This window comes from Aegilops tauschii, chromosome 4 (genome assembly GCF_002575655.3).
Source record: "Aegilops tauschii subsp. strangulata cultivar AL8/78 chromosome 4, Aet v6.0, whole genome shotgun sequence".
NCBI lineage: Eukaryota > Viridiplantae > Streptophyta > Magnoliopsida > Poales > Poaceae > Aegilops > Aegilops tauschii.
In genome coordinates this window covers 321,120,569-321,192,657 of record NC_053038.3, presented here as the reverse complement: position 1 = coordinate 321,192,657, position 72,089 = coordinate 321,120,569, and positions in this window count along the sequence as shown.

Sequence of the window (72,089 nt, the reverse complement as noted above, 5' to 3'; positions counted from 1 at the left end):
CATGTTCAATCTGGGTTTTGTCTAAATTTGATGAACAATTAATCATTGGGCCTTTTGTACCGTTTGTAAGCTTGAGTTACATGTTGTTGCCCTCGTACTCCCCTCCGCCTGCCACTACACTGCCGCATCGTTCACGGCTCCTGTTCGTTCCCGTCCAAGGCCTCGCCGTCGTTCTCAGCCTTGGCTCACTCGTTGTGCCCGCCGCCGTCTGGAGTTGTCAACATGGTCAACAACTGAGAGGAATCATGAGATGACTGTACGTGGAGAGGCGAACAGTAGGGACCCACCAGGGTCATTGCATTACGCAAGCAGGTGCCTCGTTATTACAAGCCAAAAAAATACTTCCTCCTAATTTTTTGACAACTAGGTCCCACGCCATTGTCAATGTAGTCAATAAACGAGAAAATTACACAACGAGTGGATAACACCAGGGACCCAGCAGCTCGCCTAGTTGTTTTTAGTTTTAGAGACAGAGCTCAACTGCACGTTGTGCGGGGGCTGTGGCCCGTCTAGCCCACACTTATGCTTTTATTTAAGCAGATGATGAGTCCAGTTGATATCTTTTTTCTTTCTAAAAATGGCTAGCCCAGTTCTTTTTTTGGAGAATACCCAACCGAGGCTTACTTGCTTTTCTCACCCTGCTGGGCTGCAAATCTTCCAAGATGAGGAGGGATGTAAGTAGTAAGAAATGGGCTTCCCCAGAAAATGGGCTATAAGTTGTAAGAAATGGGTTGTAAATTTTTAAACCAAAGCCAACCGACAATTACATTCAAATATCATTTTTTCTAGATTTCTCTACTCTTATAAAAAGCAGAGTTGGTGATGATGGTGTGCCTGCCATCCTTCAATATAGGCCGCCCGATCTATATCTAACGGATAGGAAGGAAACTATGACAATTTACCCACACTCCTCTCCACATTTGCAGATACGACCTTCCCTCGTTCATCCTTTTCTCCCACAAGATAAACTACTCATACAAATGCATCTTGATGTTCCGTGAAACGCACGAGCATCTTGCTAGTCAAGATTTTAAATTTCATTCATTTTTTGCAGAGATTTTTTTTGAATTTTATTTTGATATAATTTTTGAAAAATTATTTCTAATTTGACTCGAAATTTCGTGATTAAAAGAGTTCGGACCCCGCCGAAATATGCAAAATTTCATTGAATTTTTTAGCAGTGCCCAGAATATGGTCTGTAAGAGCAACTCCAATGGGGCGACCTATTTCGTCCGCTGGCGTCCGTTAGGGTCGGCGCGGACAGAAAAAGTGGCCCAACGCGCTGACCCAAACGGACGCGCGTCCGCTTGGCGTCCGCATGGCGACCCATTCCCGGCCCAATTTTGAGCCGGATTTGCGTCGGTGCGGACACAAGACGGACACGCGTGCGCGCCTACTCTTCTCCCCGGGCCCGTCGGTCGGTGGCAGCCACCACCATTTCCCCCCAAAACCCTCCCGCTCGCGTGCTCCCGCCCCACACCCACCATGGACGACGCCATCGACCTCGATGCCGCCGCCGACCTCGGATCCCTCGCCTCGTCCGGCGCCGCCGCCCCCTCCGAGAAAGGCAAGACTCATGCCCCGTGCAAGACCGCCGCCGCGGCCAAGCCAAAGAAGCCGCTGATGCTCGCACAACGGGCAAGGGAGTCGGCCAAGAGGAAGGACCGGAGGCACACCGCGGACGCGAGGGATGAGGCCGCCGCGCAGGCCGCCGTCGCTGCCACCGCGCAGCACGAAGTCACCAACGCCCATGTCACGGCGGCAACGAGGGAGGCGCTCTACATGCTAGGGTTAAACCCTGGCTAGCACGGCCTTTTCAACACCGCCGTCGCCGCGGCCAGCACCGGCTCTTCGGCTTTTCCTCGGATGGTGCTGCCCGACTCGCCCCGCGCGTCGGCTTGCAACCCGATGCCCGACTTCCACATGTACCCGTAGGCCTCCCGCCTCTCCGGGGAGTGCCGCCCAATGTGAGCGTTGTCGTGCCTTCCACGCCCGCGCCCGCGCCCATCGACCTCAACACCACCCCGGTGGCCGGTGGCTCGTCATCTGGCGTCGCGAGGAAACGCGCGCGGCAGACGCCGGCCGGCGTGCTCCTGGACGCCCGCAACCTGTTCGAGGGAATGCCGTCTGCCGTCGACGAGGAGTACATACAGAACCTCATCTTCGAGGGTGGTGTGCCAGCCCCTGGCTATGATCCCGACGAGAATCAAAGCCAGGACGGCGGTGGGCCGTTCACGCCGGCCGCTGGCTATGATCCCGACCAGGCGGCCTTCATGCGTGATCAGGTCGGCATCGACCTGGACGGCTTCCCACTCGACCATGAGTTCCCGGCCCACTATGGGCTAGAGGAAGAGGATGAGTGCGAAATCGAAGTGGAGCCTTTGTTTGAGGATGAGCTTGCCAACCAAGCCACCGGTCCTAAGCCGAAGCGCAAGAGCAAGCGCACGAAGGCATACATGGCTGCCGAGGACAAGCTTCTTTGCGAGTGTTGGCGCAACATTGGACAAGACCCCAAGACGGGCGCCGAACAAAAGCATTCAACCTTTTGGATTCGTGTCCACCGAGAGTTTCATGAGTGCAAGAAGTTTCTGCCTTACCAATTTGTGAGCACGCGTGGGTGGGTGTCCATTTCCATGCGATGGAGGGTGATCCAACAAGAGTGCAACGAGTTTTGCACCACTCTTGAGAGCGTCAAGGCCCGCCCTGTGAGTGGCATCGGCATGCAAGATATGGTATGTTAGCAAGCCGCCCTCTTTTGTGTCATCAAGTTCATGCTTGCGTGTTCATTTGCATATCATTTGCTCATATGCTTGCATGGAAACATTTTGTAGGCATTTCAAGCTTTGGAGGCATTCAAGGTTCAACACAATGGCAAGTGCTTCAACCTCTCCCATTGCTTTCGGGTCATCAAGGACGAGGAGAAGTTCAAGGCGCAATATGCCACCCTCAAGTTGCGTGGGGGGAAGCAAGTCGTGGAGGAGGTTGGGGAGGGCGAGCTGGCACGGCCGCGGGGGAAGACCAACTCCAAGAAGGAGGACAAGCGGGATGCGGCATCCAACGCCTTGATCGCAAGCGTGGAGGGCATGATGAACAAGAAGGACTCAAGGGAGGAGGAGCACCGGCGTTTCAAAGAAGAGCAAATGAACGCCTTCATGGAGATCCAAAGGAGGAGGCTTGAGATGGACGAGGAGATGCAAGCCAAGCAGCTTGAGATGGAGGCGGAGAAGCAAGCCAAGATGCTAGAGATCGAGGCCGCCAATGCCAAGACCAAGGCGAAATAAGTGGCGCTCGCGAGCATGATGACCGGGGTGGAGATCATGAAGGTGGATCTCGACACCGTGTCGCCAAGGAAGAGGCCCTGGTTCGAGAAGATGCAGGCCGACATGCTCAAGTTCACCGACGAGTGATCTCGTGGCCGTGAGCGCCTTCCTTTTTTGTATGCTGGCTTGTTGATACGTCTCCGTCGTATCTACTTTTCCAAACACTTTTTCCCTTGTTTTGGACTCTAACTTGCATGATTTGAATGGAACTAACCCGGACTGATGCTGTTTTCAGCAGAATTGCCATGGAGTTATTTATGTGCAGAAACAAAAGTTCTCGGAATGACCTAAAACTCCATGGAGGTTATTTTTAGAAATAATAAAAAATATTGGCGAAAGAATCAAGGCCAGGGGGCCCACACCCTTGCCATGAGGGTGGGGGGCGCGCCCGCCCCTGCCTCGTGGGCCCCCTGGAGCTCCACCGACCTCAACTCCAACTCCATATATTCGTGTTCGGGGAGAAAAAAATCAAAGAGAAAGATTCATCGCGTTTTACGATATGGAGCCGCCGCCAAGCCCTAAACTCTCTCGGGAGGGCTGATCTGGAGTCCGTTCGGGGCTTCGGAGAGGGGAATCCGTCGCCGTCCTCATCATCAACCATCCTCCATCACCAATTTCATGATGCTCACCGCCGTGCGTGAGTAATTCCATCGTAGGCTTGCTGGACGGTGATGGATTGGATGAGATTTATCATGTAATCAAGTTTGTTTTGTTAGGGTTTGATCCCTAGTATCCACTATGTTCTGAGATTGATATTGCTATGACTTTTCTATGCTTAATGCTTATCACTAGGGCCTGAGTGCCATGATTTCAGATCTGAACCTATTATGTTTTCATGAATATATGTGAGTTCTTGATCCTTTCTTGCAAGTCTATAGTCACCTACTATGTGTTACGATCCGGCAACCCCGAAGTGACAATAATGGGGACCACTCCCGGTGATGACCGTAGTTTGAGGAGTTCATGTATTCACTATGTGTTAATGCTTTGGTTCGGTACTCTATTAAAAGGAGGCCTTAATATCCCTTAGTTTCCGCTAGGACCCCGCTGCCACGGGAGGGTAGGACAAAATATGTCATGCAAGTTCTTTTCCATAAGCACGTATGACTATATTCGGAATACATGCCTACATTACATTGATGAATTGGAGCTAGTTCTGTGTCACCCTATGTTATGACTGTTACATGATGAACCGCATCCGGCATAATTCTCCATCACCGATCCAATGCCTACGAGCTTTTCACATATTGTTCTCCGCTTATTTACTTTTCCGTTGCTACTGGTACAATCACTACAAAACCCAAAAATATTACTTTTGCTACCGTTACCGTTACTTCCATATTACTTTGCTACTAAATACTTTACTGCATATACTAAGTTATCCAGGTGTGGTTGAATTGAGAACTCAACTGCTAATACTTGAGAATATTCTTTGGCCCCCCTTGTGTCAAATCAATAAATTTGGGTTGAATACTCTACCCTCGAAAACTGTTGCGATCCCCTATACTTGTGGGTTATCAAGACTATTTTCTGGCGCCGTTGCAGGGGAGCATAGCTCTATTCTTTGAGTCACTTGGGATTTATATCTGCTGGTCACTATGAAGAACTTGAAAGACGCAAAAACAAAAATTTATCCCTCAACTACGAGGGGAGGTAAGGAACTGTCATCTAGCTCTGCACTTGATTCACCTTCTGTTTTGAGTAAACTTGCGACACCTAAACCTGCTTTTGCTATTCATTCTAATATGTCGCATGTTATTGATGATGCCACTTCTGCTATGCATGATACTTATGATGAAACTACTTCTATGCTTGATACTACTGTGCCACTTGGTGAATTTCTTGATGAACAACTTGCTAGGGCTAGAGAGAATGAAATTATTGAAACTGATAATATTGATGAAAGTGATGATGAAGACTCTTCCCCTAGATATGAATTGGCTGTTGTGCCTGAGGGCTATGTTATGGATGAAGAAACTGCTAGAGACTTTCTTGCTTGCAATGATAGAAGTGATCTTAAGAAATTATTAGCTAAGCTTAAACAAAAAACTCTGAATGCTAGAATGAAATATGATCCTGCTTATGCTACTTCACCTATCCTTGTTACTGATAAGGATTATGAATTATCTATTGATCCTGATATAATTACTTTGGTTGAATCTGATCCTTTCCATGTCTATGAATCTGAAACTGTTGTGGCACATCTTACTAAATTAAATGATATAGCCACCCTATTCACTAATGATGAGAGAACTCGCTACTTTTATATCCTTGAAATATTTCTGTTCTCATTAAAGGGTGATGCTAAGATATGGTTTAATTCTCTTGATCCTGGTTGTGTGCGTAGTCCCCAGGATATGATTTATTACTTCTCTGCTAAATATTTCCCTGCTCATAAGAAACAAGATGCTTTAAGGCAAATATATAATTTTGTGCAAATTGAAGAAGAGAGTATCCCACAAGCTTGGGGGAGGCTTCTCCAATTACTTAATGCTTTGCCTGATCATCCTCTTAAGAAAAATGAAATACTTCATATATTTTATAATGGACTAACCGATGCTTCCAGAAACCACCTAGATAGTTGTGCTGGTTCTGTTTTCAGAGAAAGAACACCAGATGAAGCGGAAATTCTATTGAATAATATGTTGACAAATGAAAATAATTGGACACTTCCTGAACAAACTCCTAAACCAACTCTGAAGAAGAGGGGTGTTCTGTTTCTCAGTCCTGAAGATATGCAAGAGGCAAAGAAACTATGAAAGAAAAAGGTATTAAAGCTGAAGATGTTAAGAATTTACCTCCTATTGAGGAAATACATGGTCTTAATTTACCGCCTGTTGAAGAAATATATGATCTTAATTCATCACCTATTGAAGAAACACACGGTCTTGATAACCCGACACAGGTAGTAAAGGTAAATTCTCTCTATAGATTTGATGAAGGTGATATTCCTCATTATAAGTCTGCTAGACAATGCTTAGATGAGTTTGACAATTTTATTGTTAAACAAGAAGATTTTAATGCTTATGTTGGTAGACAATTGAAACACAATTCCGATATGCTTGAACACTTGGGTGATTATCTGTCTAGAGTTAAAGGGAAACTTAAACTCATTAGTAAACATGCTTCTATGGTTACCACTCAAGTAGAACAAGTACTTAAAGCTCAGAATGATTTGGTCAATGAATTAAATAGTAAGAATAATGATTTTGCTGTTAGAGTGGCTACTAGAACTGGTAAAATGACTCAGGAACCTTTGTATCCTGAAGGCCACCCTAAGAGAATTGAGCAAGATTCTCAGAGAAATAATGTAGATGCACCTAGTCCTTCTAAAAAGAAGAAAAAGAAAAATATAGGACCTTGCATGCTTCTAGTGAACCTGTTGTAGACACACCTGAGAATCCCAATGATATTTCTATTTTTGATGCTGAAACACAATCTGGTAATGAACATGAACCTAGTGATAATGTTAATGATGATGCTCATGTTGATGCTCAACCTAGCAATGATAATGATGTAGAAATTGAACCTGCTGTTGATCTTGATAACCCACAATCAAAGAATCAACGTTATGATAAGAGAGACTTTGTTGCTAGGAAGCACGGTAAAGAAAGAGAACCATGGGTTCAGAAACCCATGCCTTTTCCTCCCAAATCATCCAAGAAAAAGGATGATGAGGATTTTGAGCACTTTGCTGAAATGATTAGACCTATCTTCTTGCGCATCGATTAACTGATATGCTTAAAATGAATCCTTATGCTAAATATATGAAAGATATTGTTACAAATAAAAGAAAGATACCGGAAGCTGAAATTTCCACCATGCTTCCTAATTACACTTTTTAGGGTGGAATACCAAAGAAGTTAGGAGATCCAGGAGTACCACCTATACCAGGCTCCATTAAAAGAAACTATGTTAAAACTGCTTTATGTGATCTTGGAGCCGGTGTTAGTGTTATGCCTCTCTCTTTATATCATAGAATTGATTTGAATAAGTTGACACCTACTGAAATATCTTTGCAAATGGCCGATAAATCAACTGCTATACCTGTCGGTATTTGCGAGGATGTGCCTGTTGTGGTTGCAAATGCTACTATTTTAACGGACCTTGTTATTCTTGATATTCCCGAGGATGATAGTATGTCTATTATTCTTGGAAGACCCTTTTTGAATACTGCAGGGGCTGTTATTGATTGCAACAAAGGCAATGTAACTTTTCATGTTAATGGTAATGAGCATATGGTACACATTTCGAGGAAACAACCTCAAGTCCACAACATCAACTCTATTGGAAAAATTCCATTGATTATTTTTGGAGGTTTTTAATTTCCTCTTCCTACTGTCAAAAAGAGATATGATATTCTTATTATTGGGGACGTGCATATCCCCGTTGAGGTAACATAGTGTTATTCGAAATTTCTCTGGTTCCATGTTATTCGGAATGAGTTTGTTAACAAGACTTGATCAACCTTGTTAGTGGATTCCTTTTGATGAGCATGAGATGGATGAAGTTAGAAAGCACAACCTTCTGTACCCTCTTTTTACTTTCTGTTATTTAGTTGAAATAAAGTAAAAATAGTATTTTCTGTCATTTTTCTGAATTATCCGTGCAATAAAAAATACCCCAAAAATAAAAGTTCTCCAAATGCCCTGCCAATTTAATATAAATTTTCTGGAATATTTGAGAATATTTGGCACTGAGAACACAGCAGGGGGAGCAAGCACCTGGGCACGAGGGTCCAGGGCGCGCCCACCCCCTGGGCGCGCCCACCTGCCTCGTGTGCCCACGGTGGCTCCCCTCCACTTATTCCTGCACCCACACACTTCTTCTTCCTTCCAAAAAAATCACCATCCAGCTCAAGCACGAGTTCTAGCTCATTTTGCTACGATTTTCGATCTCCTTGCTCAAAGCACCTCTCAGAAAACTGCTTTGGGGGAGTGTTCCTTGGTATGTGACTCCTCCAATGGTCCAATTAGTTTGTGTTCTAGTGCTTTATTCATTGCAAATTTGTGCTGCCTAGGTGACCATGTTCTTGAGCTTGCATGCCAAATTTATATGGTTCCAAGTAGTTCTAATGCATGATATAGTCTCTAGGCACTTGTGGGAGTAGTCGCTATCAATTTTGTTGAGCTTGGTTCACTTTTATTTGAAGTTACTAAAAATTTCAGAAATTTTCAGAAAATGATGAAGAGATTTTTGAGGGGCTCTTCGAGCCGAAGCTCGAAGGAAAAGCAAAGTGAAGAAGCAGAGAGGCCCAAATATCTGCCTCGCACCACGGAGGTTCGGCCGTGTGAATGGCCTTGCGATGATTTCTTGAGAGCAGCCGGGATTTATGATGATTTTTAGGAGTTGGCTGAGAATGTAGGCCTCACCGACTTCCTCCGCGACCAACTCGAACAGTATCTCTTACTCACCAATAACTTTGTGCAAAATTTTCATTTCCATTCTAGGAGGTCACTACCTACGGTGGATTTTTATTTATATGATGAGTATAAGGAGATGAACCTTCATGAATTCTGTGAAGTTTGCAAGTTACCTTTTCCGGGTTTCATAGAGGAACCACATAGTAGTGATGTGGAGGGGTTTATTGATACAATTGCTGTAGGGGAAACAAGGAAGGTTTCCGACGCACGAATCACTAGCATACATTTTCCCGTTCTACGTTACTTTGCTATATTTGCTAGTAGATGCTTAATTGGTCGTGGAAACTGTGGAAACCTGAGTGTCCCTGATACTATTATTTTGTGCCATGCCTTGTTTCGTGATGATACATTTAGTATGGGCGCTATTGTTGCAAAGCGGTTAAATCTTAACCGTACTAAGGGCCCCATCTTGGGAGGCATCTTCGCCTCACGCCTCGCTGCATATTATAACATACCTATTAGGCACTATGAAAAAGAAGAAAAATTGCTGCCTACTGTTTATTTAGATTATAAGAGTATGGTAGCGCATGATTTTATTGTTAAGAATAGGGAAAGGGCGCTTAATACAAATTATTATTTGATAAAAGTCACCCCGAGACTATTACCTTGCCTGCTCCTTCCCTGTTTGATTTATCTGCAGGCCAGTATCTCGTTCTGCTAGCGACCATCCAAGCGTACCGGAACCCTACATCAGCCACAGAGCCAGAGCCGGAGCCACAATTTGATCCTCCAAGACAGTCTAATTACCAGTGGGATCCGGAGATGATTGCCAACCAGTGGCAATCAGAGGCTTCTTCATCTCAGTACAACCCCAACTATAACTTTGGATATCCGCCGGCCAGCCGTGGCAATAAACCAACTTAGGCCAAAAGCCTAAGCTTGGGGGAGTACGTATTTCTCACCGACATTACATTTATGTCCACACACTCATGCTAGTTGTCGGTGTTCATACTCTTTCACTGTAATATCCATGCTAGTTTATTTTCCTTTTTATGCTTTCTTCTTGTGTGTTTGAAAAACCTTAAGAAAAATAAAATAAAAATTAGTAGTAGCTTTTAGCTAGTTTATCTTTCTTGCTGTAGTAGTAATAATTAAAAGAAAACCAAAAAAGATTTCATGTTCTTCTTTTGCTTGTTGGGAGCTTTCCCGTGTAAATAGTTTTATTTATTTTCTTTTCTTTGGGGGTCGATAGGAGAAGACCATGATGAAATTGTTGAACTGGTTCTTATATGCCTTATTGTTGATTTAACCAAGAGCCCATATTGCCTTGTCTACTCCTGTTTATTGAATGCTTGCAGATTCCAGCTTAGTCCAATGCACGTGCACTATTATTATTATTCACATCATTCGGTTGTGCAAGTGAAAGGCAATAATGACAATATATGATGAATTGATTGAGATGATTGAAGCTGGTATGAACTCGACCTCTCTTGTTTTTGTAAATATGATTAGTTCATCGTTCCCGATTCAGCCTATTATGAATAAACATGTTTGCAATGACAATTAGAGATTATAGTTGCTTATGCCATGCTTAATTAGCTAGGAGTTTATAATGGTTTACCTTGCGTGCCAACATGCTATTAAAATGGTTGTGATGTGGTATGATAGGGTGGTATCCTCCTTTGAATGATTCAAGTGACTTGACTTGGCACATGTTCACACATGTAGTTGAAACAAATCAACATAGCCTTCACGATATTTATGTTCATGGTGGATTATATCCTACTCATGCTTGCACTCAATGTTCATTAATTTTAATGCATGTTCATGACTGTTGTCGCTCTCTAGTTGGTCGCTTCGCAGTCTTTTTCTAGCCTTCACTTGTACTAAGCGGGAATACTGCTTGTGCATCCAATCCCTTAAAGCCCAAAGTTATTCCATATGAGTTCACCATACCTTCCTATATGCGGTATCTACCTGCCGTTCCAAGTAAATTTGTATGTGCCAAACTCCAAACCTTCAAATGAAATTCTGTTTTGTATACTCGAATAGCTCATGTATCAACTAGGGCTGTCTGTATCTTCCATGTTAGGCGGGTTATTCTCAAGAGGAGTGGACTCAGCTCCTCACTCACGAGAAAATGGCTGGTCACCGGGATACCCAGTCCCATGCTCTAAGCAAACCAAATCAAAACAATTTCAAACAAAACTCCCCCGGGACTGTTGTTAGTTGGAGGCACTCATTGTTTCGAGCAAGCCATGGATTGATGCTTGTTGGTGGAGGGGGAGTATAAACTTTACCATTCTGCTTGGGAACCGCCTATAATGTGTGTAGCATGGAAGATATCACCATCTCTTGGTTGTTATGTTGACAATGAAAGTATGCCGCTCAAAATATTATTTATCTCTATTTCAAAATCGAGCTCTGGCACCTCTACAAATCCCTTCTTCCCTCTGCGAAGGGCCTATCTATTTACTTTTATGTTGAGTCATCACCCTCTTATTAAAAAGCACCAGCTGGAGAGCACCGCTGTCATTTGCATCCATTACTTTTAATTTATATTGGGTATGACTATGATTGGATCTCTTTTACCATGAATTACAATGTTTAGTCAGTCCTTGATCTTTAAAGGTGCTCTGCATTTATGTTTTGCGGTCTCAGAAAGGGCTAGCGAGATACCATCTTGTTATATCATATCATGATTGTTTTGAGAAAGTGTTGTCATCTGAGATTTATTATTATTGCTCGCTAGTTGATTATGCCAGTGATATGAGTAAATATGAGACCTAAGAGTTATTGTGAATATGGTTAGTTCATAATCTTTGCTGAAAACTTGAATGCTGGCTTTACATATTTACAACAACAAGAGCAAACAGAGTTTGTAAAAGTTTTTCTTTATCACTTTCAGTTTATCAACTGAATTGCTTGAGGACAAGCAAAGGCTTAAGCTTGGGGGAGTTGATACGTCTCCGTCGTATCTACTTTTCCAAACACTTTTGCCCTTGTTTTGGACTCTAACTTGCATGATTTGAATGGAACTAACCCGGACTAACGCTGTTTTTAGCAGAATTGCCATGGTGTTATTTATGTGTAGAAAAAATGTTCTCAGAATAAACTGAAACTCCACGGAGATTATTTTTGGAAATAATAAAAAATACTGGCGAAAGAATCAAGGCCAAGGGGCCCACACGCTTGCCATAAGGGTGGGGGGCGCGCCTGCCCCCCTGGGCGTGCCCCGTGCCTCGTGGGCCCCCTAGATCTCCACCGACCTCAACTCCAACTCCATATATTCGTGTTCGGGGAGAAAAAAAACAGAGAGAAAGATTCATCGCGTTTTACAATACGGAGCCGCCGCCAAGCCCTAAACTCTCTCGGGAGGGCTGATCTGGAGTCCGTTCGGGGCTCCGGAGAGGGGAATCCATCGCCGTCGTCATCATCAACCATCCTCCATCACCAATTTCATGATGCTCACCGCCGTGCGTGAGTAATTCCATCGTAGGCTTGCTGGACGGTGATGGGTTGGATGAGATTTATCATGTAATCGAGTTAGTTTTGTTAGGGTTTGATCCCTAGTATCCACTATGTTCTGAGATTGATGTTGCTATGACTTTGCTATGCTTAATGCTTGTCACTGGGGCCCGAGTGCCATGATTTCAGATCTGAACCTATTATGTTTTCATGAATATATGTGAGTTCTTGATCCTATCTTGCAAGTCTATAGTCACCTACTATGTGTTATGATCCGGCAACCCCGAAGTGACAATAATCGGGACCACTCCCGGTGATGACCGTAGTTTGAGGAGTTCATGTATTCACTATGTGTTAATGCTTTGGGCCGGTACTCTATTAAAAGGAGCCTTAATATCCCTTAGTTTTCGCTAGGACCCCGCTGCCACGGGAGGGTAGGACAAAATATGTCATGCAAGTTCTTTTCCATAAGCACGTATGACTATATTCGGAATACATGCCTACATTACATTGATGAATTGGAGCTATGTTATGACTGTTACATGATGAACCGCATCCGGCATAATTCTCCATCACCGATCCAATGCCTACGAGCTTTTCACATATTGTTCTCCACTTATTTACTTTTCCGTTGCTACTGTTACAATCACTACAAAACCCAAAAATATTACTTTTGCTACCGTTACCGTTACTTCCATATTACTTTGCTACTAAATACTTTGCTGCAGATACTAAGTTATCCAGGTGTGGTTGAATTGACAACTCAACTGCTAATACTTGAGAAAATTCTTTGGCTCCCCTTGTGTCGAATCAATAAATTTGGGTTGAATACTCTACCCTCGAAAACTGTTGCGATCCCCTATACTTGTGGGTTATCACTTGTGTGCTGGCATGACCACGGGGCCGCGATGGCGTGGTTGAACTCAAGTCCCACCCTTTTTTGTGTGCTGGCATATGTGCCGGCCGGCTGGCGAGTGCGCCAGCATGAACTGTGGTTATATTTTTTGAAGCCGACATTGTATGCCGGCGCTGGCATGGTGCCGGAATGAGTCATGGCTGCTGGCATGATCGGCCGCGGGCCTTTTTTTAAAGTTGATTATAGACATGAAATGGGTTGGCACGTTGGGCGCCACTGCTGACCCAAATGCAAAACTGGGCGGACGCCGGGCGGGCGGCGGACCCAAATGGACAAAAAGCGGACAAATGCGCCGTTCGTTTGGGTCGGCCCGTTGGACTTGCTCTAATGCAAATAAAAAGAATATGGGCTTCAAAATATCCTTAAGAATTAGCAAATGGGCTGTAAATTATTGAAAATAATGGCTAATGGGCTGTATGCTATTTTCTACAGATTTGGAGGCTAACTTCTGGGCCTACTAGGTTGACGATGACGATGTCCTACATTTTTTTGACACGTACGCAAGGCTTTGCCAACTTAGTGAACACAGAGTAGTGACTGTTGGATGTCCATCCAACAGCCGTCGTGCTTCTTCAATCTGTGATCTTCCTGCTCCAGCCGCCCAAACCAGCGCCGGCGGGACTGCCTGCTCCCTCCTCCCGTGACTGGTTGTGCTGCCGCCAGGCCATCCCTCTACCCACCCGCACATCCTGTTATTTTTCGGCGACGTCAGCCTCACCCCACAGCCGACCAGTCAACGCTCATAGTCCCCTCAGCGTGGGCATCTGCTGCTGTGGCTTCGCCAGCTTCGGGTCGTTCCCTTCCTGGGCCTCGCCCTCGTCCACTACGTTTGTGCTCTTGGCGCGGCATGGTCAACACGGTCAACAAACAATAGCCATCGAAAGAGCGATGTAAGTGGAGAGGCTGATAGTAGGGACCCACACAAGCAAGTGCCTCCTTATTACGCACAAAATAATGATTCCTCCACAGGATAGCTGGGACCCATCGAAAGGGCCTCTGTATTTCATGAAACAAACATTCCTCCCGCTGACAGCTCAGACCCACCAGCTATATATCTTCGCACACAAGGAAGTGCCTCCTTATTACGCACAAAAAAATGAATACTCCCCCTGCTAGCTGGGACCCACCATAGTGGGAGGCTGACTTGTGGTCCTACTAAGTTGACGCGGATGGAGGGCTTTGTCAACTTAGTCAATATGAACGATTCTAGCTCCAGTGACCGTACGATGTCCATCCAACAGCCGTAGTGCTTCTTCAACCTTTGGTCTTCTTGCTCCAGCCGCCCAAACCAGCGCTGGTTGTGCGGCCTGCTCCTGCCTCGCGTGGCCGGCTCTGCTGCCGCGCAGGCCTGACCACCCCACTATACTCCAACCTCTGGCCAGGCCATCCCTCTACTTACCCACAACCCCTGTTATTTTGCAGCGACGGCAGCCTCACACCGCAGCTGAACCAGTCAACCCTCGTGTACTCCTCTCCGCGTGGGCAGCCACTGCCTCGTCTTCCCCGGCTCTGCGTCGTCCCCTTCCTAGGCCTCGCCGTCGTCCACCGCCTTGGTGCTCTCGGCACAGCGTGGTCAATGTGGTCAAGGAACAACTTCCATCGGAAGAGTACTGTATGTGGAGAGGCTGGCTGCTGGGTCCACGGCCGCAGCAAGGAAGTGCCTCCTTATTACGCGCAAAATAATGATTCCTCCACCTGACAGCAGGGACCCACCGGATGGGCCACCGTATTTCGCGAAAAAACATTTCCCCCTGACTGCTGGGACCCACTAGCTACATCCTCGCACGCAAGGAAGTGAGTCTATATTACGGGCAAAAAATATGATTCTCCCGCTGACAGCTGGGACCCACCAGCTATATCTTCGCACACAAGGAAGTGCCTCCTTACCTCCGTGACAGCTGGGACCCACCCGGTCGAACCGTACGTAGGGTTGTCTGTCTGGTCGCGAACGTGTACGTACATACTGGTCAATCAGTCTGTCTACAGGCTGCAGCGGTGAACCGTGGCCGAGTAAGGAAGGGCACGTGTCGTAGTAGAGGCGCAGACGTAGCATGTCACGCAGTCCCGTCAATATCGTGTACACGTATGTACAACCAGGGTGCAAGAAAGTAAATACGGCCATGTACGTACATACGGGCGGGGTCTTGAACGCCTACTCACGCATACGTATGGCCAGGGCTCGTGTACATGGAGAGGCAGCGAAGAGCAGCGACGGCGTCCTATTCATCGGCAGCAAACCGGCTGGGTCGGAACGGAGAAACTCTGTCGTGTTCATCGGGAGGCAACAGAATGTGTGCTGTTTATCAGGAGCCAACCGGGTTGGACGGAACAGCCGAAACGAGGCCTGGCATACCGCAGAATGGAGGAAACGGCCTTCTGTTCGATCGCCTATGGTCGAAACGGGATCCTGTTCATCAGGAGGGGTCTGGCGTACCGCAAAACAAAGGAAACCGACTTCTCTTCGACCTCCTATGGTCGAAACGGGGTCCTGTTGATCGGTAGGGGTGTGGCGTACCACAAAACGGGACTCCACGGGCTAGTGTTCATCCACCGTCAACCTCCTCCAGCCTCCACCTGCTACTATTCATCCATGGCGTCTCCCTCCTTCCTCCACGGGCTCCTGTTCATCTAGCCTCCACTGGCTACTGTTCAACCAGTCCTCCACGGGGTCCTGTTCATCCAGCCTCCACTGGCTACTATTCAACCAGCCCTCCACGGGGTCCTGTTCATCCACCCCGAACCGGCTCGGGTGTGTGGCGGCCTCCTCTCGATTGGGGTCCTGTTCATCCAGCGGCAACGACCTCTACTATCACGGGGTCCTATTCATCCAACCTCCAGTGGGAACTATTCATCCCACCCCCAACAACGCTCACTGTTCATCAAGAGGCAGCAGGTTCAATCGGCTTCAGTTAGCAGCAGCAGCGAAGAAATCGCTCGATCGGTTTCAGTTAACAACCAGGGATCAATTGATCGCTCGGGTTCAGTAATGCGTAGCCAGTGCAATCACTCGGGTTTAGTAAGAGAACGCCTCGCTCAGGCTTAGTTAGAGCCCAACGCCTCGCACAGATGCGCGTAGTGTACGAGAGAAACGCGCAAACCTCCGTGCATCGCTCAGCCCCGAACACCCACCCTAACTGGGAACTCCCCGAAATTTTCCTTGCCCTTGCTTCTACCATAGTTTTTCCATCATGGACGACCCAAAGAATGTCATGTAGCTGCGTATCCGGCCCGCCCAGGACGAAAAGCCCATTTTCTGTCATGATTTTTTTTGTTATAGAAGTAGGAGCCCACCACATCTATGTTGATACCGGGTTTTGTCACAATTATCTTCATAGAAGTGTCATAAGCATGACAAAAAATTTCATTCGGCCCAAAATGTCACGGATGTGTCTTTTTTTTGTAGCGTTCATCGTGTCCGGGTCAACTCATACCCTACTAAACTATAGAAATATCCGTCAAAACAGTTTCCATTGCGAAACCTATGATGACAACAAAGAGGAATATCTTCTTTTTACCATATGCAACGGATATGGCAATCACATTCTCTATGCATCATCAGGATTGTACTACACATACTACAAAACCCGTAGCACATGTTACGTGCAAGATAGTTTATCAAAATGTCTTTTTCATGAAAAACTTGGAATTCCCGCCTTGGTCATCCTGACATTGGGTTGAAACAGAAACTATCAGCAATTCCATTGGTTTATGACTATTACAATGCTAAATTCTATTAATATTTGGATTTTATGTGTACTGCATGTGACACAGGGAAGCTAATTTTAAGGCTCGCACACCTTAAAGTCTATGCTGAACCACTCAAACTCCTTGAATGCATCAAGTCGAGGTAAGTGGCACTTCCCAACCATTGACTAGACTATTCGGGTTTTCCATGGTTTAAAAGACACATCTACATGATGGTCTCAAGTGTGTCTTTATCCACACAAAACCATTAGCACATTATCCTGAACATCGATTCAATCAAAATCGGATGCACAATGTTGCAAATTCTCCTTGCGTGCCTTCACTATGGCCCTAGGATTGAAGTTTAGCACTTGTCCAATATGTCTAGATTCAAAATGGTTTGATAGAATCCTTTATCCAAAGAGTTAAGCTCATTGCATTATCTTTACGCTGGAATTGCAACTTACCAACTTTACATTGGAGTCATGTAGTTTTACACACTCATGACCAAATTGCATAATATTATTCCCCTCTATCTTTGATACGTGGAAATCTATCAAGTATTTCCCATCTGCGGTAATTCAGTTACATACCGATATCACCACCCGACATACATCATTGGCCCCTCAACATATAGTTGGGATCTATGTGAGGAATAACTGTATTACCGTCAATACCTCAAGCCCCTCACATGGGGAGTTATTCAAGGCCAGTATGTTGATTCAATAAGGTACATTTACATGCATTAGGGGGAGATTTCAAGTACCATAAAGAATGCCGGGAAATTAGTGGAATGTTTAACACATTTCAGCCTCAGATCCGCGTACTCAAAGATCTGAACCATGCGTTCAGAAGATTTGCAACACATTGCAAATAACCTGCCAGTTCATTTACTGACTATAAAGGTGTCATACGGTCCTACAATCCTGCAAATATATGCCTGAAAGAGTGAAGGTACCAGCAAAAACCACTCCACTCCCCGTTCGAAGCAACAGGGGGAGATGTATGGCAAAAGTACATCAGGATTCGGCTTCTTGCAAACAAGAATGTCAAGCCTTCTGAATCAGTAAATGGAAGTGAACTTCATGTTGACAAACACCTAATGGGTAGTATACGCCTAGTGGATGGGAAACCTCCACCAACCCAGGTCATAATGCACAAATTGACCGGGACATCGGAATACTCGGCTCAGCCACCTTGGAAATGGCGAGCAGTCACCATGGGTAATGATATTTCCATCAACTATATATTGATATGTAGATTCGGGAGAAACATATAACCGGAAGTCTACAATTATCGACATACATTTCTCAACGAGATTGCAAAAACTTTCACATGATCCAGGTCCAAAGACCATGGCCATGGCAAAGTGTGAACAACACTCGGACTGGACTAGAGCAAAGGTTATAATCTAGGTAGAAATAAACTTGCACAATAAAGGGAAGGTATTCACATAAGCAATAACTACACCAGTTTTCTTCTGGAAACAGAATTGAGAACAACAAGGTGGTGAAAGATAGAGCAAGTATTGTAGCACAAGGGTGCACGAAGATACCTATCTATTCTCCAGAGGTGGAATCTCTTTCCGATAATTTATATCATTGGTAGTACAAAATCATCTATCTCTATAGTTGATAGATGTAGTGATTACATATCCATGTGGATCACTGATTCAGATATTGATGGTTCCGAATGGAATCTCACTTCTAAATCAAAATGCAAAACACAACATACATTGTATAAAATCAATAAGTCACCATATGGCTTATTATTTTCGGTACACTTGGTACAACCAACGTAGTGAGTTCCTTATACACAAGGATTACTCCTACATTGATGATTACCCATACATGTTAAGCACGTGATCATCCAAATGACGGAATTTGAGATGAGGGATCTGGGTAAAACCTCGAGCACCTTCACTCATACAATATGGTACACTATGTTGTCCATATCCAAAATATATTGGAGAAATTGATTGCGGACAAGTCTTATCCATCCATAATTTCCATGGTTAATCGTTCTCTAGACGTAGAGAAAGATTCATCTAGACCATGACGAGATGAAAATAAGATGTTGCTACCTAAGGTTTCATATCACAGTGCATGCATTGGATCCACCAAACACAATTGGTTGAGGCTCAAGAATATCTTTTGATATATCCAATGCATCAAACATCTAGTCCTAATCTTTCATTTTCGGAGAAATCTGGATACCAATATTGTTGGAAACATAGATCAGATCCCTACCATGTGAGATCATAGACAAAGTTTGTGTTCCTACTAGGTGTGGTAGCCATCCCATGAAAGTCTTCGAAACAAATATGCCTATATCCACCAACCATTATCTCTAAGATAATGTTGCTTACACTACAAAAAACACACTTCCATGATGATACGTGTTTGTCACAGTAGGTCATGTTTTCTGTCATGCATGTACATCCATGACGATTTCATGACAGAATCAAGATTGTCATACCTGTGTTGTTGTAGAAGTGTTCCATGACATTACCAAAATTATCATCACGGAAGTGTCCACTTCCATGACGATAAATCGCGCATCATAGAATTGCTTTCGTCAAGGGTAACCGACACGTGGCATCCACCGTAAGGGGTCGCCGTTAAGCTATCGGGTTCCGGTTTGGATCCGATAACCCGTTAACAACCCGGACCAATGGGGATTTTCCACGTGCAAAATTCTGAATGGCCAGAGGAACCACGTGTCGGCTCACCGTTGGGACAGATGTCATCCACTCATTGGACCAAAGGCACCTATGATACGTCGACACATGGCACAACCCACCAGAGGCCCATTCCAATGAAAAGGCCGGCCCGTTTGACTTGGTCAGAAGGTAGCAGGCTGGCCCACGGAAAGCCTGTTAATGACCTGTTCGCATATAGCCCATTTACAGCCTGCTAAGTCACGACCCGTTACGGCCTATTCGAATTAGGCCCAGTAGCGTCATCTGGGCCATCCAATATGATTCCAGCCCGTGGTAACTTCCAGCCCATGTATGGCCCATGAAGTCTTTCGACCCATATGAGGCCCTTTGTAACTTTTGGCCCATTAACGACCCGTGGTGAAACTGGCCCGTAATGAACAGTGTATCGCTTTATACTCATTAACGACCCATTATTCCGTCGACCGTTTCCAGCCCGTGTTAACTTTCGGCCTTCTAAGGGCCCATTTATTCTTGGGCTCATTTCCAGAATTCGTTTACTTATGGTCCGTTACTAGCCTGTTCCACTTGTGGGCCAAATTCAGCCCGTGGTTATAGTCGGCTTGTTTGTGGTCCGTTAACCCGTTGGGCTATTTTCATAACGTCATCAAATACGACCTATTAACGGCCTGTTATGGTCGGGCCATAAAACAAACGATTTCCACTCTAGCCCGTTTACGGCCCATTTTGCAGACTGTTATTGGTCCACGAATAGTACGCCCATGTTTGGCAAAACGATTATACGGCCCATAGATGAGATGGCCCGTAGAAGGCCCATGGATCCTACGGCCCGTAGAAGGCCCATGGATCCTACAGCCCGTGGAGGGCCAAGGTCACTACAGCAGGTAGCAGGACCATGGTTACAACAGTCCATGTGTTGCCATGTATTGTGGCCTAGTTATAAAAATAGGTTATTGTGGCCACTAGATAATGCGGAAAAAGAACTACAGCGACTACAAGCAAACAACTAAACAAGACAATAAGGAAATAAATAAGCAAGCAACTAACGCTAGGCTATTACGGCTATTACACATATTACATCCACTGGGCATCAAAGTTCGCCACCAGTGCAAATATAGGGAACAAAGCAGCATATTAAATACACTGGCCATCTAAATTGGCACCAGTGCAAATAAACATGGCAGCAAAACAAGCCCATAACTAAAACAACTTCAGAAGAGCTCAAGAAACATTATCCTGGGTATCCAGCATGCTGGCAATAAGCTTAGCAATCTTATTAGCTTTGTCCTGTTTGGTGCTAAAATCCTCCAACGCCTGCTATTGCACTAGAAAGTATGCATCTGAATGCTCCAGGGACTTCCGCAGTCCTTCGGCTTCTTGTCGCAACACAGTTGATCGATGTCTTTCAGCTTGTAGTTGAGACTCAAGAAACCGAACTGATTCAGACAGTGAGTTTGAATAACTTGTGCCGGCGGTAGTGTCCAGTAACTCGAACACTAAACCAAGACAGGACTTTGGGGTTGTCTCACTGTCTTCAAGATAGTTTTCCTTAGCTATTTTATTAGCTTTGTTGGAGACCAACAAGGATGTCTCACTATCCTGAACCTTACCTGCATTACTTCCTTTACCATTGCTTAATAAGGCACTCTTCCCCAATATTCTGTCAGCATTCTAAAAGAAGAAACAAGCACACACATAACAGGTTTAGCATGTACTAGTATATGAAACTCATTTCTGTGAACCTGTTCATTAGTAAGGTGGACATGATTAAACTACCAAGTCTTCTATTGCCAAGTAGTACATAATAAAAGCATCAAACAAACATATATCTATGTCCTATGGTCACTGCATTGTCTTGCCAAATCAAAATAGAGACACGGTTCAAATCATATCAGTTCAAGACAAAGCATCACTGAAAGAATACAAAGCGTGGGACACTATACGACACAACAAGATTTCAGATGGGTACCACGAGTCTACATGTACAACAACACTATTGGCTCTGTTGTGATGCTAGTAGTGTGCATGATATGAGAAGTCAACTGTATACACAATTGAAATTGAAATCAACAGAGTTATTTATAAGAGCAAACCTGTTAAAGAAACATGTATAAACATACCTGTTGTGCCATTGGAGTTTCGATTGGATCCTTCAATTTAAAAATAAGTTTGTATGAGTAAATACAGTGATACAAGAGCAAAGCAGTATGCACGATAGCAATGGAATCTTAAATGAGAACAGTTTTTCTTCAGGTTTAAGCACTGTTCATCGCAGCAGGGGTACAGTCTGCGAGAGTCTGGGGTATGTGTGGTAGGGCTGGTTCTCTAGCATGTACAACCGGGGTGCTATCTCCCCCAAGAGGTAGCACTGTTTTATTTGAAGACCATGTTTTTACTCCGCTAGATACTGCCATCACCCGCTCCAATTCAAATGGCTGATAAACAGGAAACATAGCTGAATGTACAGACATTGCATGAGAGACAGATGCAATAGATAGTGTGGAAAAAAGAGGGCATGAAATAGTTGACATGTATATTGTTTAACTAAAAAGGATAGCATGACATAATTTCACATATATGATGTCTATTTAAACTGGATAGCATAGCATGACAAAATTCAAACACCATGGGGGGTAAATAGGAGTGGTCAGCTGCGTCTGAATTCGCCTCAGAACAGATGTCTTCCTCTGGATTACAATCTGGAGATAGGGGAGGGTTTGGCATTGAACCCACCATGGAGCGATCTCTGCATGACATTGTATTGCCACGCAAAACTCTTCTCTTTTTCTCTACATGTTCAGCACGACTGTGTACAATATCCGACATGCATACAAAAAATATAGTGAGATTATGTAAGGAGAGCATGCAGAAATCTAGAGTGATGGTAACAACCAGTGGATGGATCAAAAAATAATGATAGCAGGCTGATGATAGCTTTAATTTAATAAAAAGACAGATGATGATTGCTTTACTATTTGTTTCCCACCCAAGATGAACAACATAGGCATACCATAGGTGAACCAGATAATAGACAGAGATACTATTCATAGTTGCCTCGATATGTGCCTCACAAGTAATTTTAAAACTCAAGTTTGAACATTAATTTGGACCTGACTTGGAGTCTACGAGGTGAACAAGACGATAAAGTAGCAGATTTATTAAGCAACAACATAAGCAGAAACAAAAGAGTGCGACCTCTCCTGTGGACCCGTGCACTCCTCAGGTTCATCTGCCGAGTCGACGATGGTGATGCAGTTGTGGTGGGTGCCGGTGGCAGGGAAGGTGATCTGAGGCGGAGAAAGATGGTCAAGAGTCGTGATGTCTGGTTTGGTGGATGCTTCTGTCGATGGGGCAGCTCAGGTGAGGTGGACAACATCGCGGCAAGAGCAGGACAAACCACACAAAGTTTTCTTCGACACCTACCTGTAACTGAAGTAATTCTGTAACAGGTCCTTTGGCTTGCAGGATTCTAAAAACACGGGGATAGGAAAAACACCAGAATAGGATAGGAATGCACATGGGAAACAGAGCATTTGTAAATACAGGATTTCTGTCAACTTGGGTGTTTGCTTCACAGGAATTGGAAGAGTAGAGGAATGGAAAGAAACCCGGCCAAATTAAAGTGAAACCATATGAGAGCGTGTACAGTTAGAATGTTATTCTGCCACTAATGCACTTGGTCTTGTTTTCATGCATAGGATTTTGAAAAGTAGGTCCAGGTGGATGTTTTGCTCCATTCCTGTCAACAAAATGCATGAATAATTGAATAGTAGAGTGCCATAGGAAAACAGTAGCAGATAGCAGCCGGAGCAGCAGTGCTTGGAGGATCAACGCGAACTAGAGCCAGAGCAGCAACTCGTGTAGCTGCAGAAGCCCGTGTACCAGCATCAGCAGCACGAGCGAGAGCAAGAGCAGAGCAGCAGCACGAGTGAGGGGGGAGCAGAGCAGGAGCGCGAGCGAGCGAGAGCCGGAGCAGCAGCAGCGCGAGCAAGCGAGAGCCAGAGCAACAGCAGCAGATCCGGCTGGTATGGACGCCACCGTTGAAGGGGCCTCGCACTGGGGGAGAGCCGCCATGGAGATGTTGCCCGCGGCACCGACTTCGAGGTAGCCGCGCCATGGGTGTGCGGGATGGAGCACTGTCGATGCCGGGAGGTCGAGTTAAGGAAAAGATGTGATGCAATGAGTGTACAAGCTCTTTGGTGGCGCCGAGTAGGAGTCGGCTTCGTCCGAGGAGTCGGTGAGGATGCTGCGGTTCCGGTGGAGCAGGTGAAGGCGGCACTGTGGGGATGGAGCAGCCGCGATAGACGAGGGAATCATCGGAGCAGCTCGTTGGAGGTGGAGGACGGGGCGGCTGAACCGGCGGGACGACGAGATGGATGACGGATCCTCATCCGGGGAGGTGGATGAGGGACGTCGAGCTGTTGCGGTAGACGACTTCGTCGGGGAAGAGGCTCCGGCTGGGCGATGAGGTGGTGGACGGAGGAGGGTGGGGTTTCGTGGCTGGAGCAAAGAGGTTATAGCAGCCTGGGATTTCGAATGGCGTAAAGGAGGCGATGGGAGGGTGAACCATGACTTAGGAACGTGCTTGTCCAAAATGTAGGGTGTGTTTCAAAAGTACCCCCAAAAATTTGAACTCGCGGCCCTTTTCGGCTCAAGGTTAGAAGGGGGATTTCGCGTGTGGGGATTTGGCAGCCGGAGGGAGTTTTCGCGCATGTTGTAATTTTGGGATAGCAAGGCGCGGGTTGTGAAGGCGCAAGTTTTGGGAGCACAATATCTGAATTTTCTGGATATAACAAGGCACGGGATGAATTTTAGGGACAATCCTAACGTGTAATATTGTTTGTACCAAATCAATTCGCACTTCCCTCAGTGAAAAAATTAAAAAAATAAAACTATTCACACCACACAAAGAGAGACTCTTGTCCCATTTTACTATACGAATGCTATTCAAAGCTATGAATCCATGTTATGTCCAATTAAATTTTTTCGCTGGCTGTATAATGCATGTAACCTACTCATACCAAGATTTTAGTGCATTCCAAATGTCTATACTACCGCTGCAATTCGAACCAAATTTGAATTCGTTTATCTATTTGAATAAGAATCTACAATCATGATTGTTGCCAACTTAAACCATCATTCGTGTATTACCTTAACAACACACCACATGATTACTATAGAGATAGATATGAACTATGTGTACTATATGAACTCGAATTCAAATTTTTGAATACACTTGATGTTGATCCCAAGTAATAGTACAGTTGATGTACTTACTAGATATTCATAATCTAAACCATGTTTCATACGTACACCATGTTTATCACACAAAGTATAATGCCCCGCCCCCTAGATTATGACAAGTATTTAGCCCTGAGCTGCGAAAGCCACACATTATCCCAAAATATAATCAATGTTCTACATTATGATATCTTCTTCGAATATTCGAATCCTCTTCTCTTTGTAGCTAGCTAGCGCTAACTTTCTATCGTGCATGCGCACGCCCGCCCCCCTCACACCCTCCCTCAGTGTCCCCTCCATCGCGCACATTCGTTATTTCTCTTTAGGTCGTTCACCCACGGTGTGTGTAGACCCCCGACTCCTTTCCGGCACACACCGGTCGATATACCTCTCTAGCCAAGTGTACCTACCACAAAAACACACTTCCCCTCTTCTCTTCTCACCGTCCATGCCCCCCTATGTCCAATACGGTTCCACGCAGGTGCACACTCCAGCCCCTCTTTTCATCGATCTCATACTCGCACACTCCCCCCTCGACATAGTAGGCCTCTTGCACCACCTCCTAGCCGCACCCCTCTTCCCCATGTCCATCTCTCCGTACCTTATTTGCTTCTAACACATGCATGTATACGTACCAATCTCCCTACATATAGCTAGGTCGACTATAATTCTTTTTCCCCACGCACCGATCCACTTACCTCACTAGTTATGTATCTCCCTTTTCTCGGACACACGACGATTGATCTTCCTATGTAGTTACGTCTTCTTACCACGTCTCTCACACGCACGTCATCTTTGCATACCTCCCGACATGTCTCTCACACGCACGTACATAGACAGGCAGACATCCCCTCTCTTATTGATATTGCACTCGTACCATCTGTTTGTCTAGCAGGCCTCTCCCACCATTTGTGAGAAGCAACTCCACCACCAACCCAGGCTTGTGGCCTCTGGGTGGACCCCCTCTGGTTAATTCTTGTGCTAGTATTTTTTATATATTCCACAAAAAATCCCCATAAATTTTCAGGTCAATCCGAGAACTTTTATTTCTGCACAAAAATAACACCATGGCAATTTTGCTGAAAACAGCGTCAGTCCGGGTTAGTTCCATTCAAATCATGCAAATTAGAGTCCAAAACAAGGGCAAAAGAGTTTTAAAAAGTAGATATGATGGAGACGTATCACTAAGCGTGAGTGTAGAATAGCTTATTCTACACCCCAGTAATGGTACATACAAAATATAGTAACACATTATGTAAAATATAGTAATTTTCGTAAAAATGTAGTAAATTACAAACTTGGGTAGTAAAATTATATTTTCCGAATTTCTACATTTTATACACTGTTTTACTAGATTTTGTATATAGCGTTACTAGGGTGTGTAGAATAAGCTATTCTACATACACACACACACACACACACACACTAACATCCTCCGGAAACTTTTTCCATCTATATATAACTTATTGGTATTACCCGATACTCACCGAAACCCTTCCGATGACCTGGAAACGCTTCTGGATCCTCTTGGAACTATTTCGAATAAATAATTCCATAATCATATCATGATTGCCTTAAGCTTGTGACCCCTTAGGTTCAGTAACTCACAGACATGGACAAAACTGGTTGTTCAATGACCGACAGAGGGACCATGGACGCCCATATTGGTCCCTGTGAGTACATGAATGGCATTCGAGTGAACCTTTGGTTATCTTGTGATGTTCCCTTTGCTTCACGATACTTCACAAAACCCGGGATGCGTCAGTATCCTCCCGAGTCATCACCATGCTCACTATACTGAAATCCTCGTTACCGGTTTTGTTCTTCTTTCTCGTTATTCTGTTCCGGCATCCCACTGACTTAGTCACCTATGTCTGGCCAGACGGTGATGGATGACGTCTAATGTCTACTACACAACTTATTTTTGTAGACTCGTGTTGGGCCTCCAAGCGCAGACTTTTGTAGGACGGTAGCAATTTTCCCTCAAGTGGATGACCTAAGGTGTATCAATCCGTGGGACGCATAGTATGAAGATGGTCTCTGTCAAACAACCCTGCAATCAAATACAAGAAATCTCTTGTGTTCCCAACACACCCAGTACAATGGTAAATTGTATAGGTGCACTAGTTTGGCGAAGAGATGGTGATACAAGCGTAGTATGGATAGTAGATATAGGTTTTGTAATCTAAAAAAAAACAGCAAGGTAGCAAGTGATAAAACGGAGCACAAACGGTATTGCAATGCTTGAAAACAAGGCCTAGTGTTCGTACTTTCACTAGTGCAATCTCTCAACAATGCTAACATAATTGGATCATGTGGCAATCCCTCAATGTGTGATAAAGCATCACTCCAAAGTTCTTGTCTAGCGAGAACATAAGACGCAATTGTTTGTAGGTAAAAAACCACCTCAAAGTTATCTTTTCCGATCGATCTATCGAGCTATTCCTATAAGTGTCACAAACATCCCAAGACTTCATACTAAAATAACACCATATGATACACATCAACCAACTCTAATGTCACTTAGATACTCCAATGTCACCACAAGTATCCGTGAGTTGATTGTACGATATGCATCAAACAACTTCAGATTCATAGTATTCAATCCAACACAAAGAACTTCAAAGAGTGCCCCAAGATTTCTACCGGAGAAAGTAGGACGAAAACACACATTAACCCCTATGCATAGATTACCCCAATGTCACCTCAGGAATCCGTGAGTTGAGCGCCAAAACATACATCAAGTGAATCAATATAATACCTGATTGTCACCACGGGTATTCATATGCAAGACATACATCAAGTGTTCTCAAATCCAACAAAGTATTCAATCTGATAAAAGTGAAACCTCAAAGGTAAAAACTCAATTCATCACAACGAGATAGAGAAGGGAAAACACCATATGATCCAACTATATTAACAAAGCTCTCGGTACATCAAGATCATGCAAAATCGAGAACACAAGAGAGAGAGAGAGATCAAACACATAGCTAATAGTACAAACCCTCAGCCCCGAGGGTGGACTATTCCCTCATCATCATGGTGGCCGCCGGGATGATGAAGATGGCCTCCGGTGATGATTTCCCCCTCCGACAGGGTGCCGGAACAGGGTCCAGATTGTTTTTTGTGGCTACAGAGGCTTGCAGCGGTGGAACTTCTGATGTAGGGTTATTTCTGGGGGTTTACGTATTTATAGGATTTTTTGCATCGGTCTCATGCTGAGATGAGCTTCAAGGGGCCCACTACCCACCAGGGCACGCCAGAGGGTGGGGGGGTGGCGCGCCCTGGTGCCTAGTGGCCACCTCCTTCCCCTTCTGGTCCTCCCACAAAGCTTCTAGTGCCTCTTTTGTTCCAAAAAAATCGTCAAAAATTTTCACTGCATTTGGAGAACTTTTATTTCTGCACAAAAAACAACACCACGGTAGTTCCATTGAAAACTGCATATGTCCGGGTTAGTTCCATTCAAATCATACCAAAATCATATAGAATTGTTGTAAACATCGCATCAGTATTTCATAAATACTTTGTTGTCGATGCATACAATAATAGATAGATTTATGTACATAGTTGGGCCCGGGCTAAGAAATAAATAATAAATGGATTCCTCCCCCTTTAGCATATGCTTATGTAGCACTTCTTTTTTAAATAAGCTTATGGGCAAACATCGCTCGACACTCCGTCCTCTTCTCATTATGAAACCAATATCAAGCAAGATATGAAGAAGAGGGCGGCTCCCTAGATTGAACACCTAAAGTAGTGACAAGATCTCCTCTATGCGAGAGAGAAGTTCTCAGAAATGATGGAGTTGTTGGTTTTGGTCGTTGCCTTTTACAGAACTTTTTCTTTAAATCGACTGGAAGGTGATTCCCTATCAACGATTTCCCGTTTAGTTCTATTCCTTCTGTGCGAACCCTTATGGATTTGCTAGTTGATAAGGTAAATATCCAGCCCACTAAATGCTAGGCGTAATGAGGATAAGGGCCTCCAAAAAACTTATTTTTGTTCTATGAACTTTAAGGTGTATGAAGTCTCATAGTTACCACCTTCTTCTCTAGAATCACGCAACCGGTACCGCTCCCCACAGTAAGGAGAAATACCTTAAGGCATAAATGTAGAGCCTGAGTCCACAAGATAGTGGTAGCTCAAGCGGGGAGCAATCTACATTTGAGAATGCTATGCTAGTGGTGAATCTAAATCTGACGATGAAGGGGGCTAGCACTTAATGAGTACGGAAATTCATAACCAGGCATAGGCTGATTCAAAGTAAACATAAAACCACCCCTTAAACTCATTTGCTCAACATTCTTTCAACAACAACTAGAAAAGTGGAGAAAATCCAATAAGGGGAGGTCCCCCTTTCTCTGTTTCTTTTGACTGCCTCGTGGACGGACGAAAGAAGGGAAGTTACAGAAGGGGGCAGTCTGAACCATAGATCCTTCTTTGGCCAACCCTCAATTACCAAGTTCTTACTATCTAGCCTAGCTTTTTCCATCTATCTAACCTTTGTCTACGGAATTAGCCCCGAGTGGACACTACTGCAGGATGGTCCAAACGCGACACTACAATCAGAAACCCTTCGACGAAACTATGTGCGACGCCATAATCACAAACGATGGTGTAAAAAAACCCGTCAAAAAGGTGCAAAACGTTTGCGATGACGGATGCATCAAACACGGTTCATATTTTAGTTGCGTGTGCGATGGAGGGCATACTGTTCAGTTCAGTTAACTGTTTGGGATGAGGAGGAACAAAAGAAATGGGCAGCCAGGTGAAGACCAAACAGTTAATTGAACAAGATGTGTGTGATACGCAGCAAACAGGTCCGTAATCAGAAATGTGTGCGAAGACCAATAATAACACAGACAATTCCTGCTAATAAGCCGTGTGATTTGCTTTGTATACAGAAGAATAACATGTATATATATATATATAACTGAAATAAACATCTAATTACATAAGTGACTATAAAGATCATTCGCACACACCTCAATAAACAATTGCATGCATTCTAGAGTAGGAGAAACGATCGTCTAGTCATCTACTTCTTGTGACGCTCCCGCCACTGCTCTGTGGCTCGATCCCTCGTCTGGGGCAGGAAGAATACACTTCCTCATGTCAACAATCCGCCTATACATCTCGTAGCTTGTGTACGCGTCCTTGGCCGCGTACTTGGCATGTTGTTCATCCAGTCTCTCATGCCATAGACTGTGCCAGGCGTTCTTGTCCTTCTTGCTCTCATTCTTCATCTTCATGTAGTAGGGGTCGATGATGGCCAAGGCGAGGTCAACTAGGGAGTTCAGTTTGTTTTTGTTGCTGCCCTAGACCTTGTAGTGGTGCTGGATGTTGACTAGATTCGGGCATTTCAAGCCCGAAACCTTGAGGGCTTATAGATCGTTGGTGGTGTCCACCATAGCGAAACTGTAGTCGGAGCTGTTGATAAACCTGGAGAAATGCTCGCAAGGCCTTGTGGCAAGGTGGTAATGGTAGAAGAGGACGTCATGTCGCACGCACAACTGGGCGACGACAACCTTCTGATTGTGTCCGACACGACCGATGGTGTACTCGAGGTCGAAGCCGACCACTTGGTACTTGTCCTCGGCAAGGAACTTCTCCATAGTTTGGATGGAGCTCTCCACCGAGACCGGATCGTTCGTGTACACCACCAAGAGGTCCTTCCCCCTCACGTGGGTGTCCACTACGTGATGCGTGATGAACTGCCCGCCTTTGTCGTCGTCGGCCGCTGGGAGCTCCATTGGATCCACGGGGAGCGCCATTGGAACCGCTGGATGTCCTCTCTATATGTGTCGTCGTGGGTGTGCTTATTGTGCCGTGTGACGCGAGAGATGAAGGTAAATGGCCGCAGGAATAAATGGGGGCCGAGCGGCCTGGATTCTCTGCGCGTCCGCATGGCAGTTTTTGCAGCAGGTAACTGCATTGTCGCGCCGCACCCGGCGCAACCGCATGCACACAAACGTGCGTGATCGTGCGCCAGCCCCAAATACTGGCAGTGCGCGTGGAGGAACGAGGGCAGAGCACCCGGAGGGACGCGAGAGCAGAGCGCACCACGGTCGCCTGAACCGCAAGCAACCACACGCATACAACAGTTGAACACGCAGGAAATGGTCGCCTACAAGTCGGCTGACAGTTGCGTCGCTGCGTAGAGAGCGGCCGTGTGCTACTACCTCTGTCTAGTCTATAGTCCCCTTTATATTCTGTGCCATACTTTACCCTCAAATTTAACCAACAAAATTATAATGCATGTTATAAAAATTATATAATTGGAAACTATGTTCAAATACGAATCCAACTATATAATCTTTGGCGACATGCATTCGTATTTTATTAGTTAAATCATACTTATAAACCAAGACGGGCGTATAGTAGGTAATTAAATCGCAAATGTTTTTCTTATTAACCGTATGTGTACTTGGCCTTTCGTCCTCTTCTCGCGCTTCTTGTCACCCCGCTGCCGCAGACGGCTTACAACGCAAGCTTGCGCAGCGCACGGGGGCGTTCTTTTGGCCAAACGGTGGCGCCAATGAATCGTCGGTGAGCCCGTTCCCGCGCAACCTTGCAGGTTCCCGCGCAAGCTTCCTGCCTGGCTCGGTGAAATCCCCCAAAATCCCAATGCTTACCGGCCTGCTATATAAACCCTCACGGCCGGTGAGTCCTCTGTCGCATTTTTCCCTCCCTCCCTGTAGCTTATCTCGTTTGCTTCTCCCACAATCTCTAATGGCACTGGTCCGTCGTCGTTGCTAAGCCACTCCGCCATCATTAGAGGACAGCTCCAGCTGGGAGGCTACACCGCGGTGGCGGCGCAGTCTCCGGCGTAGTGTAGTGCTCATGGCGTCCCTGTTGGGTGTGCGTGGAACACCCACCACACGCTCCGCCGCCGCTGCCCGTCGGCAGCTGTTGCCGGCCGCCGTTCCTGCCACACCATCGTCGAAAGCCAGGGCCATCGCCCGCTCCGCCGCCGCGGCCCGAAGGCGGGAGGTGGCCGTCGTGGCCGCCACCCCACTGCCGGCCACCGTGGCCATCACCCGCTCCGCCACCGTGGCCCGAAGGCGGGAGGTGGTGGTCATGGCCGCCACCCCATTGTTGGCCGCTGTGGCCGCCAGCCCACCGTTGCCGCCCGGGTCATCACCTGCTCCGCCACCACCGCCCGAAGGCGGGAGGCGGAGGTGGATGCCCGCACGTGCGTCAGCAACCTTGCGCGCTACACTGAGTTCCTGTGGGAGGAGGAGGAGCGGCTCGTCGAGCATGCAAAGAGCCTTACCACCGCCGTGGCCGCGGCACACGCTGCCTCAGAGGCGAGGAATCAGGAGATCTACGAGGATAACCACCACTTCGAGAGGGGTCGTCTGGAGTGGCAGAGGGCGTTCGAGGTGAGCGTCGCTAAAGCTGCAGCAGCAGCAGGCACCGTATTGCAATTTCCCAGATCGTCGGTAGGCTCGTCCTCCTCTGCCTCTTACTAAGTGCGCTCGGCAGAGGAGAGGCAGCTGGAAGTAGTACAAAGCCCCTCCATAGTAGTAGTATTTAGGGTCTATTTTTTTCAGTTCATCTGACTATAGATGTGGTGTAACTGTACAACGTACTTAAATTAGCCAGTATATATAGTTGAGCTAGCTATTTCAGTACTTGGTTGGCAACAATTGGGGAAAATTTTGGTCGGTTTAGTTGTCGAGTTGAACTGTTTGTATAAATTAAGAACGACTGCTTAATCTATGAATGAAATCTATGCTTAATTACTGAATTTTAGTTGCAAAAATTAGATACTGCTAGTGATTTTTAGCTTCATATTTTGACAAATCGCAGTGCTACAAGGTTGACAAATGGCATTGTTACTAGATCAACAAATGTCAATCTTTCCAGTTTGACAAATGGCAACATACCCTATATGACAGATGCAAATCTTGCCAAATTGTTTGTAAGTGGTTGCACACGGGTCATCCAAAAGAACCGTTTGCGTTGAAGAGATGCACAAATCCTGCTCTCACTTTGCATACGGGTGTTCTATCTAAAACGTTTGCGATCAAGTGCTGCACATATCCTGCTCGACACATTTTCCCTTGGCTTCGTAGGGAAGCTGTCAGTTTGCATACGGGTGTTGTAACTAAAAAGTTTGTGATGAGTGTTTTATATTTAAAAACCATTGCTTTTTTTGAAAGAAAATCGTTTGATAAGTCTGTACATTAAGAGAGAAAAATGCAAGTTTTCTCAAACCATATCTTCCATTCAGTCATACTGCGAATTTATATTCATATGATCGAGATACAGTATTAAACCCAAGAAAAAAACTATTTCTGGCGGCGGCGGTGGCGGTGTGCCACGCCATCGTTGTCGTTAACGTCTTCCGGGACGCCGTCGTTGAAGTCTTCAATGCAACACAGAATGTTCTTCACTTGTAAATCAAACATCATGTCATCGCGCGATCGACCGGCGGGGCGCGGGAGGACGACAGCTGGCGGCGCTGAGAGGTAGCAGTCGACGGTGGCGTCCCATGCCGCTGAGGGGGGCATGCGCACGGGCACGTGCGCGGCGGGTGCAGCCAAACGCACGGGGACCGGTGCCGCGGTGGGTGGAGGGGGGCGCACGGGCACGGGCGCTGGCATGTACATGAGCTCGCGCGGGTCCACAGAGACCTTGCTGACGCCCGCGGCTTCCAGCTCTGCGATAGTGCTCGGTGACCAGCCCGTCAATGCTACGGGGTCGCTGGCGCGGGCGCGGGGATGGGAGCGTGGGCAGCAACCGCCGCGGCCAGCTCATTCTGGGCCATGTCCATGAGGCCCCATTCCTCCTTATTTTCTATCTCCTCCGGCTCGGAGTTGACTTCACCAAACTTGAAGACTAGTGGCAAATGATCCTTGTGCACCATTGCGTTGGTGGAGGTCTGCGGGAGGGAGGGGAATGGGAGGCGAACAGTAAGGCCGCCCGTATTAAGCAGCGGCTCAGGCGCCATTAATGGAGAGGAAGGCGGGCGACCATGGAAGTCAAAGGGCTCGCTTCCTAGTGAGCCTGTGCAGCGTACATCTCGCACGCTTCCCGGCGAGCCTGCGCATTGGAGGACAGCTTGCATGCCTCTCGGTCAGCCTGCACACCGGACTGCGCTCGCACGCCTCCCGTTCAGTCAAGGTCAAGCAGCTGTCCGCATGGCACCTCCTATAGCCATTAAAACATAGACACGTGGCGTCGCGTGAATGGTTAACAGAATGCACACGGTTTGAATTATACAAACGTTTGCGATATTAAAGTGGCAGCTATTTTTTCAAAATGCCTTTGTTGGCTGTTATTCGACTGCGCCTTCTCTAAAAATGGATACGAAAAATACCACAGCATGTCGGGTGCCATTCCATGATAGCATGCCAAGTTTCATGAATTTCAAACGAGTTTTGGATTTACTAAAATTTAAAAACAAAGTATCTCAACGTTTTGCAGGCACTAAACGGTGTCATGTTGTTTGAAATTCATTCCCTCTTCTTACATGGGACCTAAGCATGCACCCAAGGACACAAATTTGGTTTTTCAACAAGTTTATATGCACTGGAGCATGTGCATGTAGTTCAAATTTGAATTATGCATATAAATGCATTGAAAACTCAGTTAATGCATAAAATGTCCAAACGAACCCCAAAAATCAGTTAACAGAACGCATACGGTTTGAATTATTCATACAAATGCATTGAAAACTCAGTTAATGCATAAAAATGTCGAAACGAACCCCGAAAAATCAGAAAAATTGACACAACACTCCTGTTGTTCTACGTTGACACGAGAAATTCTTTGAAAGCAATAAGAGGCAATGGATATCGTTTCGTCCCCAAAGGTGGGACATTCCCTACCGAAACCATCATGCTTGTTGTGAGAAACTCTGGTTTATGAGAAGCATATACCCAAACATGCCCCAAATGGGACAAAAAATTTACCCCGGCATGTCGGGTGCCATTCCATGATAGCATGCCAAGTTTCATGAATTTCAAACGAGTTTTGGATTTACTAGAATTTAAAAACAAAGTATCTCAATGTTTTGCAGGCAATCAATGGTGCCATGTTGTTTGAAATTCATTCCCTCTTCTTTCATGGGACCTAAGCATGCACCCAAGGACACAAATTTGACTTTTCAACAAATTTATATGCACTGGAGCATCGGCGTGTAGTTCAAATTTGAATTATGCATATAAATGGATTGAAAACTCAGTTAATGCATAAAAATGTCCAAACGAACTCAAAAAATCACCACAATTGACACAACACTCCTGTTGTTCTATGTTGACACGAGAAAGTTTTTGAAAGCAATAAGAGGCAATGGATATATGTTCGTCCCCAAAGGTGGGACGTTCCCTACTGAAACCATCATGCTAGTTGTGAGAAGCTCTGGTTTGTGAGAAGCATATACCCAAACCTGCGCCAAATGACACAAAGATTTACCATGGCATGTTGATGCCGCTCCATGATTGCATGCCAAGTTTCATGAATTTTAGACGAGTTTTGGATTTACTAGAATTTAAAAACTAGGTATCTCAATATTTGAGGCCGAGTGACGGTGGCAGGGTGTTTGACATTCATTCCCATTTCTTGCATTAGACCTAAGCATGCAATCAAGAACACAAATTTGAATTTTCAATCAATTTATGTGCATTAGAACATGTGCATGTAGTTCAAATTTGAATTATGCACATGAATGCATTCAAAACTCAGTTAATGCATAAAAATGTCGAAATGAACCCCGAAAAATCAAAAAAATTGACACAACACTCCTGTTGTTCTACGTTGACACGAGAAATTTTTTGAAAGCAATAAGAGGCAATGGATATCGTTTCGTCCCCAAAGGTGGGACGTTCCCTACCAAAACCATCATGCTTGTTTTGAGAAGGTCTGGTTTGTCAAAAGCATATACCCAAACCGGCCCCAAATGGGACAAAAGTTTTACCACAACATGTTGATGCCGCTCCATGATAGCATGCCAAGTTTCAAGAATTTCAGACGAGTTTTGGATTTACTAGAATGTAAAAACAAGGTATCTCAATGTTTGCGACCGAGTGACGGTGGCAAGGTGTTTGACATTCATTCCCATTTCTTGCATGGGACCTAATCATGCAACCAAGGACACATATTTGAATTTTCAAAAAATTTATAACCATTAGAGCATGTGCATGTAGTTCAAATTTGAATTATGCACATAAATGCATTGAAAACTCAATTAATGCATAAAAATGTCCAAACGAACCCCGAAAAATCCCAAAAATTGCCACAACACTCATGTTGTTTTATGTTGATACTAGGAAAAAAATTGAAATCGAGAAGAGGCAATGGATATCGTTTCGTCCAGAAAGGTGAAACATTCCCTACCGAAACCATCAGACTTGTTGTGAGAAGCTCTGGTTTGTGAGAAGCATATCCCCAAATCTGCCCCAAATGGGACAAAAAATTTACCACGGCATGTTGATGCCACTCCATGACAACATGCCAAGTTTCATGAATTTTAGACGAGCTTTGGATTTACTAGAATTTAAAAACCAGGTATCTCAATGTTTCTTGCCGAGTGACGGTGGCAGGGTGTTTGACATTCATTCCCATTTCTTGCATGGGACCTAAGCATGCAACCAAGGACACATATTTGAATTTTCAACCAATTTATATGCATTAGAGCATGTGCATGTAGTTCAAATTTGAATTATGCACATGAATGCATTGACAACTCAATTAATGCATAAAAATGTTGAAATGAACCCCGAAAAATCACAAAAATTGACACAACACTCCTGTTGTTCAATGTTGACACGAGGAATTCTTTGAAAGCAATAAGAGGCAATGGATATCGTTTCGTCCCAAAAAGTGGGACGTTCCCTACTGAAACCATCATGCTTGTTGTCAGAAGCTCTGGTTTGTGAGAAGCATATACCCAAACCTGCCCCAAATGGGACAAAAAAATTACCACGACATGTTGATGCCGCTCCATGAGAGCATGCCAAGTTTCATGGATTTCAGATGAGTTTTGGATTTACTAGAATTTAAAAACAAGGTATCTCAATGTTTGCGCCGAGTGACGGTGGCAGGGTGTTTGACATTCGTTCCCATTTCTTGCATGGGACCTAAGCATGCAACCAAGGACACAAATTTGAATTTTCAACCAATTTATATGCATTAGAGCATGTGCATGTAGTTCAAATTTGAATTATGCACATAAATGCATTGAAAACTCAATTAATGCATAAATATGTCCAAACGAACCCCTAAAAATCCCAAAACTTGACACAACACTCATGTTGTTTTATGTTGACACTAGGAAAAAAATTGAAATCGAGAAGAGGCAATGGTTATCGTTTCATCTAGAAAGGTGAAACGTTCCCTATCGAAACCATTAGGCTTGTTGTGAGAAGCTCTGGTTTGTGAGAAGCATATCCCCAAACCTGCCCCAAATGGGACAAAAAATTTACCACGACATGTTGATGCCACTCCATGACATCATGCCAAGTTTCTTGAATTTCAGACGAGGTTTGGATTTCCTAGGATTTAAAAACCAGGTATCTCTATGTTTGTTGTCGAGTGACGGCGGCAGGGTGTTTGACATTCATTCCCATTTCTTGCATGGGACCTAAGCATGCAACCAAGGACACATATCTGAATTTTCAACCAATTTATATGCATTAGAGCATGTGCATGTAGTTCAAATTTGAATTATGCACATGAATGCATTGAAAACTCAATTAATGCATAAAAATGTCGAAATGAACCCCAAAAAATCACAAAAATTGACACAACACTCGTGTTGTTCAATGTTGACACGAGAAATTCTTTGAAAGCAATAAGAGGCAATGGATATCGTTTCGTCCCCAAAAGTGGGACGTTCCCTACTGAAACGATCATGCTTGTTGTGAGAAGCTCTAGTTTGTGAGAAGCATAAACCCAAACCTGCCCCAAATGGGACAAAAAAATTACCACGACATGTTGATGCCGCTCCATGATAGCATGCCAGGTTTCATGGATTTCGGATGATATTTGGATTTACTAGAATTTAAAAACCAGGTATCTCAATGTTTGCGCCGAGTGACGGTGGCAAGGTGTTTGACATTCATTCCCATTTCTTGCATGGGACCTAAGCATGCAACCAAGGACACAAATTTGAATTTTCAACCAATTTATATGCATTAGAGCATGTGCATGTAGTTCAAATTTGAATTATGCACATAAATGCATTGAAAACTCAATTAATGCATAAATATGTCCAAATGAACCCCTAAAAATCCCAAAACTTGACACAACACTCATGTTGTTTTATGTTGACACTAGGAAAAAAATTGAAATCGAGAAGAGGCAATGGATATCGTTTCATCTAGAAAGGTGAAACGTTCCCTACCGAAACCATTAGGCTTGTTGTGAGAAGCTCTGTTTTGTGAGAAGCATATCCCCAAACCTCCCCAAATGGGACAAAAAATTTACCACGACATGTTGATGCCACTCCATGACATCATGCCAAGTTTCTTGAATTTCAGACGAGGTTTGGATTTACTAGAATTTAAAAACCAGGTATTTCTATGTTTGTTGTCGAGTGACGGTGGCAGCGTGTTTGACATTCATTCCCATTTCTTGGATGGGACCTAAGCATGCAACCGAGGACACAAATTCCAATTTTCAACCACTTTATATGCATTAGAGCATGTGCATGTAGTTCAAATTTGAATTATGCACATAAATGCATTGAAAACTCAATTAATGCATAAAAATGTCCAAACGAACCCCTAAAAATCCCAAAACTTGACACAACAATCCTGTTGTTCGATGTTGACACTAGGAAAAAAATTGAAATCGAGAAGAGGCAATGGATATCGTTTCATCCAGAAAGGTGAAACGTTCCCTACCGAAACCATCATGCTTGTTGTGAGAAGCTCTGGTTTGTGAGAAGCACATCCCCAAACCTGCCCCAAATGGGACAAAAAATTTACCACGACATTTTGATGCCACTCCTGACAGCATGCCAAGTTTCATGAATTTCAGACGAGCTTTTGATCTCCTAGGATTTAAAAACCAGGTATCTCAATGTTTGCTGCCGAGTGACGGCGGCAGGGTGTTTGACATTCATTCCCATTTCTTGCATGGGACCTAAGCATGCAACCAAGGACACATATTTGAATTTTCAACCAATTTATATGCATTAGAGCATGTGCATGTAGTTCAAATTTGAATTATGCACATGAATGCATTGAAAACTCAATTAATGCATAAAAATGTCGAAATGAACCCCGAAAAATCACAAAAATTGACACAACACTCCTGTTGTTCAATGTTGACACAAGAAATTCTTTGAAAGCAATAAGAGGCAATGGATATCGTTTCGTCCCCAAAAGTGGGACGTTCCCTACTGTAACGATCATGCTTGTTGTGAGAAGCTCTGGTTTGTGAGAAGCATAAACCCAAACCTGCCCCAAATGGGACAAAAAAATTACCACGGCATGTTGATGCCGCTCCATGATAGAATGCCAGGTTTCATGGATTTCAGATGAGTTTTGGATTTACTAGAATTTAAAAACAAGGTATCTCAATGTTTGCGCCGAGTGACGGTGGCAGCGTGTTTGACATTCATTCCCATTTCTTGCATGGGACCTAAGCATGCAACCAAGGACACAAATTTCAATTTTCAACCACTTTATATGCATTAGAGCATGTGCATGTAGTTCAAATTTGAATTATGCACATAAATGCATTGAAAACTCAATTAATGCATAAAAATGTCCAAACGAACCCCTAAAAATCCCAAAACTTGACACAACACTCCTGTTGTTCGATGTTGACACTAGGAAAAAATTGAAATCGAGAAGAGGCAATGGATATCGTTTCATCCAGAAAGGTGAAACGTTCCCTACCGAAACCATCATGCTTGTTGTGAGAAGCTCTGGTTTGTGAGAAGCACATCCCCAAACCTGCCCCAAATGGGACAAATTTTTTACCACGGCATGTTGATGCCACTCCTGACAGCATGCCAAGTTTCATGAATTTCAGGCGAGCTTTTGATTTCCTAGGATTTAAAAACCAGGTATCTCAATGTTTGCTGCCGAGTGACGGTGGCAGGGTGTTTGACATTCATTCCCATTTCTTGCATGGGACCTAAGCATGCAACCAAGGACACATATTTGAATTTTCAACCAATTTATATGCATTAGAGCATGTGCATGTAGTTCAATTTTGAATTATGCACATGAATGCATTGAATACTCAATTAATGCAAAACAATGTCCAAGCGAACACCGAAAAATCACAAAAATTGACACAACAGTCCTGTTGTTCTACGTCGACACGAGAATTTTTTTGAAAGCAATAAGAGGCAATGGATATCCTTTTGTCCCCAAAGGAGGGACGTTCCCTACTGAAACCATCATGCTTGTTGTGAGAAGAACTGGTTTCTGATAAGCATATACCCAAACCTGCCCCAAATGGGACAAAAAATTTACCACGGCCTGTTGATGCCGCTCCATGATAGCATGCCAAGTTTCCTGAATTTCAGATGAGTTTTGGATTTACTAGAATTTAAAAAGCAGGTATCTCAATGTTTGCGGCCGAGTAACGGTGGCAGGGTGTTTGACATTCATTCCCATTTCTTGCATGGGATCTAAGCATGCAACCAAGGACACAGATTTGAATTTTCAACCAATTTACATGCATTAGAGCATGTACATGTAGTTCAAATTTGAATTATGCACATAAATGCATTGAAAACTCAATTAATGCATAAAAATGTCCAAACGAATGCCAAAAAATCCCAAAAATTGACACAACACTTATGTTGTTCTAGGTTGACACTAGGAAAAAAATTCAAATCGAGAAGAGACAATGGATAGCGTTTCATCTAGAAAGGTGAAACGTTCCCTACCGAAACCATCAGGCTTGTTGTGAGAAGCTCTTGTTTGTGAGAAGCATATCCCCAAACCTGCCCCAAATGGGACAAAAAATTTACCACGGCATGTTGATGCCGCTCCATGACTGCTTGCCAAGTTTCATGAATCTCAGACGAGCTTTGGATTCACTAGAATTTAAAAACCAGGTATCTCAATGTTTGCGGCCGAGTGACGGTGGCAGGGTGTTTGACATTCATTCCCATTTCTTGCATGGGACCTAAGCATGCAACCAAGGACACATATTTGAATTTTCAACTAATTTACATGCATTAGAGCATGTGCTTGTAGTTCAAATTTGAGTTAGGCATATGAATGCATAGAAAACTCAGTTAATGTATAAAAATGTCCAAGCGAACCCCGAAAAATCCCAAAAATTGACACAATACTCCTATTATTCTATGTTGACACTTGAAAAAAAAATTGAAATCGAGAAATGGCAACGGATATCGTTTCGTCCAGAAAGGTGAAACGTTCCCTATTGAAACCATCACACTTGTTGTGAGAAGCTCTGGTTTATGAGAAGCTTATACCCAAACCTGCCCCAAATGGGACAAATAATTTACCACGGCATGTTGATGCCGCTCCATGATAGCATGACAAGTTTCATGAATTTTGGACGAATTTTGGATTTAATAGAATTACAAAAGCAAGTACGTCGACGTTTGCCGGAGAGCCACGGTGCCGTGGTGTTCGAATTTCATCCCCATTTCTTGCACGGGACATAAGCATAAACCCATGGACACATATATGATTTTACAACCCATGTTGGTGCACCGGAGCATGTGCATGTAGTTTAATTTTGAATTGTGCACCTGAAATGGCTAGAAAACCAATTTAATGTGGAAAATGTTCAAATGAACCCTGAATAATTCCAATTGTTTTACGACACACATATAGTTTCATGTTCACTGCAGATAAAAGGTCTAGCAATTCAAACACCGTCCATTGCCGCTGTGACCCCATTATGTAATTCAAATCAAGATGAAAAATCAAGTAGATCCCACAAAGTTTATTATCACCAACCATGTGAGAAGGCACGTCGGCTATAGTCCACAGCTGGCATCTCAAGCACACTAGCTCGCTCCCCAAATATCATATCACTGTTCAATCATCACTGGTGAAAGATGGGCACGTGGACCCGCGTCGTGAGGGCAACTTCAGTGGCCCATTCCAGCGAGAGAGCGGCCGCAGCCGCCATGCGCATGCTAACAAGGTGCATGAGCGTGGCCGCAATCTGCGACCGGGTGGCCAAGGCAGCCCAAACGGCTGCTGTTGCTTCTCAGGTGGCGGCAGCAACATCTGTCTCGGGGATAGCAACTAGCGAGAGCGGCACAGCAGCTGTCCATTCCGTAGAGGCGGCCTTAGCCCTGATGGAGGCCGCCCACGACCATGTCGAGGCCACCCACGCCCAGCTTGTGGCGGTCACCGCACAAATCAAACGAAGCTTCTCCGACAACGGTCGGCAAGCCACAGCCGAAGATTTGGCAATCGCCGAGAGCGTTCGAGCAGCCGTCCATTCCTCTGCCGCATACATTGCGACGATGGACCCATCCAAGCGCAGATCACGGCCGCCCACGCCCAGCTCGTGGCGGCCTTTTCCAAAGAGATGGCGAACGCAGATGGCGAGATGCTTGCCGAGTATGGTGCGATGGATGCCATGGGGCACCTTCCCCAGGAGACCGTCGGGCGCGAGCTGGACATGGAGGCAGCGGCGGAGATCAACAAGCACCAGCCGTAGTAGTACTCTTTGTTTTGTTTAATTAAGAGCGCCAGTCTTTAATTTTTTAGAGTAATGTTTAGGTCAGCTAGCTCTGTTTAATTTCTGAACTTGCTCGATTAAGAAGTGTGGGTGTGCCGTAGTCTCCTTTGTGTACCCAAATTATGCAATGACGTGGATGACCACTATAACCAGGGAAATTCGAACTAAAATTTTTGACGTTCAAAGTCATCACACACGGGTTAAGCTATCTGAATTGTTTGTGATGTTCACATATCGTACACAGTTCTGAATAAGGGACCGTGTCTGATGACACTTTGCGCGCCAGTTTTTTCCCTGAAGCGATTCCAAATTTTTTTCTTCCGCGGAAATATCTACCTCCCCGCTCCTCCCCCTTACCAAAAGCCACATTTCCCCTGTTTCCGTCTTCCTTTCCAAGTTGAAACCTTCACTCCTTGCTTGTAGCGCCGCCTCCTCGCCGGCGACCCTCCTTCATGCTGCTCGGCCTCGTCAATCCAGGCAGGTAATCCACACCCGACCCCCGTCCTCCTCCACCTTCCATCCCACATGCCCTGACCGCCGGCGCGACATCTTCCACCCAAATCACCGGCCCCTCCACCAATTAAGTGCCGCCCTAAGCCATGGTGCACACAGTATAGCCAGGATCTCAAGGAGCATTTGGCAGCGGAGAAGCAAATTGCGGCCGCACGTGCGGATGAGGTCGCGATGGCTACTATAAGTGCCAACCCCCAGATCCTGGAGCAGCACCTTGCCATTTGCTAGCTACACCGGTTATGCATGCTTGGTTTACCCTTTACGTGTGCTACTCCTGCCTTTCCTTCACAAATTCTAGTGAATTGTGCTATCTAATTTTACCATGCAATCTGTTGCTCTAGTGTATATGTTCTATATGTCGTGCGGTGTGGTGCTTACTTACTAACTGTTTTGTTAATTAGTTGCCGTCTTCAGTTAACTGTTTGGTTCAATTATGCAAATGTGATGTTCAATTGTTCAGTCTGCAATTTTGTATTGTCTTCCATGTGAGAAATAAATCGAATTTATCTTTACAAAATACATGAGAAATGAATACAATTGCTATATTTCCAAGTTGTAATGCATGCTTGGTTTGGTTATACATTGTGCAATGTGGTGCTCAGTTAACGTTTGGTTCATTTGTGTTGTGGTGTTTAGTTAACTGTTTGGTTCAATTCTGCAATGCGATGTTCAATAGTTGTGGGTGCATTCTGTTATTGTATACCATGTGAGGAATAAATTGAATTTGGCTGTAGTAAATACATGAGAAACGAATACAATTGCTATATTTCCGAGTTGTTAAGCATGCTTGGTTTGGTTAACTGTTTGATCTTCTATTAGGAGTATGTTATATTGTGCAATGTGGTGCTCAGTTAATGTTTGGTTCATTTGTTGTGGTGTTTAGTTAACTGCTTGGTTCAATTCTGCAATGCAATGTCCAATTGCCGTGGGTAGAATTTTGTATTGTTGTGCATGTGAGGAATAAATTGAATTTGGATGCACTTAATACATGAGAAACATATATAAGTGATATATTTCCTAGTTCTCAATCATGCTTGGTTTGGATAAATGGGTTTTCCATGTGGCTTGAATTAATCTGATGAATCTGCAATGTGCTTATTTTTCATCAACATATTTTACTGATAGCGTGCGAACCCTTACTTAACCTGATGACTGACTACCTTATATGTGTTGCAGGCAAACAATGGGAAGCACTGAGGTTTACAATCGAGGTTAGCACATGCATGGCCCGTTGTCTAATAGCACATTATTGTGCAATTGCAGGAACCATTCTAATATTTAGGTTTTTAACAATTTGGTCTTGCACATGTAGGTCATGCTGTTAGAGGTTTTGACCCACTGTTTGACCCTTTTTGCATATGGGGAAATGAGTTGTCCATGAATATCAATCAAGTCAAGAAACTCATAAAGATTGTTAGGATAAACAAATTAGCGACAAAAAACAACAAGATCTTTGTCTGCACAATGAAGAAGACATCAGTTCACTACAAGATGGTACTAACTATTATACCTTGCCTTTTTTATTCCTTTGCCCCATTTCCAATATAGAGAAGATATTTATGCACATCCTTGTTTTCAGGCCTTTCCAAATCAGTTCACTGATGATTACCTCTCAAACCACCTCTATGGTCAGGAGGCGAGGAAGGTTTTCATACAACATCCACGGTTCAATATTGAAGTGTTCCAGAAGAGGACGAAGGATGGACAGTCAGTCATCCATAGGCACTGGCCTAAAGTTGCAAAGACCTTCAACATGAATGAAGGCTCAATATTCACCTTCCGCTTTAGCAGTTTTCCAGATGAGATGCATCTGTCTATACCGTCTATGATGCTAATTTCGAAAGGTTCTACATGTTGCATGTGAAACTTGGTGCTGGTGCAGTTGTGTAATGGGGTAGCTGAGTGCTGAAGCTATATTATGTTGTACTCTGATGTATTTCAATTATGAAATCTTGCTTCCTTAATATTGAAATGGAATATATTATGTGCTTAATATGAATGTCAATTAGATTAATAAATGGATTATTAATAATAGGGCAATTAGCCTGCTAATGGCGAATTAGCCTGCTAATTGGGTTTTGCTATTGCAAACGGTTATTCAGAAAATACCGTGGGCGATGACCTCAGGCAACGCACACGGTATCTAGGAATAAACCGTGTTGGATCGATGAACAATCACACATGACCTTGTCTTGAAAACTATTTGCGTTAGGCCACCTTGCGCAAACGTTTACCACATAAAAACTGTGTGTGCTGGACAGCCTTTGCCACACAGTTTCTTCTACGCACCGTGTGTGATGCATTCAATAACGTAAATGATAAAATTGTTAATATCGTGTGCAATGGCAACGCTATCACAAACGATTTAACGGGGAAAATTATGTGTGATGTACCTGTGAACGGAAATGTTTTCCTTGGAGCGACTGAGTGGGATGTACATATGAACGGAAACGTTTAGTGGGGACTGACTGTGTGGGATGTACTTGCGACCGGAAACAACTTCGCCTGTATAATTGTATTTTTAGCTCTAATGTACGTATTACCATATTTGAGCGCTCGCCGGTCGCACACGACCTCATTTTGCCGAGCATGTGTGCCAGGAGGGCATATCCCCGACGGTTTTTGGGTCGTGTGGGAAGTACCCCCTATCGCCGTCACTCACTAGGCGACGGTTCCAAATGCTGTTGCGGAAAGGGGTTAAAAACCGTTTGTATAGCACCGACACGTACTAGTGGGAGAAGCAAGGCTTCGAGGCTCGCCATCAATCTAGGCAAAGCAGTCTTCCCAAACTAACTAATTGTTGAATTAATACTTGCAATCACTACAAAAAAGACACATCCGTGACATTTTGGGCCGAACGAATTTTTTTCCTGTCATGCATATGACACTTCTATGACGATAATCGTGACAAATCCCGGTATCATCATAGATGTGGTGGGCTCCTACTTCTATGACGAAAAATCATGATAGAAAATGGGCTTTTAGTCCTGGGCGGGCTGGAGATGCAGCTGCATGATATTCTTTGTGCCATGCATGATGGAAAAAACCATGGTAGAAGCGATGGCGAGGAAAATATCGGGGAGTTCCCAGTTACGGTGGGTGGTCGGGGCCAAGCGATGCGCGTTTCTCTCGTACATGTACGCGCGTGGGTGCGAGGCGTTGGGCTCTAACTGAACCCGAGCGAGGCATTCGCCTACTGAACCCGTGCGATTGCACTGCAGGCTACGCATTACTTAACCCGAGCGATCGATTGATCTGGCTGTTAACTGAACCCGATCGAGCGATTCCTTCGCTACTGCTGCTAACTGAAGCTGATCGAACATGCTTCCTCTTGATGAACAATGAGCGTTTGTTGGGGGTTGGATGAACGGTTCCCGGTGGGGGTTGGATGAACAGGACCCCGATCGAGCCGGTTGGGGGTGGATGAACAGGACCCCGTGGAGGGCTGGATGAACAGCAGCCGGTGGAGGGCTGGTTGAACAGTAGCCGGTGGAGGGCTGGATGAGCAGTAGCCCGTGGAGGGGTGGTTGAACAGGACCCCATGGAGAGGGCTGGTTGAACAATAGCCGGTGGAGGCTAGATGAACAGGAGCCCGTGGATGAACAGTAGATGGTGGAGGTAGGATGGAGACGCCGTGGATGAACGTCGCAGGTGGACGCTAGAGGAGGTCGACGATGGATGAACAGTAGGCCATGGAGGCTGGAGCGAGGCAGTAGACGGTGGATGAACAGTAGCCCGTGGAGTCCCGTTTTGCGGTATGCCACACCCCTCCCGATGAACAGGACCCCCATTTTGACCGTAGCAGGTCGAAGAGAAGTCTGTTTCCTCCGTTTTGCGGTACGCCACACCCGTCCCGATCAACAGGACCCTGTTTCGACCATAGGAGGTCGAAGAGAAGTCTGTTTCCTCCGTTTTGAGGTACGCACACCCCTCTCGGTGAACAGGATACCGTTTCAACCATAGGAGGTCGAACACAAGGCTGTTTCCTCCGTTCTGCGGTATGCCAAGCCTCATTTCGGCTGTTCCGTCCAAGCCGGTTGGCTCCCGATGAACACGACGCATTCCATTGCCTCCCGATGAACACGACAACGCGGTTTCTCCGTTCCGACCTAGCCGGTTGGCTACCGATAAACGGGACGTTGTCGCTACCTCTCCATGTACACGAGCCCTGGCCGTACGTATGCGCGAGTAGGCGTTCGAGACCCCACCCGTATGTACGTACGTGGTCGTATTTACTTTCTTGCACCCTGGCTGTACGTACTTGTACATGCTACATCCGTGCCTCTACTACGACACGTGCCCTTCCTTACTCGGCCACGGTTCATCGCTACAGCCTGCAGACAGATCGATCGACCAGTATGTACGTGCACGTTCGCGACCAGAATGACAACACTACGTACACTTCGACCAGGTGGGTCTCAACTGTCAAGGAGGATAAGGAGGCACTTCCTTGGGTGCGAAGATGTAGCTGGTTGGTCCCAGCAGTCAGGGGGAAAAGTTTTTTCATGAAATACGGTGGCCCGTCCGGTGGGTCCCAGCTATCAGGTGGAGGAATCATTATTTTACACGTAATAAGGTTGCACTTCCTTGCTGCAACCGTGGACCCAGCTGTCAGCCTCTCCACGTGCAGTACTCTTCCAATGGAAGTCATTTCTCGACCACATTGACGACGTCGCACCGAGAGCACCAAGGCGGTGGACGACGGCGAGGCCTAGGAACGGGACGACACGGAGCCGGGGAGAACGCGGCAGTGGATGCCCACGCGGAGAGGAGTACGAGGGTTGACTGGTTCGGATGTGGTGTGAGGCTGCCGTCGCCGCAGAATAACAGGGGTTGTGGGTGAGTAGAGGGATGGCCTGGCCATAGGTTGGAGTAGGGTGGGGTGGTCAGGCCAGCGCGGCAGCACAGCCGGCCACAGGAGGCAGGAGCAGGCGGGACGACCGACGCTAGTTTGGGCGGAGACCAGAGGTTGAGGAAGCACTACGACCGTTGGATGGACATCGTACGGTCACTGGAGCTAGAATCGTTGATATTGACTAAGTTGACAAAGCCCTCCATCCGCGTGAGTAGGCCCACAAGTTAGCCTCCGACTATGGTGGGTCCCAACTAGCAGGGGGCGTATTCATTTTTGTGTGCGTAAATAAGAAGGCACTTCCTTGCGTGCGGAGATATAGCTGGTGGGTCCGAGCTGTCAGCGGGAGGAACATTTTTTTTGCAAAATACAAAGGCCCTTCCGGTGGGTCCGAGCTGTCAGGTGGAGGAATCATTATTTTGCACGTAAAGGAGGCAGTTGCTTGTGTCGGTCCCTATTGTCAGCCTCTCCACTTACATTGCTCTTCCAATGGTTGTTGTTTGTTAACCATGTTGACCACGCTGCGCCGAGAGCACAAACACGGTGGACGAGGGCGAGGCCCAGGAAGGGAACGAACCGAAGCAGCGAAGCCACAACAGCGGATGCCCACGCTGAGGGGAGTACAAGCGCTGACTGGTCGGCTGCGGGGTGAGGCTGACGTCGCCGGAAAATAACAGGATATGCAGGTGGGTAGAGGGCACTACAAAAAAATACACTTCCGTGATGATACGTGTTTGTCACAGTAGGTCGCATTTTCTGTCATGCATGTACATCCATGACGATTTTATGACAGAATCAAGATAGTCATACCTGTGCTGTCGTAGAAGTGTTCCATGACATTACCAAAATTATCATCACGGAAGTGTCCACTTCCATGACGATAAATCCCGCTTCACAGAAGTGCTTTCGTCAAGGGTGACCGACACGTGGCATCCATCGTAACGGAACGCCGTTAAGCTATCGGTCGGGTTTTGGATCCGATAACCCGTTAACAGCCCCGACCAATGGGGATTTTCCACGTGTAAAATCATCATTGGCTGGAGGAAACACGTGTCGGCTCATCGTTGGGACAGATGTCATCCACTCATTGGACAGAAGGCGCCTATGATACGTCGACACGTGGCACAGCCCAACAGAGGCCCATTCCTGTCAAAAGGATGACCCGTTTGACTTGGTCAAAAGGTGGCGGGCCGGCCCATGTAAAGCCTGTTAACGGCCTGTTCGCATATAGCCCATTTGCAGCCCGCTAACCCAAGGCCCGTTACGCCCTATCCGAATTAGGCCCGGTAGCGTCATCTGGGCCACCCAATATGATTCCAGCCCGTTTTCACTTCTGGCCCATGTATGGCCCATGACGTCTTTCGGCCCATATGAGGCCCTATGTAACTCTTGGCCTATTAACGGCCCATGGTGAAACTGGCCCGTAATGAACAGTGTATTACTTTACACCATTAACGGCCCATGGTGAAACTGGCCCCTAATGAACAGTGTATCACTTTATACCCATTAACGGCCCGTTATTCCGTTGGGCCGTTTCCAGCCCATGTTATCTTTCGGCCTTCTCAGAGCCCATTTATTCTTGGGCTCATTTCCAGCATTCGTTTACTTACGGCCCGTTACTGTCATTTTCTTCTTGTGGGCCAAATTCAGCTTGTGGTTACAGCCGACCCGTTTGTGGTCCGTTAATACGTTGGGCCGTTTTCATAGCGTCATCAAATACGGCCTATTAACGATGGCCCGTTATGGTCGGCCCATGAACGGACGATTCCAACTCTAGCCCGTTTACGGCCATAATGCGGCCTGTTATTGGCCCATGTTTGGCCAATCGATCATACTGCCCGTATAAGGCCCATTGATGATACGACCCGTAGAAGGCCCATTGTTTCTACGGCCCGTAGAAGGCCCACTGTTTCTACGGCCCGTAGAAGGCCCACTGTTTCTACGGCCCGTAGGAGGCCCAGTGTCACTACAGTAAATATTAGCCCATGGTTATTGTGGCCTAGTTTTAAAAAATAGGTTATTGCAGCCACTAGCAAACCACGGAAAAAGAACTGCAATGACTACAAGCAAACAAATAAACAAGACAACAAGGAAATAAATAAGCAAGCAACTTACGCTAGGCTATCATGGCTATCACACATATTACATCCACTGGGCATCAAAGTTCGCCACCAGTGCAAATAAATGCGCCGACAAAAGAATATACAAAACTGAGAGCACTTCAGAAGGCACTAGGCCTGGCCACGCCGGGCCCCCCAAACAGCTGAAGAAGCTGAGTAGACCTCAGTTGTGTCAACGATAGACGCATCAACACTAGATTTCAGGCATGATGGTGTGCACGGCAGTCCTCTGACATCTTCATTGCATCTTTGACTTCAAGTCGGAGCTGAGCTGAAGCAAGCCTTTCCGCTTTAAGTTGAGACTGAAGAAGTCGAACTGATTGAGGCAGCGACTGCACAGAGGTTGTCTCACACCTGCTGGTGAGTAGCTTCAACTCACTGTCTTCATCAAGATAGGACATTGGGGTCATCTCGTTGTCCTCAAGATGGTTTGGCTCACTATCTTCCCTAAAGTTCTGCCTGGCGTAAGAGATATGAGTCTGAAAGAGAAACAAGGAGACACGTAACAGGTTTCACAATTATATAAGCAAATAAATGGATCTGTTCTGCATAAGGAACATGTTTTTACAACTACAATTTGAAACTGGTAGTTGTTGCAAACATCCAATCAGATGTAAACAGCAAAGCAAACAGAAGTGGAGGAAATGATGCCTATCCAAATCTATACTAGAACAAAGTTTGAAGGCTTGAGAAGGATGAACTTACATTACATGTTAACACGGGCTGGACAAATCCCTTCTCCATGTTGATGGAAGGATAATTCAATAAATTCCCCAAAGAAAATTCTTTATAAGCGTTGCCATTATTCTACATTTTGCAAAGAGTAAATATAGATCAAATAATATTAGAAGAAACAGAGGATAATGAAGCTCAGGTGCAGACTGATGATACATAATCAAGTAGCAATTAATTAAGTACAGCGTTACAAGGCAAAAGGGAGAGAGGTACTGACAAGAGCAATGCAGAGCCCATTATTGTTTTGAGATCGTATGATCCTTTGAGCAAGGAGATTCATCTGAAATTAGTTTTCATACAAGAGAGAAGGTAAGGCACAAGCAGAAATTTAGGAGTTCAAATTTTGAATTGATATCATAGACAGTACCTGACGCTGGGCTCCCAGCAGTTCTAATAGGGGTTTGGCCACTGGAGTAGGGGTAAAGTGTGGTACAGTTGGGCCTGTGTTTTCTGTGCCTGCTGATCTATCTGATTTAACAGGTATCACTACCTTTTCCAAATACCTAGTTTGTACTCCTTGAGGATCTGCACTCACCCTCTTCCTTTTGGACATCTATTACGAAAGAACAACATTTGACTGGAAAAACATAGTGTGACGACACATGGAATAGGTACAGAAAATGGATAGGTATGGCATATACTCATATATGATGCTTAAACTAAGCAGATGGTGTAACAAAGTAGAAGTAATGCAAGAGGTCAGATGCAAAATATGTGCGACCAATACAACTTTGCAAAGTTAGAGCAAGCACCTTGATGGGTGAATAAGATAGGCCACCCTCCACCATGCCAAGTTTGTTAGCCAGTGGATCGTTCCACAATATTCCTCTCGTGCGCCCATTCTCATATTCATTTTGATAATGTTCAATATCTGACATGCATGAAAACATAAAAACAAGGGAGATTTTCTTTGTAATGCAGAAGTGATTCTAATCCAATACTGCCTCCCTGTAAACCCCTTTGTGCTATCTCTGCAATTCTTTTAAAAGATGCCATGCATGCTGTAATTTGTTGTGTGCATTAATATAATGTGGCCTACTACTCAAAATATGAGAGCTCCAGAAGTGATGACACTTCGCAGATGATAGCTTCAACATATAGTAAAGAAGAACAAGTCGACCTGACCTGACAGATTCAAAATATACTAAGGGAGAACAACTCGACCTGACCTGTCGACCGCAAGAGAAGAGTGTCATTTTAAAGAAGAGCAGAAGAGCAAGCAGATTGAAGATATTACAAGTCTTTCAATACAATGTCGGTTGGCAACCCATGATGAACCAGAGCGCACAGAGAAATACTATTCTTTCCGGTCTCTCCATATGTGGCTCACATGCATTTCGAAACTAAAGTAGGAACATTTAGCTAACCAATTAAACATCTCTCAGTTTTACTAATATCAGCAATAATATCACATATGAATTTGTACAACTAAGCTTGTTTAGCTCGATGGGTGGAGCAGTGCTATTACGACACGAACCACGTAGGCTGATTGTGGTCATCATAAAATGGGGAAAACATAAGCATGATGAGTACAGTGTTGACCGTGGCAGTGGGATGGCAGATCTGAAGCTGCAAACCGTGCAAAGGGTAGTTAGCAACCGATGTTTGCTTTGAAATAACAACTAAGATTTGGTATGGACAAGAAAGTACGGTCAACAAGTGACAAAGAAATGCAATTATGCTGTCTCTCTATATGTCGCGACATGCATTTGGAAACTCAAGTGGGACCTTTAGCTAACCAATTAAATGTGTCGGTTAACTAATATCAGTATCATATCACAATCATATTTGAACAACTAAGCTTTCGAATTCTGAGTGTTGTGTTGTTTAGCTTGAAGGGTGGAGTAATGCTAGTACGACAGAAAGCAGCTACGCAGATCATAGTAGAGTAGATAAAAGGGGAAAACCCTAAGCATCAAGAGAAAAATCAGGAAAGTGGAACTAGCTGGACTAGTGGGTGGCGCACATGATTTTCGAAACGAATATAGGAACATTAGGTGACCAATTAAACGTTCTCTGTTTTAGTGATATGAGCATCATATCAGATTCGTATTTCAACACGTAAGCTTTGGGTTAAGGTCTTGAGGAGCAGTGCTAGCACGACACGAAGCACCTACGATGATGGTAGTGAATATAAAGGGGGGAAACCATAAGCTTTACGAGTATAGTGCCCGTGCCATGGTGGATTTGAAGGTGCAAACCAGACAAAGCTACTTCGCAACCAATGTTTGCTTTCAACTAGCCACTAGGATTTGGTACGGACAAGAAAAGTACAGTAAACAAATTACGATCTATTTTCCGGGTGAGATCAATAACTTAAGCACATATGGAAGAGTACTACCTCTCTTGCGACACCGTGTAGGCCTATGCTGATACGTTGAGGGTGCTGCGGGTGCGATGGCTGTCGGTGGCGGGGAAGAAGACTTTAGACGGCAGACGGCCGGGTCGGGGGATATATCCTGTTGCCGTGGACGAGGCGGTCGTAGGAGCGGCAACGGCAAGGTGGACGACGGCGCCGATGAAGCGAGAGGAGGCAATGAAAGGATCCTGGTCCAGCGCCGTGGATGAGAGAGGTCCATCTCTTGCAGTGGACGACGGGGTAGGGGTAGCGGCTCCGGCAAGGTGGAGGATGGGGCGGCGGACGGAGGAGGTTGGCCGCAGTGCGGAGGTTGCCGTGCCGCCGACGGTGTATGAATGGGGAAATGGAGGGGAGGGGGGGATCTCAAACTTTGGGACGCGCTTCTCTGAAATGGGGGAAAGTTACGAACTTATCCCTCGTTTAAAAATTCGGACATCGCGTCGGTTGGGGATAGGACGGTAATCTCGCATCTCCCAAATATTTGCCGGTAACTATTTCGGGCGAGGAGAGGGTGTTTTGCCGCCCACGGTGTATGAACGGGCCTGACAGGTAGGGCAGTTGTGTCACGTCTGATGGAAGTTACACATCTGCCCCTATTTAAAATATTAGCCTACATCGATTTCGGACGAGGAGAGTTTGTTTTGCCGCCCACCGTGTATGAATGGGGAAATAGAGGAAGAGACACATGTCTTTCGGACGAGCTTGAATCAAATGTGTTTTGCCGCCCACGTTTGGCGCCCACCGTGTTTGAATGGGCTCAGAGGCCGTCGTGTCATGTCTGATTGAAGTTACTAGTCTACCCCTATCGATAGCAGTGTAAATCCAGTCGATAAGGATGTCAAGTGTCAGGGGTAGACAGTAATTTCCATCTCGCAAACACTTGCTTCGGGCAGCCCACAAATTATAGTGGGTGTTTAGCCGCTTCGTTCAAAACTTCGGAGAATTAGCATTCACGTTTGCCCTGGGACCTGGCAAACTAAATTCAAATCCAATTTGTATTCAATTATGAATATCCACAGATAATTATACGTTTTGTTATTTATTTCTTCAAAACCACAACAAAGATTTATTCCACCTTCATATATGATTATGATTTAGAAATGCCGTGATCTTCGAATTCAGTAGGTTGGATACACTCTGAGTCAAACAGTTATTTCATCCAATACAATATGCTCACACGAAAAACAGTTCACCTTATGTCAATCATACAAGTACTGAGGATTACCTCGCCTAAAAAATTCAGATCATTACAACACATGGACAACATAGGGGGTCTTGCAACATAATCCATTCAGAGACATGACACAACATGCAAGTACAATAATCTAATGACAATTTCAACTGGTATCTAAAGAAGCACCGGGATTACCTTGGGCTTCAGATAGCAGAAACAGTAGGACCTCCTCCGTCCTCAAATGCAACATTCTTACTTCCTCCAATTCTTGGGTTGCTTGCATAATGCGTGCCGCTAATTTCGTAATTTCCAGCCTCAAGATAAAGATTACCTCATTCATGGCAGCCACACCATCTCTTTCTGCCTCTAGTAGAGCCTCAAGCACTATAATATCTGTGCTCAGACTGCTCTCCGGCAGTGTTGCCTCTGAACTGCTACCATCTGGTAACATGGATGGCGCACTGCTTCCACAAATAGATTCTGGGGTTGTACATTGTGTCCTAGTGTGAACGACATCCTGAAAGGTTTTTGCTGGACATTAGTAAGAGATAGTTATCGTATGATCCAGGTAGTAAGCTGACATGGTAAACGACGGACGAATTATTGCCGAGCATGGCAAACTATATTTAAATGGTTCGAAGCAGCATCAGCCGAAAAGAAATTAAAATGGTAAGATGAAACTGGGGATGTAAGTGGCAAATAAACGACATCCGCCAGTCCCATCTAGTTAGTTTTTGCTACCTCCCTAGTTCATTTTCCTCAAAAAACAAAAACTCTTTTGAACTATCATACCACTAGTGGACTTTAATCGGGATTAAACGGGACCCAGTTAACATCCCTAGTTGAAAGGGAGTGTACAACCGCTATATTTAAGTTGCCAAGGCATCTAAGCAGTTGAAATAATCTGAGAAAGCACTTAACAGTGTGGCCTCATATAAACTACGAAGATAGTCTTGTGATGAAGTTGAGAGGAAAAGTTAAGGACTCAAATTAAATAGGCATGCATTTCTTTACGATAGTACAGCAGGCACTGCTGACATATTGGCCAACTCAGGTATAGCATAACAACAAATAAGCATTCGAATCAAGCAATACAGCAAAGCAGACAACTGAGCTGTAATTTGGTAGGATTACACGTTGAGGGCGCAAGCCAAGAAAGCAGCCCACTCGCATTACATTTCACATGTACTAAAACACAATGGCTTACCATATGTTGCTGTGAAGGCTAGCTGCTGTTGCAATGTTCTTTGAAGATATCGTCAGCATCCCGTGGTTGCAAATCTAGTTGTTGTAGTTTATTCTGCACCATCTATTTAGGTAAAATTAATTTTAATCGCATGCACTGGTCCGAAATGATCATCAATGGTTCATCTAAACTAATGAAAGAAGGGTGTGTGCATACACGACAATATATCTGCTTCCCTCTATTTTTATGCTTGTTCGAGGTGCCAGCCCCAAAAGAACAAATATTTTGCTTGATGGGGTTGGCAGCTCCATAATTAATAGAAGCATCAAATTAGTCATGCAACTTGGGAAGATCAAGAACACACAAACAAGTAATGAACAGAGGCTCGGAGCAGTGATGTAATAGCTAGCATCAGAAAATGTAGGGTAAAACAAACAAAAAGCAGCGGAACCACCTGCTAGTTTGCTGATGTGTAATTAAGCATAGAGAACATTAAGCAGTCTGATGGAACCAACAGGTGGCATCAGAACAAAACTAAAGCATATTAACTATATGTGCACTGGTATGTAATTTAGCACATGTAACATGTTCACTGCCAGAAGTATGGCCCTACAAGTGCAAGCAGAATAACGCGTCTCATGAAAAACTGAATGATGCCCTGAAGAAATTCAAAGGTGCGGTGCTTATGCTAGGAAAGTGAACGTAGGCGCCGGCCGTTGGATAATAGTACCTGATTCTCGGCGGCGTATGGGTATCGTTGTCATACTTGATAGCTAAGGATCGTCGATGGTGCTCGTGTTGCAGTTGAGTTTGGGCCGGCTATCGCCGTCCTGAAGCGGCTCCGGTGCTACGGTTGCGGCGCCTGTCGACATACAAGAAAGCTCATCTGTGGTAAGTGAACAGTTGCACGATAAAGAGAAAAACCGAAGGAGTACAAATCGAAATAACCTGATGAGGCTGCGGCATAGGTAAAGCAGGGCCGGTGGAGTTGAATATGGCGTCCGTGGAGCGGGTCCGGTGCAGTGGACGAAGGCTTCGGCGGGCGCGTTGTACAGTGCTTTCGGTGAGGTGGATCTGTTGCGGCGGACGAGGGCTTGTATGAAGGGCCAGCGAAGGGGCAGACGAGGGAGTCAGTGAAGGGCCTACGCTGTGGTGGACGAGGGCGCTGGTTAAGTAGATCCGGTGCGGTGGACCATGATGGCGGTCAAGGAGATCTGGAGCGATGGACAAGCCAGTCGCTGAAGCGGCTCCGGTGAAGTGGTGAGTTGGCACTTGGGGGTTCCAAGGTGCGGAAGGTAGATCCGGCGGGGTGTGAGGTCCACCGCTGCGGCGGAGGACTAGATTCGGCGGCTTGCCGTGGTTGGGGGGTCGGGGAGGGGAAGGGGAGGGGCTCTGGGGAAGAATGTTGGGGGCAAAGAGGGGAAAACAATGGAGTTACCAAAGCAGCCCTTTTCCGTTCATGTGGCAGGGGTAAAACAGGAATATCGCAGGGCTAAACTTTCGGGCGCGTGATATTTCGATTGAGAGGGAAGTTTGAAAGCTTTTGGCGCCTAAAATTATAAGTATTCTGCTCTCGTACGGCCGACTATGATATCATGGCCGACAATTTGTTTGTTTTGCACGCAAAAAAATGTGCAAGTTTTGAAAATCAATGTCTCCAACTCGAAACCTAGATTGTCCATTCAATTCAAATATGGATCATTGAGCTACTACAAGCAAATACCATCATACGGTCCAATTCAAATTAAATTCCAAATGTGTTTATCCTAAATATGATGACAAAAGCAAAAATGTGTATGTGTATGAATAAAGTGGATGATTATAAAGTTTGAACATGCCCGTATGTGTATATCTCTAGGTTTGATATATGAATTTGGAAATCCCGGCTTAAAAAATGTACCTCCGTTTAAATGAATTTGTCGGGTGGTTGGTGCGACATATGCCAAGGGATGGCTTATCATTGTGGGAGCCAATAGAACGTCGTCGGTGCCTGGAAACGGGATGAGGCGAAGACATGCTCGCCGGCGGATCTTACCCAGGTTCGGGGCTCTCTGAGGAGATAACACCCCTAGTCCTGCTCTGCAGGGTCTCCGCATGATCACTAGATCGATGAAAGGTAGCTACAATCGCCCCTAGAGCTGTTGAGATCAAGGGAGAAGAAGAACAAGGCTAGCTCTTGCTTCTCTCTATCTATGGTGTGTGTGTGTGCTATGCTTAGAAGAGAACTATGCTCAGAGGCCAACCCTTTGCATGGGTGCTCCGGGGGGTTTATATAGGCCTACCCCCCGGGGGTACAATGGTAATCCGACTGGGAGTTGGTCCCAGCCGTCAGTGTCTACGCTTGCCGGCTTCTCCGCCGGCAATTGGGTCCCGCCGGCTGGTGGGTCCCGCCGGCTGCCGTCTCCTTGGTCGACAGGCCGGCCCCACCGCCTAGGGCCTTGTCGGCGGCTGCTTACTGTAGCCTCGCCTCTGATGACGAGGGCTTTGTCGAGGTAAGCGTGGCTACAGTGGACCGCCTCGGGGGCTCTCACTGTAGCCTTACCTCATCTTGTCTCCTTAATGGGGCTCCTTCTTCGAGGAAGGGAGTAGCCGGCTTTTGGGGGCCGGCTATGCCCTTGGCCAACTAGGAGAGGCCGGGCCGTCTTCGCGCCTCTCTCTGGCTGAAGGGGCCCGCCGCCCTTGGGCCGTACAGGAGTCGGTCGTGGATGACGTCGAGGCTGGCATGGCTACAGTGCCGAGCCGCACGGGAGATGGCCGCTCCGTACGGCCTCCTGTAGCCATGCCCGCCTCGGGCTTCGGGGGTAGTGGGCCGCACTGTGGCCAGACCCCGTCTTTTCGCCGTTATGTGGGAGTGGCTTGGAGTGGTTGTGGTCTCAGCCGGCTCTTTGGAGTCGGCGTCCTTCTTGGCCAGCTTCTTGGAGTCGGCCACCCTGTAATCGTCCTGGGGAGGGGTTGCTGAGGCAGGGTCGCCTTCCGGGAGTCGGCTTCGGAGGTAACCGGCCAGGGAAGGCGGCCCGAATGCCTGGAGTGCTTGAGGGCCCAAAGGCCTGATAATTTTTCCGACGAACCAGGGGTAGTCGGTTGGGCTACCCGTGGCCATTTCCTCCGACAGTAGTCCCCGAAGCTGATTGGGCTTCGAGGTGAAGTAGGGGTTGAGAAGCTCGATCAGCTTCCTATCTTGACAAGCCGGCGGTTAGGAGCCGGCCTTGGTCAGGCGGGCCGCCTGAGTCGAAATCTTCTGGAGTCGGAGGGCGGGAGCCCGCTGGCACGCGCACCAGGCCGCGGGCCGGCCACTGGCCGTCTGCGAACCACGTGGCCGGAAGGCCTGCCAGCCCACGCGCGTGACGGGACGTCGCCGCAGGGAGGGCCCGCCACGTCCGCCCCGGCCCAGGCGCGGATCCTTTGTATCCCGAAACCACCCGCACGTTCCGTGCGGCAGTTTCGGCTCGCATTTATGCGCAATAATCGCGAGACGTGGGGGGAGTGGGCATAGTTAATCCCACGTCCCCCCCCACGTCCGGCCTCTTCGGCCTCGTGAGGCTATAAGTAGGGGGAAGTGGAGGGCGGCAGGCCCTCACAAGCTCCTCCTACTTCCACCGTCTTCTTCCTCTTGCCAGTTCTTGCGACAGCGCCTCGCCGCCGCGCTCTTCCACCGCACGCTCCTCCGCCGCCGTGCTAGCTTTCGCCATGCCTCCCACCGTAGAGCAGCTTGGCGGGGATTGGGACGGCTCCAACGTCCATGACGACCACGTCGACTTCCTCCGCGACACGCGGCGGCTGCCCAGCGCGGACAAAGTGGAGGTCCGCCTCGCGCCGGCGAAGGAAATCAGGCCGGAGCCGCAGGAGGGCGAGCGGGTGGTCTTCCGCTCGCACTTCTTGCGCGGCTTCGGCCTGCCAGTGAGCACCTTCTTCCGCTCCTGGCTCGAATTCTATCAGCTCCAACCGCACCATCTCACCCCAAACGCGGTGGTGCTGCTCTTCGCCTTCGTCACCCTGTGCGAGGGCTATCTCGGCGTCCTCCCCACCCTTGAGCTCTGGGGGGAGTTCTTCCAGTCGAAGCTGGGCATGCGCATTAAGGGCGTGCCGGCTCATACTGGCGCCTTCATCGCGTCGCGGAGATCGGCTGCCGACAACCCCTTCCCCGTCATCACGCTGATCCAATCGGTGAAGAAGTGGCAGAAGTCGTACTTCTACGTGCGGAACATCGCCCCACGGGGCGACTACATCAACCTGCCGGCTTACGTAGCTGGCCCACCGGCGGGCAGGCTGCCCCAGTGGTCCTTCCGGGCTGTGACGCTGTCACCGGCGGGAAACGTCGCCATCGCCCGACTGCGGGTGATGGTCCAGTCGGAGGGCCTAACGGGGCCCGACCTTCTGGCCGCGTTCGTCACGCGCCGGGTTCTTCCGCTCTAGAGCCGGCCTCATCTGATCTGTCAGATGAGCGGCCAGCTCGATCCGAGCCGAATGTGTATCAAGGAGATGCCGCGCGAGGAGGTCGCCTACATGGTGAACTACCTTGCGAACTGCAAACTCACCGAAGAGTGGCAGTTCGGCAAGGAGCCGTATAGCCGAGCCAATCCGCCGCCTACGGTATGCTCTCCCTGTGTCTTTTTCTCTCTCTTCGTTGCCGAGTTCCTCTGGGCCGACTCTAACTTAGTCGGCTTGTTCTTTGACAGAGTCCTCTTCTTCGGCCGGCCGGCGGGTCAGACACGGAGCGCCGCTTCGTCCCCGACCGGACCGAACATGACCTGGAGGACCCCGACCTGGGGGCGGTCCATATGGACGACGACGTCGAGCTGGGCGGAGGCCAAGCAGGCGGCTCCGGGTTCACTGCCACCTTTGACGGCTGGCCGGACGACGATGAAGCCGAAGACGTCCCGCGCCGCCAGCCGGCATCTGGACGCGGCGCGGGCTCCTCCGCCGCGCAGCCTGCTCGGGGTGGAGGTCAAAAGCGTCGCGCCGTCCAGGGCTTGTTCGGCAGCCGAACGCAGAAACCCAGAGGCGGGGCGGCAGCCACCAGGCGGGAGGAGGCGGCCGCGAAGGCGGCTCGTTTCCGCAAGGTGGTGAAGCAACCGCAGACCGTGTCGGCGTAAGTCCGAATCTTTCTTTGTGTACTCTCTTTCTTTCTTTTCTTTGGTGGTTCTTGAACTCTCGTCTTTTCTTCAACGATCAGAGCTCCGTTGTCACTTGAGCGGGCGGCTGCCGGCTCCGTCGTCGAGTCGCCAAGGGGCTCTGGGAGCACCACCCGCCGCGTGGACCCCCGCGCCGACCTCCAGGAGGCGACGGAAAGGAATGCGCGGGAGGCGCGGGAGGAGCAGGAGGCACGGGAGGCGGAGGCACGGAAGGCGGCCGCCGCCCAGGCGGCGCGGGAGGAGGAGGCGGCGAAGGCACTCGCTGAGGCCGCAGCCAGGGCCCAGGCAGAGGCTGAGGCCGCGGCGGCGGCGGGGGAGGTTTTGATGGTCACCCCGCTGCGCGTCATGGCGCCTGGGGACATGGAACCCTCGCCAGGGGGAGCCAGCGGTGACCAGCCAGGGCTGGGGGAAGCGGCGACGACGTCATCATCTTGGAGAAGGCGCCGGAGCCGACCCTTCCGACTGGGGCGGCCCAAGGTGGCCGGCCTGACCCGCCGCCTGCACAGTCGGCGGAGGGTGAGCCGGCCGCGAGGGTTGAGGTGGCGGTCCGGATTCCGCCAAGCCGGCGTGCGGGGAAGGCCGCGTCGGAGCCGCAGAAGGCTGCGTCGGAGCCACAACCGGCCGTGGGCTCCAGTTCGTCGGCCCGAGATGCGGAGGCGGCCAGCGCTACCTCGGGGTGGACGCCGGGCGGAGGGACAGCCGTAGTGAACGTGGCTGCACAAGACGTCCGGACCTGGCTCCAAAGCCAAGCCGCGGCGCTGAGGCAGTTCACCGACGAGTTCCTCGCAACGCGGGCGGCCATCCGGGTTAGTATTCCCCATCTTGCTTCTTCTTGACTTTGCTTTTTTCTTGATCTTGATTTCTTCCGTGGGGGCGCGTCAGCGCACCCACTGGGTGTAGTCCCCGAGTTCCGAGCCGGCTGCTGAGCAGGCGGCTTGGAACTTCTTGGTGGATTTGCCTTTGCTATTTTTGTTCTCACTTCGGTCTTCTGTCCATCTTGCAGGACTACCACAACCTTCGAGCGGCCGCCTTCAACTCCCAGGCTCGGGAGCTGACTCAGAAGACCGCCGATCTTACTGAGAGCCGAGGTACGTGGTTTATTCATTATCTCATGTGGGGGCGCGTCAGCGCACCCACTGGGTGTAGTCCCCGAGATTCGGGCCGACTGCTGAGCAGTCGGGTCAGATCTTCCTTGACGATTTCTTACTGTTCTTCTTCTTCTTCCAACTTTGCAGCGGCCAACGCCAGTCAGAGGGCACAGCTGGGGGAGTCCCAAACTGCTCTTCGTGCCAAGGATGCCGAGCTCGCCGCCTTGGTGCAGTAGCGCGACCGCCTGGCCAAGAAGTTGGCCGACCAGGAAGAAAGCCACAAGGCGGCACTGAAGGCGGCGCAGGACCGCGAAGCCACTCTCCAGGCCGAGTTTGAGACAGAGGCGGCCGGCTGGGCTGAGGCCAGGCAGACTCTGGTCTCTGGCTATGGCCAGATCGAAGATCTGGTTGACGGTAAGCCGCCTACCCCTTCGTCCTTTCTTGCCGTCTGCCACTTTGGCTCGTTTTTCTGATTTTGGTGTTCTTTTCTTCCTTTCTTCTTCTTTCTTGCGCAGAGTATTTCCCTGGCTATTCTACTGCCGCCAACCAGACCATCGAGGCCCGTCGCCAGGCGCGGAGGCAAGCCGGCTTTGAAATCTCGCCAACCGCCGGCCGCTCGCTGGAGGAACAGCTCCTGGCGATCCAGGCTCGCATCCAGCCGGCTCACCGGCTGCTCCGCCGGCTTCAGCGTGCCAGGGCGCAGGTCTTGGCCGACCTCTGGCCCGGCCAAGCGGTCCCTCGCACCCCCAGTCGGACCGCCGACTGGCTGGAGGTGGCAGTCGGGCGCTTCGAGGCTTGGAAGGCCTCGGCGGCTCGCTCCGGCGCCAGGCGGGCGCTGGAGTTCGTCAAGGCCTGGTATCCCGGCCTGAGCCTGGACCAGCTGGCTACCTGGCGGCAGCAAGCCAACACGGAGCTGGAGCCGGCGCGGCCGGCCATCAATCGGCGGGCTTCGGCGATCGCCGACTATACCGACACCAGCGTCTTCGCCCCCGAGGTGGACGACAATGGAGTCGCCCAGCCGGAAGAGTGATTCGGGCTGGACCCGGCGTACGGTGAGGACTCGGCGGAGGAGATTGACTCCAGCGACGAGGGCGAAGAGGAGGAGGAGGAGGGTGAAGACGCCGAGCCGGCTGGTGGAGTAGCCGGCCAGCCTCAGTCTGACCGCGCCTCCAGCACTACGTCGCGCGCCTCCACGCCTCCTGCCGCAGGTGGTGGTCAAGCCGGGACCCGCTAGTCGGCCACTCCTTCAGCCGGCGAGGCTGCCTTCACCGACCAGCTCGGCCTCCATGTCGCGCCCTAGTCTGCCGTCTTTTGCTTTTCCTGTCTTGTTACTCTTTAGAACAATGTTTGGTTAAATTCGCACAATTCCACCCACTGGGTGTATTCGAACTTATGTCTGTTGCCGGCCTGTTGGCGGCTTTATGTATATATATGACATGCATTTGGCCTTTCCCTGTACTTTTTGCTTTTTGTCCTTCTGCTTTTTCCTTTGCCGCCCTCCCTTGGTTGCCGCCTCCCCAGTCAAACAGTTGCTCTGCAATCTGTAGCCGGGGGAGTGCCTGGCCGATTGGGGAGGGGGAAGTACTTTAGCTCTGCTGGACTAAAGCTAAGTTTTTTAGGAAGCCGGCCAGCCGGCTGCTCTGGTAGCCGGCAGGCATGTTTGGAGGCCGTCTCTTTGCTATATAGGTTCGTTGTTCCTTAGCCGTTTTTCGTGTGGGCGTCCTTTCTGTCTTTCCTCTTGCTAGTCGGACAGTCAGTTCTTTGAGCTGCGACTTTCAACAAGAGAGGACTCGGGAGCCGGCGCACTACTTTTCTGACTTTAGGAAAAACTTTCGATATAGCTCAAGGCGGCCAGTCCCCGGGCCGACTAGTCGAACCCGGTGCCGGACAAAAATTCAAAATGTAATAATACATTCATGGATATGACACTCGTCATTCATAGATAAATAAAAGGCAGTCCCCGAGTACTGTTCGGGGGGCCTGTTGGTTTGTACGTAATACAAAAGGGGAGCGTGATACATACTGCTTTTCAGCTGTAAAATCGTCTTAGGAGGTTTGCGTTCCATGGTCGCTCCGACTCCTTGCCGGAGTCGTTTCTCTTGCGTGCTCTTGGTTTTTGCGCGTCGATCAAGTAGTAGGAGTCGTTGCCGAGTGCCTTGCTGACGACGAAGGGGCCTTCCCAAGGGGCCGAGAGCTTGTGCTGGCCGGCTGTTCGCTGGATCTGCCGGAGCACAAGGTCGCCCTCGTGGAAGGATCTTGGCTTGACCATGCGGTTGTAGTAGCAGCGCAGCCCTTGCTGGTAGATGGCGGACCGGCTGAGGGCTAACAGCCGGCCTTCTTCCAGTAGGTCGACGCCGTCTTCTCTTGCTTCTTTGGCTTCCTCCTCCGTGTACATGGTGATCCGAGGCGAGTCGAACTCGATGTCTGTTGGGATGACAGCCTCGGCACCGTACACGAGGAAGAATGGAGTGAAGCCGGTTGACTTGTTGGGTGTAGTGCGCAGACTCCAGAGGACAGCCGGCAGCTCTTCGAGCCAGCAGCCGGCCGATCGCTCCAGTGGTACAACCAGTCGGGGCTTGATGCCGGAGAGGATGAGTCCATTTGCTCGCTCGACCTGGCCGTTTGACTGCGGGTGGGCAACGGACGCTAAGTCCAGTCGGATGCCCTGCGTCACACAGAAACGTGCCAGTGCTCCTTTGGCGAAGTTCGTGCCGTTGTCGGTGATGATGCTGTGCGGCACGCCGTACCGAGTAGTGATGTCGGTGATGAATGTTACGGCAGTCGGCACATTGAGCTTCTTGATTGGCTTTGCTTCAATCCACTTTGTGAACTTGTCCACAGCAACAAGTAGATGTGTCAGGCCACCGCGGGCTGTCTTGAAAGGGCCCACCATGTCCAGTCCCCAGACGGCAAAAGGCCAAGTAAGGGGAATGGTCTTGAGGGCAAAAGCCGGCAGGTGTTGCTTGGAACTAAAAACTTGACATCCTCTGCAGCTCTTGACTATTTCTTTAGCATCCTCCAAGGCAGTCGGCCAGAAGAAACCATGGCGGAAAGCCTTGGCCACAAGGGATCTTGAGGTTGCGTGGTGGCCGCATTCGCCTTGGTGGATGTCTTTGAGGATTGCCACTCCTTTTTCTGACTCGACACAACGCTGGAAGACTCCAGTGACGCTGCGCTTCACAAGCTCTCTGTTGATTATTGTGTATGCTGCGGCTCGTCGTTGCACTAGTCTTGCTGAGATCTCGTCAGCCGGCAGCTCTCTGCTGACTAGGAACTTGAGGTTGGGCTGGGCCCATGAGGGAGCTGTGACTTCTTCTTCTGTTAATGTGGCCACCATGACTCGGGTGGGTGGGTTGGGTGTTGCATTGGAGTCGGCCACGGCTTCTTATGCCGCTGCAGTCCCCGGGCCGACTGCTGCAGTCCCCGGGCCGGGTTCTGAAGTCCCCGGGCCAGGTGCGACTACGGTAGTCCCCGGGCCGGTTGTCGAAGTCCCCGTGTCGCCTGCGGGATTTCTCCAGTCGGATCCGACTGTATCTGGTGCAGGCGGTATGAAAATGGAATCTGACTCTGGAGACGGCTTGATGGACGGCTTGAGGAGGCGCTGGAGGGAGACGCCAGTCGGTATGGCTTGTCGGGTGGAGCCGATCCGTGCTAGGGCATCTGCTTGGTCGTTGTCGGCCCTTGGCACGTGAAGGAACTCGCACCCTTCGAAGTATCCGCTTATCTGCTGGACGAGGAAACGATAGCTCGCCATGTTCGCGTCCTTGGCGTCCCAGTCGCCAGATGATTGCTGGACCACCAAGTCTGAGTCGCCGTAGCATAGGATCCGGCGTATACCAAGCTCTTTGGCTAGCCGGAGCCCGTGTACGAGCGCCTCGTACTCGGCCACGTTGTTGGAGGCGGCGAAGTGGATCTGCAGCGTGTACTTGAGCTTGTCGCCTTTGGGAGAGGTGAGGACGATGCCGGCTCCCAAGCCGGTGCGCATCTTGGACCCGTCAAAGTGCATCCGCCAATGGGTAGAGTCGGGAGCCGGCGGTAAGTACTGGGTCTCGGCCCAGTCGACGAGGAAGTCGGCCAATGCTTGCGACTTGATGGCGGTGCGGGGTTGATAGAAGATTGTGTAGGGCGCCAATGCAATGGCCCATTTGGCCACCCGGCCGGATGCATCCCGACTGCCTATGATCTCGGCAAGCGGGGCAGTGCACACAACCGTGATGGGGTGCTCTTGGAAGTAGGGCTTCAGTTTCTTGGCAGCGAAGTACACCCCATAGCATATCTTCTGGTAGTGCGGGTAGTTTTGCTTTGAGCTGGACAGTACTTCGCTGAGATAGTACATCGGCCTTTGGACCAGCTAGGCTCGGCCTTCCTCCGGGCGCTGGACCACAACAACAGTGCTGACGACTCGGCTAGTCGCGGCGATGTAGAGGAGCATGGGCTCCTTCTCAGTCGGCGCTGCCAGGACAGGCGGAGTGGTCAGCATTTTCTTCAACTCATGGAAGGCTTGGTCGGCTTGATCATTCCACTCAAAGTGAGTGGACTTCTTCATGAGTCGGTACAAGGGGAGAGCCTTTTCTCCTAGTCGGCTGATAAAACGATCCAGGGAGGCTAAGCAGCCAGTGAACTTCTGCACATCTCGCAGCTTGGTGGGAATCTCCATCCTCTCGATGGCCTTGATCTTGACGGGGTTGCACTCAATGCCGCGTTCGGAGACCAGGAAGCCTAGCAGCTAGCCGGCTGGCACTCCGAACACGCACTTCTCGGGATTGAGCTTGATCTGGAATCGGAGCAAGTTGGCGAATGTTTCTTTCAGGTCTTCCAACAAGGTACCGCGCTTCTCTGTCTTCACCACAATGTCGTCTACATAGACGTGGGCATTTCTGCCGAGTTGTTTCAAGAGACATTTCTGCATGCAACGCTGAAACGTGGCACCGGCATTTCTCAAGCCGAATGTCATTGTCAGGTAGCAGAGAGCTCCAAAGGGTGTGATGAAGGCAGTCTTCAGGCGGTCAGCCGGGTCCAACTTGATCTGGTGGTACCCCGAGTACGCGTCCAAAAAACTTAACAGCTCGCATCCGGCTGTGGAGTCTATCACTTGGTCAATCCGTGGCAGAGCAAATGGATCCTTTGGGCAGGCCTTATTCAGACTAGTGTAGTCTATACACATACGCCACTTGTTATTCTTCTTCAGAACCAGAACAGGGTTGCCAAGCCATTCTGGAAAGAACACTTCCATGATAAAGCCAGCGGCAAGGAGCCGGGCTGTCTCTTCTCCCACAATTCTTCGCTTCTCTTCCGACAGTCGGCGGAGGGGCTGCTTGACCGGCTTCGCATCATCTCGGACATGTAGCTTGTGCTCGGCGAAATCCTTCGGGACACCCGGCATGTCCTTTGGGGACCATGCAAAGATGTCTCGATTCTCACGGAGGAAGTCGACGAGCTCGCCTTCCTATTTACTGTCCAAGTTCGCCCCAATGACAGCGAACCTCTCCGGGTTCTTCGGGTCCAGAGGTATCTTCTTCGTCTCTTTGGCAGGCTAGAAGGAGCCCTGCGCATCACAATCCTTGGGGTTGGGGGACAAGGCCGGCTGCTTGCCGGCCATGGCCACAACCCGTTCCAACATCTTCTTCTCTTCTGCCACCACGAGGGACTCGGCCAGCCGGCTACTGGCCATGGCGCACTCGATGGACTTCTTGTAGTCGCCGGCTACCGTGATGATCCCCTTCGAGCTCGGCATCTTCATCTTCAGGTAGGCGTAGTGGGGCACAGCCATGAACTTGGCCAAAGCAGGTCGGCCAAGCAATGCATGATAGGGGCTCTCCAAATCCACTACTTCGAACCATATTGCTTCCCGGCGAAAATGATCTTTGTCTCCGAAGAGAACATCCATTTTGATCTTGCCGATTGGAGAGCAAGACAGGCCGGGTACGATACCATGGAAGACGGTGCGGCTCGGCATGAGCTGCTTCGCTTTGATGTTCAGCTTCTCCATGGTATCGCGGTACAGTATGTTGATACTGCTTCCGCCGTCTATCAAGACGCGGGAAAATCTGGCAGCTCGCCTCTCCGTCACGAGGGTGACGTCCAAGACCATTGCATAGGGGCCAGGCGAAGGCATCACCTCTGGGTCGTCGGCCTGGCTCCAACTGATTGGCTTTTCTGACCAGTGCATGAACTCGGGGGCGTTGGTGGCGACTGCATTCACTTCTTGGTGCTGTCGGCGTCGGCTGCGCTTGTCGTCGGCTTGACTAGTGAAGATGACGTAGGCGGCGTGCTCTTCGGGGAATTCGTCTTGGATGGCACTGACTGCTGGCCGAGCTGCCGGCTGCTGGGGGGCTGGAGGCGGCGGGCCGGGAGGCGGAGGCGGCAGCATTCCCTCGCCCTTGGTGATGCGGGTGAGCCAGTGGCATTTCCGGGTTGTGTGGTTGGACGGCTTCGCGCCGCTGTGGAACTTGCAGGGGGCATCGAGTGCTTGTTCGTAGGAGAAAGACGGCTGCCAAGCCGGCCTTCCACCCTTCTTCTTGGGAGCGGGCCATTCTTCAGGCTGCTCGTCTTCAACTGTGGCCACCTGCCGACTGGAGGAAGTCGGCATGGGGCCCTTGCGCTTGTGGTCGTTCTGGTAGGGGCGCCGATTAGGGTCGCCTGCCGGCGTCTTGGGAGCCGGAGCAATCACCTTCCCAGAGGCGTCTACTCTCAGCTCGGTCTTCATCGAGGAGTCGGCTGTAGCGTACTTGTCGGCGATGACTAGTAACTCGTCGAGGGTAGCCGGCTCGTCGCAGAGGAGTCGGTGCTTGAGGAGGGTGCCCTCTCGGCACCCGGCGGTGAAGTACTCGATGGCCTGGACCTCGTGCACCCCCTCGCAGGAGTTGCGGAGCTCGGCCCATCGCGTGAGGTAGTCGCGGGTCGACTCGTTGGGCCCTTGGACGCAGAGGGAGAGCTGGTGAGGCTTGGGAGGCCGCTTGTAGGTGCTGGTGAAGTTGCGGACGAAGACTTCGGTGAAGTCCAGCCAACTGTTGATGCTGTAGGGCTTGAGGCTGTTGAGCCATGTGCGCGCCGTGCCTTGCAGCATGAGGGGGACGTACTTCACGGCAACGCGCCGATTGCCGTTGGCTATGCTGACGGCCGTGGAGTAGTCGATGAGCCAATCTTCCGGCTTCACCGAGCCGTTGTACTTGGGCGTGTCTCTGGGGAGCGAGAACCCTTTGGGGAAGGGCTTGTCGCGGATGCGGGGGCCAAAGCATGGCGGGCCGACATCGTCTTCTTCTTCTAACGCCAAGGATCGAGCAAGGTGGTCGATCCTGTGGCGGGCGTCGTTCTCGCCGACTCCTTCTCGGCGGCCGAGTCGGTCGCCAAGAGTCGGGTGTGTAATAGGCGGCGGAGTGAGGCGTCTTTCTCTTCGAGGCGGGGGAGGAGGCAGATTTCCTTGGTGCTCTACAGCTCGAGGGCGGCCATCCGCGTCGCGCTCGATGGTGATGTGAGTCCGGCTGCGGCTGGCAGCCGGCTCCTTGTCTTTCTTCTGGCGCGCGCCGCTCGCAGTCGGCGAGCGGGACGTCGCGGCGTGCTCCCGGCGCGGGGGATGACTATCAGCACGGGCGCCGGCTTCGTGCCGTTCTGCAGCCGCGTCGAGCAGCTGTTGGATCCGTCTCGTCATGTAGGGGAGCTCATCGGCTCCCAGCCCATCGAGCTCTTCTGCAGCCGCTTGAGCGGCTCGCAGATTCTCGAGCGGGGTGGCGTAGACGGGGCGATCTGCGCCCAACATGCTGGCGACGGCTGCGCCGCGCTTCTGGACGAAGCCGGCTCGGCTCGGGCCGCTAGGCGGCGGCGTGCCGAAGGCGGCGCGGTCGACTTCGCGCTGGTGGGCCTCGGTGAGGCGTCTCATCGAGGCTATCTTCTGGCCCTCCGCGATGAGGGCAAGGCGGCGTGCCTCCAGGGTCTCGGCGTCGGCGTCGGCCGGGATGGGGACGGAGAGGTCGTGCATCGCCGCTTGCTGAGCGTCGCGGGCATTCTCGCCCGAGTTGGAGACGTGGCTGATGACCAGCACTTCGGTGACAGCGCTGCTGCCGCTGTCAGCTCGAGGGAGGGGGTCGTCGAAGACCACCACGTCGGAGGGGTAGGCGTCAAGCGACGCGGTGTCGGAGTCGATGAGCATCGGGTCGGTGGAGCCGACCGACTCCATGTCCGCAGCAGGCTCGCTGGAGACGTGAAGTTGGTCGAGGAGGCTGACGAGGCGGCTCTCGGGGTAGTCGGTGCCTGCGTCGGACGCAGGCTCGTCGGAGATGCGAGTCTCGCCGAGCAGATCGGCGAGGCGGCTCGCTGCGCAGGCGTCGTCGACGCCTTGCAGCGCGTCGAGGAAAACGCCATCGGGCGCAGCAGGCTGGCTGCGTTCGCGGGGGAGGAAGAGGGTTCCCGTCCAGAACAGGTCTCTGGACGACGGTGCACCTGGCCCCACGGTGGGCGCCAAATGTCGGGTGGTTGGTGCGACATATGCCAAGGGATGGCTTATCATTGTGGGAGCCAATAGAACGTCGCCGGTGCCTGGAAACGGGATGAGGCGAAGACATGCTCGCCGGTGGATCTTACCCAGGTTCGGGGCTCTCCGAGGAGATAACACCCCTAGTCCTGCTCTGCGGGGTCTCCGCATGATCACTAGATCGATGAAAGGTAGCTACAATCGCTCCTAGAGCTGTTGAGATCAAGGGAGAAGAAGAACAAGGCTAGCTCTTGCTTCTCTCTATCTATGGTGTGTGTGTGTGCTATGCTTAGAAGAGAACTATGCTCAGAGGCCAACCCTTTGCATGGGTGCTCCGGGGGGTTTATATAGGCCTACCCCCCGGGGGTACAATGGTAATCCGACTGGGAGTTGGTCCCAGCCATCAGTGTCTACGCTTGCCGGCTTCTCCGCCGGCAATTGGGTCCCGCCGGCTGCCGGCTCCTTGGTCGACAGGCCGGCCCCACCGCCTAGGGCCTTGTCGGCGGCTGCTTACTGTAGCCTCGCCTCTGATGACGAGGGCTTTGTCGAGGTAAGCGTGGCTACAGTGGACCGCCTCGGGGGCTCTCACTGTAGCCTTACCTCGTCTTGTCTCCTTAATGGGGCTCCTGCTTCGAGGAAGGGAGTAGCCGGCTTCTGGGGGCCGGCTATGCCCTTGGCCGACTAGGAGAGGCCGGGCCGTCTTCGCGCCTCTCTCTGGCTGAAGGGGCCCGCCGCCCTTGGGCCGTACAGGAGTCGGTCGTGGATGACGTCGAGGCTGGCATGGCTACAGTGCCGAGCCGCACGGGAGACGGCCGCTCCGTACGGCCTCCTGTAGCCATGCCCGCCTCGGGCTTCGGGGGTAGTGGGCCGCACTGTGGCCACACCCCGTCTTGTCGCCGTTATGTGGGAGTGGCTTGGAGTGGTTGTGGTCTCGGCCGGCTCTTTGGAGTCGGCGTCCTTCTTGGCCGGCTTCTTGGAGTCGGCCACCCTGTAATCGTCCTGGGGAGGGGTTGCTGAGGCAGGGTCGCCTTCCGGGAGTCGGCTTCGGAGGTAACCGGCCAGGGAAGGCGCCCCGAATGCCTGGAGTGCTTGAGGGCCCAAAGGCCTTATAATTTTTCCGACAAACCAGGGGTAGTCGGTTGGGCTACCCGTGGCCATTTCCTCCAACAGAATTATAGAAGCTAATGATGGAGTCGAATTCCAAATTCCAATCTTAGGTTTGTAATTCTGGTACATCAAGGTATATCACGCATGTTCAAAAGTATCGTTATCTCATAGTACAAACTGTGAAACAAATTGATCAACCATGAGTGCACAATATCTCAATTACGCTAAAGTCCCTCAAATATAGACACCTCACTCTTTATCTGAAGTCAACCCCTCCCCCCACCACCACACACACACACACATAGAGAAGTCGTTCTCTCCCCCAAACACCAACACATGAGCACATTAACACCCCTCTCTCTTGTAAAGTCCGGACCCCAACATAGGTCTCTATCACTTTGTCTCTCAGGCATGCACACATCTCTTCCCTCACTCTCTAGGTCTCCCGCTATCTCTCTTACCCAAGCACACGCACTATGTAGAGTGTATATTTCCCATACACACAAAACGTCGCCCCCAAACGTCTATCTCCCTAGTCATGTGGTTCTCGCGCACTCACCTCACACACCACCCCCACTGCAAACAAGCACACTTTGTCTCCTTGTGCACCACTCTCCTCTTTCTATCCCTCCCACATGCGGACCCGCCCCAGCTCCTTCTCTGTATACATATATGTCGTGACTCTTTGCATAGCTCCCTAATGTATAATCGTTCTCGATTTTGCACATTGTTCTCTACACCATCTATTCTAGATCTCTCATGAAGTCCCTATCACACACACGATGACTCGCTTCCCTTGAGTCTCCGTTCATAGGCCAATTTCGGACAACATCAACATTGTCTCACTATCTATACGCCATTTATGGACACAAACGACCCCTCTCGCCCCCTCTCTTCCTCTCTCTCTCTCTCTCTCTCTCTCTCTCTCTCTCTCTCTCTCTCTCTCTCTCTCTCTCCGTCGCTAGCTCTCTCTTTCTCTCGCTCTCACACCCCTCTCCCACACACACACTCGATGTCTCTTCCAAATAGTCTGCTCCC